The sequence below is a fragment of the Nicotiana tomentosiformis genome, chromosome 6 (assembly GCF_000390325.3).
Source record: "Nicotiana tomentosiformis chromosome 6, ASM39032v3, whole genome shotgun sequence".
Classification (NCBI taxonomy): Eukaryota; Viridiplantae; Streptophyta; class Magnoliopsida; order Solanales; family Solanaceae; genus Nicotiana; species Nicotiana tomentosiformis.
This window is the reverse complement of record NC_090817.1, coordinates 78,388,133-78,460,221: the sequence shown is the minus strand read 5'-3', so window position 1 is coordinate 78,460,221 and position 72,089 is coordinate 78,388,133. Positions and strand designations below refer to the sequence as shown.

Below are 72,089 nucleotides of genomic sequence, written 5' to 3'. Positions count from 1 at the left end.
CGATCTCGTCAAGCGTTGTGAGTAATATCAAAGGGCCGGTGGGATTTCTAAGAAGAATGAGATGCCCCTCACCACTATCTTAGAGATTGACATTTTTTATGTGTGGGGCATTGATATCATGGGTCCGTTCGTGAGCTCTTGTGGGAACACTTACATATTGGTAGTTGTGTATTATGTGTCAAAATGGGTTGAAGTCGTGGCTTTACCCAATAATGAAGCTCGAAGTGTGGTGGCATTTTTGAAAAAGAATATTTTCACGAGATTTGGTACTCCAAGGGCCATTATTAGTGATGGGGGATCGCACTTTTGTAACAAAGCTTTTGATACATTACTCATAAAGTGTCGACTCCCTATCATCCTCAAGCAAGTGGGCAAGTCGAAGTCCCCAACCAGAAGATCAAGAGTATTTTGTCGAAGACTGTGAATGCCAACCGGACGGATTGGTCAAAGAAACTTGATGATGCTCTTTGGGTTTATAGGAAGGCTTACAAAACACCGATTGGTATGTCTCTGTATCGGTTAGTGTTCGGGAAAGCTTGTGACCTACCGGTGGAACTTGAGCACAAGGCTATGTGGGCATTGAAGAAGCTTAATCTTGAATGGAATGTTGCCGCCAACTTAAGGGTGGCACAATTGAATGAACTTGATGAATTCTTGTTCCATGCATATTCAAGTTCGTCCTTATACAAGGACAATATGAAACCTCCATGACAAGTACATCCGAAACAAGGAGTTCAAAGAAGGTGGTCTTGTGCTATTATTCAATTCTCGGTTGCGAATGTTTCCGGGAAAGTTGAAGTCCAAGTGGAGTGGTCCATTTGAAGTTGTGCATGTGACACCCTTTGGTGCATTAGACTTTAAGAATAAAAATGATGAAGTGTTTAGAGTCAATGGTCACTGGGTGAAACATTATCTTGGCAAAGTTGATGATGGCCACGTTGTGGCGTTAATTCATTTCAAAGGCTTTGTTTTGTGCTAACTAGTTTTGAAGTGTATGCGGGAATGGATGTGCATTGCAGGGACTGTGTCATAAAAAAATTGGCTAAGTGTTGAAAAAGTGCAGACTGCACATTAATTGTGCGGACCGCACAATTCTAAATGCAGCAGCAGAAATCACTCTGCGGCCGCACAATTCTATGTGCGTTCGCACAATTGGAAGACCAAAATTGCAAGTTCTTTGAAGTTGGCATGTTAAAATTCATAGCCAATCTGTGGCCGCATACGAAATTGTGCGGTCCGCACAAAGTCTGCGGCCGCACTCACTTTTGTGCGGACCACATAGTTGCATCAAGGTCCAGGTAAAGAGTGCGGTCCGCACTCAAAATTGTGCGGCCACACTCACCTTAGGTTTGGGGCGACTTGGCAAACCTATAAATAAAACCTCAATGCACTATTCAAAACTTTACCACTCTGAGTTCTTGAACCCTAAGCAAACACAGTGCATGTTCAATTAGTTTACATCTTCCTTCATTTTGTCAGTGTAGATTCTTACCTGCATTATTCATAACTGGTATGTTCATTACATCTATAGATTTTGCAATTTCTTTTAGTTTTTGTTCTTTTGTGGTAGAGTTATTGTTAGACCTAAATGTCAATTGTTAGTCATGTGTGCTTAAAATCATGTGGGTAATATCATATATGTTCATTAGGGCCTGGGTAGTTCATTAATCGTGTTTAATTGCAAATACCATGTCTAAATTGTGCAAAACTTGCAAAACACAGAGTTAGTGCTGCGTAATCTCAAATTTTGCGGTCTGCAGATCTTAAACTTAGGGTTAAAATGTTGCATGACAAGTGCGGACCGCACTCAAAATTGTGCGGTCCGCTGAAAAATTGTGCGGCCGCAAAAAAATATGTGTGACCACACTTTGGAACTTCAGAGAACTAGTGTTCTGGAATTAGGATTGTGCGGCCGCACTCGAAATTGTGCGGTCCGCACTTCAGGATGTACGACCGCACTTCAAAATTGTGCGGTCCGCACGTGGCAGTCTGCGGCCGTACTGCCTCTTGTCTATATTCCTATAACTGTTATGCATCTGTGTACACTACTTTGAGCTCTAACTGACTTATGTGCCTCATATTGCAGACAATGGTTCATTTACGAGGTATATGAGATACATCTAAAGGGAGAGGTGAACCCTTCCGAGGTCGGGGCAAAGGCACTCAACCTATGGGGGTGCAAAAGAAAACTTTGACACAAAAGCAAAGCACGGGGAGAGGCAAGGCCACAACAAGTTCACTCAATGGGAGAACATCCTGAGGCCCAGTCCCAACCATCACACTTTCCAGGGAGATACCAACTCCGTGACGAACCCTCCACCTCAGCAAGTTCTTCTGAGGGTTCAGATGCCGGCAGCCAAGGTTCAGAGCCCTCCTCTACATACACTCCTCCTGCACCAATTGATATGGATGATGATGATGATGATGGTAGAAGAGGTGACACTCGAGTGGGCGGCCTAGAGAGGTCGAAGAAGAAGGAAGCATGGGAGGATCGGTTTGTGAGTTTGATAGCCTTTAACAGGTTTAGAGAGTGGTTGCCCCAGAGATCGCTCACATTTGAGCGACAAATCTTACCGAAGGATTTGGATAAATACAATCCAAATATCCTTAGGCAGTTCAGGGAGAGCCAGGGGTGGATGTGGTTCACCCAGAGTGTCAAGGATGCCAAGGAACACTTGGTACGAGAACTCTATGCCAATGTGGCACACATAAAGAAGGGTACCAAAGTTACCAAAAGTGCGGAATTTGAAAGTTAGATTTGATCAGGGTACTCTGAACTAGTACTTGGGATTCAAGGAGTTAGAACCAGCCCAGTACTTGGAAAAGCTATCTAAGGGTGATGCAATTCGCCCTTGGCTTGCAGAGATATTGGCAGCTCCAGGAACACCACCACCGTAGATCACAGCAAGGGTTCCCACTGCTCGGGCCACCCTCAATTTTGAAGCAAAAAGGTGGCAAACTTTTGTGTGCAGCCGCTTAGACCCGAGCAGGAATGAAAATAATCTTCCCCTCCCTCGAGTAGTTTTAGTGGCATCCATCATGGCCGGGTACCCAATAAATGTGGTTGCCATCATGTTGGCCAATATGTCGTTGGTGGTCCAAAGAGATGAAATTTCCTATCCATATACCAACACACTCACAACATACCTCACGGATGCAAATGTGGAGCCGAGGAGTTTTGATCAAAAGGTGCGGGCTAAACAACCCTTCTTATGATACTCTTTACAAGGTCTGGGAAACCCAAAGTTCAAGGCTAAGGCAACTACCACCGGTGGCCAGTCTAATAAGCCAACGGTGGTGGTTACAGATTCAGCTGCTAAGCCTTCTACAACTGCTATGCCTTCCACAGTAGCCGGCCCTTCCACCGAGATAACTGACATGCCACCACCTCCACCTTTTATACCATCTACATCAGTGCCAGTTCCTGCCTCTTCCACATATCCACTCACTGCACTGCGAGTCTCCCAAACATTGGCGAGTCTCAACAACTAGATGAAGACAGCTACTTCAAAGTTGTCTAACATATCCAATGCTGTTGCAGCATAGTCCTCTACCCCAGCAGCACCTCAGGTACCTCCGTAAGTAGAGGAAACTTTGAAGAAGATCCTGAAAAATCATAAGACTATTATGGATACAGTGGTGGCATACGAGAGAGCAATTGAGGAGTTGGGCAAACAGGTGAAGAAGATGCTGAAATCTGAGGCATCAAAGGAATCAGTGGAAAGATTGAGCACCGAGGTGGCCAAGCTTGCATCAGATGGGGATATTCCCCTTGACCTTCTAATGGAGACAGCACCAGCAGCACATGTAGCACTAGCAGTTCAACCAGTACCTGAGGCATCAGAGGTAGCAGCTGGCCAGTCTGAGGAGCCGGACCCTGCTACCCACATCGCTGAGGAGATGCTCCAAATGTTCAGCCACCCCATTATTCCCCGACCGGGGGATGATGAAATCCAATTGGTGGATCCAGAGGTTGCTGATGATGCCATGCACACTGAGACCACATAGGGAGTTCTCTTCACTCTCTATCCTTATTTTTGTTAAGCATTGAGGATAATGCTTATTTTTGTTTTTCATGGGGGTGGTCTTGGATAGTTTATTATGACATTGACATTGTCCTGTAATAATTTTAATACCCTTTTTCTTTTATCTTTATTCTCTCTTTTGTTATGTAAATATTCCTCCGTTTTTATTTATGTATATATTCATTTCCCCTCGGTTTGTATATTCATTTGTCTTACTTTTAGTAGTTTATTTTATTGCTTCTGTAGTTTGTTTTTCTTAGTAGTATAACTTCTTATTTACTTAAATGGCTTCTTTTTTGATTTGGTAGCTTCTTGTTATGTTTAAGTGAGCAATAAGCCTTTGGTTTTCTTAATGCCACGGTTCCTTCCAAAGGTAGGTTTTGTGTGAACCGGGTGGGTCTTCCATACGATAGATGGGGTGACAACCTTCTTAAGGGATTAAGTCCGTTTTTTTATGATTAGGTAAAAAACAATAGTAATGAATAAAAGGGTCTCAAGCATTCTTCACTAGGTACCAACACATTTACCTATGGCCTTATGGTTAAAAACAACTTTTTGACAGAAAATAGCTCTAGTTGTGACCTTTTGACTCTTGTGTTGACTTAAGCATTCATCTAGTGGTTCAGTCGAGCCATTTGTGATTTTCAATCTTAAATAGGGTTGTTGTGGGCCCTCGACTCCTTTCCCTTTAGCAATCCAGCAGCGTGAGAGGTGAGATATTTAGTTGCAAGTCCAAGTACCCGTGCTAATAGTCTAGAACTTGCCCCGAATATTCTAGGCGAAATTCTAAGTTTAGCTTGGCTTGAGAAATGATTGTAGGCTCTCCTTGATCCAATTTGAAATTTTCCATAGCCCACCAATGTGATATCCTTAGTCAACCCATTTGAGCCTAAGCCCTTTTTCATTTAATAACCATGTTATAAGCATGTGCCCATCTGTAATGACCCTCTCTTGGCACCCGATCTTTCCTTGGCATTCTTGAAAAACAATTGGCTAAAACATAAGTTTGGGAGAGAGACAAGGATTTGAAAAGTGATATAAAGGTACAAAGAAGAGGAAAGAAATGAAGAAAAGGGAAGGCAAAGAAAAGAAAGAAAGAACAAAAAGAAAAATGCCAAAAAGAAAGCGAATAAAGTAAAGAGTTGAAGGGATTCGAAGAAAAACAAGGATGAAAGTCATGGAGTAAACAAAGAAGGAAAAAATGAATATCATGACCAAGAAAGAGTGACGTTAAGTCTATCTAGTTCCCCCGAGGAAAAAGAATATGACTCAAAGAGTCGACAAAGTATGAGCCAAAAAGAGAAAATTGAGTGCTTAAGGAAAGATGATATTCCAACAAATCCTACCTTAGTCCAAAAGCCTTCATTACATCCCGAAAAAGTCCTACGTGATTTCAAGTCGAGTGATCTTGCATTATTGGTGATTTATATGAGGGGCAAGCACATGGTACTTCGAGTCGTACTTGCGACATTCTTTTGAGAGAGATGAGCAAACTTTTCATAATCCTTGTATTGAGTGTTACATTCTAAAGTGAGATATGCTAACGGAGAGACGAGGAGGAGGAGTTTAGGAACCACAATGACCTATATGAAAGAGCGAGCTTCCTTGATAAATAAAGTCAACTTTTGATGCTCTAGTGTCACGTTAGAACTATTGTACTTAAAAAGTCAAATCACTGCATTGTTGATAATTCATAAGTGTTGTGGGTCATTGTTGGTCCCAATTAATGTGTGTTTGATTCACCTTAGGTCAGCTGAAATAGCTCTTTTCTTGTGGAGGTAAGAATTACCTTATTTGCTTGAGGACAAGCAAAAGCTTAAGTTTGGGGGAGTTAATAAGTAGGGATTTTGACTACTTATTTGCACACTTTTACTTTCGTTCTAGCTCAAAATTGCTTAAATATATTCCCGAAAACTGATGAAATGTGCTTTCTTGCAGGAGTGTTGGAATATGAGTCAAAGAGATGAAAATCAACTCAAGAAGGAGTAATTTTAGACAAGGACCAAAACAAAGCTAATAGGGCAAAATGCGGACCACGCAATATTGAGTGCGGCCACAGAACATGAGGAAGCCTCTGACAAAATTTCCATGCAAAGTGCGGACTGCAATTATTGTGCGGCCGCAGAAGATGAGGTTCAGAGAGATGGATTCTGGGGTCATGAAGAAGTGCAGACCGCACCATTACTGTGCGGCTGCAGAATCAAAAGTGCGGCCTCACTCAGAAATATGCGGTCCGCTGAACTCTTGCATGTCCAAGCTAAAACTCGAGAGTGAGGCCGCACTCAGAAATGTGCGGACCGCGGAATTTGAAAAAGTGCGACTGCAACCCAGAATTGTACGGCCGCAGAAGTCCATCATGTCAAGCTAGTGTCAAAGTGTGGACCGCACACGTAATTGTGCGGCCGTAGAATCTCCGCACGGGCAAGTTTGTCCGATAATTTTAGTTGGGTATAAATAGATCTTTTTGTCATTTTTAGGTTTAGGTTTGAACTCCAGAAAATAGATAGCCGTTTTTCTTTACTGTTTTGTGTAACTTTGTAATAGTTTATCATTTTAACATTAGATTTTCTTCCCTTAATCATCTATTATGAGTTTCATCTTAGTTATTTCTTTAATTTCTTTATTTTCTATGAGTACCTAAACCCTTAGCTAGGGTTGCGACCCAACCCTAGTATGGGTACTTAATGGGTGATTGAATTAAGGCTTATTAATGATTGGGTATATGATATTTAGGCTAGTTCTTGCTTGAATTTGAGAATTGATGGTTGCAAACATTGATTCAAGCCTAATTGGCTTAGTCACTACTTGATAAAGAGAGACTAAGTCTAGGAAAACTTGGCTAATAAGAAATTAGGATGAACTCGAGAAATTGATAGCCCCAATTAAAGGGTCGAATTTAGAGATAGTAAGACCCGACTTGAGCACTATCACTTGTTTCGTGAGATACACATTTGGACTTGAGAAAGCCAAATTGGGCAAAATCACTCAAACTACCGAGAGGTATAGAGTGAGTAATCGTGTGTGATTGCTATATTGTATCCCGACTAACCAAACATGCCCTAAAGCTCTTAATCCGTTAGGTAACCAACTAGGAGGAAGTTACAACCCTAGATCTTTTATAACCTGAAAAACAACAATACCAAAAACATCGTCCTTTAGCTTTACAATTACAGCATTAGCATTAGATTTAGAAGTAGAAAAGAAACAAATGAATATGTGGAAGTGTAATCTTGGGCACGTCATATACTTAGACTAGGTATATACCTAATCCAACATAAAGCTCACTATGGAATCGTCCCCGACTCGTGTTGGGTATTTAGAATTGCATCGACCGCCTCACAATCCCAATTAGTGGTATGAGTTTGGGCGACATCACCTCACAATCACTCTTTCCTCACAGTCACTATTTCCTCACAGTCACTCATCACTCGACACTCGCACTCAGTAGTTACCTGCGCTCGCTGGGAGTGTGTACAGACTCTGGAGGGGCTCCTTTAGCCCAAGCGCTATATCAAGCCAATCATGGCATAAATCAATAAAAACATGTTGCAGCGTGCAGCCCGATCCATAAATATCCTCACAATTAGGCCCTCGACCTCACTCAGATATCAATCTCTCCAATATCTCGGGCTCTCGAAAATCATGATAATCAGCCCAAAATTGATAATATGATGTTTTAATAAATAGCTACAGAGACTGAGATATGATATGAAATGAATAAACATGATTAAGTGTGAAATTACAATTTGAACATATAATTCAACCACAGAAATGACCCAAGTGGGTACCAATAATAACATCATATGTCTAAGCATGATTTTTAATACGAGTCTCAGCTCAATTTTCCCTAATACGTAGAGAATGTACGGATATCAATAGATTTTTAACTACACAGTCCCATGGAATTTGACAGAGTCACAATTTCTACGGTGCACGCCCACACGCCAGTCACCTAGCATGTGCGTCACTCTAACACCAATCACATAACACATAATCCGGGGTTTCATACCCTCAGGACCAAATTTAAAACTGTTACTTACCTCAAGCCGTGTAATTCTTTATTCTGCAATGTCTTTTCCTCGTGAATTGGCCTCCAAACGCCTCAAATCTAGCCACAGATAATTCGATTCAATCAATAAAATTTATTGGAATTAATTCCATAAGAAAATACTAATTTTCCAACAAAATCCAAAATTTAGATCAAAAATCGCCCGTGGGGCCCACATCTCGGAACCCGACAAAAGTTACAAAATACAAAAGCCCATTCAACCACGAGTCTAACCATACTAATTTTACAAAAATCCGACCTCAACTCGACCCTCAAATCTTCAAATTATACTGAGATGGTTTTTCCAAATTTTCAACTTAATTCAACCATTAAATGATGGATTCAAAGGCATAATCATGGAAATTAATCAAAACTAGATAAGAATCACTTACCCTAAACACCCACGCAAGAATCTCTCCAAAAATCACCTTCTACCAAGCTCCCAATTCAATTTTGTGTTATGAACTCAAAACCCCCATTTTGGGACTTTTAATTCTGCCTAGATATGCCTTCATCGCGAACGCGGGAGGAGCCTCGCTTTCACGAAGCACAAACTCGACTGCCCAGAATTAACCCTTCGCGAACGGGACACAAGCCTCATGAACATGAAGCTTTGTTGTCCCCTCACTTCGCGAATGCGACACACCCCACGCGAATGCGAAGGCCAAACACACGGGATCCCCAGCTGCCTTCTCTTCTTCGCGAACGCGAGCCCATCTTCGCGAACGCGAAGCTTTAACACCAGCTCCTCTTCGTGAACGCGAGACCCCCTCGGGAACGCGAAGGGAAAATCTTGCCTGCCTCAAATTCCCTTTCGCGAACGCGAGGGCCCACTCACGTACAAGAAGAAGGAAACCAGAAAAACACACCAACAGTCTTCAACCAACATGCCAAGTCCAAAAATGATCCGCTAACCTCCCGAAACTCACCCGAGCTCCACGATACCTAAACCAAACATACCATCAAGTCCGAAAACATCATATAAATTAGTCTAACCCTCAAATCACCTCAAACAATGCTAAAACCATGAATCATACCCCAATTCAAGCCTAATGAACTTTGAAATTTTAAATTTCTACAAACAATGCCGAAACCAATCAAATCACGTCCAATTGCCCTCAAATTGTACACACAAGTCATAAATGACATAACGGAGGTATTCCAATTTTCAGAATCAGATTCCCACCCCGATATCAAAAAGTCACCCCCCCCCGGTCAAACTAACCAAAAATTTGACTTTCGCCATTTCAAGCCTAATTCCACTACGGACCTCCAAATAATTTTTCGGACACGCTCCTAAGTCCAAAATTACCATGCGGAGCTATTGGAATCATCAGAATTCAATTCCTAGGTCGTTTACACATAAGTGAATATCTGGTCAACTTTTTCAACTTATGTTTTCAATTAAAAGACTAAGTATCTCATTTCACTCTGAAATACTTCCGGACCCCAACCAACTAACTCGATAAGTCATAAAACAACTGTAAAGCATAAATTGAGCAGTAAATGGGGGAACGGAGTTATAATACTCAAAACGACTGGCTGGGTCATTATATTCTCCCCCTCTTAAACAAACGTTTGTCCTCTAACAGGTTTAGAACCATACCTGGAGTCTCAAATAAACCGCATCTCCTGCTCAATCTCCCAAGTAGCTTCTTCGACTGGCTGGCCTCTCCACTGTACCTTCACTGATGCTATGTTCTTTGACCTCAGCTTTCGAACCTGCCGGTCTAAAATAGCCACTGGCTCCACGTCATAAGTCAAATTACCGTCCAGCTGCACTGTACTGAAATCCAGAATATGAGATGGATCCCCAACATACTTTCGGAGCATGGATACATGAAATATTGGATGAATACCTGATAGACTAGGTGGCAAGGCAAGTTCATAAGCCACCTATCCAATTTTCTTAAGTATCTCAAAAGACCCAATATACCGAGGACTCAACTTGCCCTTCTTCCCGAACCTCAACACACCCTTCATGGGTGAAATCTTGAGCAGAACCTTTTCCCAAATATGTAAGCAACATCACGGACCTTCCGATCGGCATAACTCTTCTGTCTAGATTGCGCCATGTGAAGCCGCTCCTGAATCAATTTAACCTTCTCCAAAGCATCCTAAACCAAATCAGTACCCAATAGCCTAGCCTCACCCGGCTCAAACCAACCCACTGGAGACCGACACAATCTCCCATATAAAGCCTCATACGGAGCCATCTGAATACTCGATTGGTAGCTATTATTGTAAGAAAACTCTGCCAGTGGCAGAAAGTTATCCCAAGAACCTCCAAAATCAATGACACAAGCACGTAGCATATCCTCCAATATCTGAATAGTGCACTCGGACTGTCCGTCTGTCTGAGGGTGAAATATTATACTTAGCTAAACCTGTGTACCTAATTCTTGCTGCACTGCTCTCCAAAAATGTGATGTAAACTGCGTGCCCCGATCTGAAGAATCTCGCGGATATAAATTTTAGCCCACCGTTCCGAAGAATAAGTAGTACCAACTGGAATAAAATGCGCGGACTTAGTTAATCGATCCACAATCACCCAAACAACATCAAACTTCCTCAAAGTCCGTGGAAGCCCAACTATGAAATCCATGGTAATACGCTCCCATTTCCACTCCGGAATTTCAAGTATCTGAAGAAATCCTCTCGGTCTCTGATGCTCGTATTTCACTTGTTGACAATTTAAACACCGAGCTACAAACCCAACTATATCCTTTTTCATTCGCCTCCACCAATAGTGCTGCCTCAAATCCTGATACATCTTCGCGGCACCTGGATGAATGGAGTAGCGCAAATTGTGAGCTTCCTGGAGAATCAACTCACGCAAACCATTTACATTAGGCACACATAGCCTGCCCTGCATCTATAATACACTGTCATCCCCAACAGTGACTTCCTTGGCATCACCATGTTGAACTGTGTCCTTAAGGACAAGCAGATGGGGATCATTATATTGGCGCTCTCTGATGCAATCATATAAAGAAGACCGAGAAACTACACAAGCCAAAACTCGACTCGGCTCGAAAATATCCAATCTAACAAACTGGTTTCCCAAGTCTTGAACATCCAAGGCTAAAGGCCTCTCTGCTGCCGGTAAGTATGCTAAGCTTCCCAAACTCTCCGCCTTACGACTCAAGGCATCGGCCACCACATTGGCCTTTCTGTGATGATAGAGAATGATGATATCATAATCCTTAAGCAACTCTAACCACCTTCATTTCCGCAAATTAAGATCCTTCTGTTTAAACAGATGTTGTAGACTCCAGAGATCGGTATAAACCTCACAATGGATACCGTGCAAGTAATGCGGCCAAATTTTTAAGGCATGAACAATAGTTGCTAAATCAAGGTCATGGACCAGATAATTCTTCTCATGTACCTTTAACTGTCTAGATGCATAGGCAATCACCCTACCATCTTGCATAAGTACTGCGCCAAGACTAATACGCGATGCGTCACAATACAAAGTATAAGACCCTGAACCTGTAGGCAACACCAATACTGGAGCTGTAGTCAAAGCTATCTTGAGCTTCTAAAAGCTCTCTTCACATTCATCCGACCACCTAAACGAAGCACCTTTTTGGGTCATTTTAGTCATAGGCGATGCAATAGACGAGAAACCCTCCATGAAATGACGATAATAACCAGCCAAGCCGATAAAACTCTGAATCTCAGTAACTGAAGATGGTCTGTGCCAACTCTGAACTGCCTCTATTTTCTTCGGATCCACCTTAATCCCTTCACTGGATACTATGTGTCCCAAGAATGCCACTGAACTAAGCCAGAACTCACACTTAGAGAATTTGCATAAAGTTTCTCTTCCCTCAGCCTCTGTAGTACAATACTCAAATATTGTGCATGTTCCTCCTGGCTACGTGAGTATACCAGGATATCATCAATAAATACCACGACAAATGAGCCAAGATACGGCTGGAATACGCTATTCATCAAGTGCATAAATGATGCTGGGGCATTGGTTATCCCAAATGACATCATAAGAAATTCGTAGTGACCATAACGAGTCCTGAATGTCATCTTTAGAATATCCGAATCTCGAATTTTCAACTGGTGATACCCCGATCTCAAATCAATTTTGGAGAATACCCTTGCTCCCTGAAGTTGGTCAAATAAATCATCAATACGCGGCAAAGGATACTTATTCTTGATTGTAACTTTGTTCAACTGCCTGTAATCGATACACATTCACATAGTACCATCTTTATTTTTCACAAACAGAACCGGTGCACCCCAAGGTGACACACTAGGCCTAATAAACCCCTTATCAAGAAACTCCTGAAGTTGCTCTTTCAATTCTTTTAACTCAACGGGTGCCATACGATACAGAGGAATAGAAATGGGCTGAGTGCCCGACACCAAGTCAATACCGAAATCAATATCCCTGTCGAGCGGCATACTCGACAGGTCTGCAGGAAATACCTCCGAAAAGTCTGTCACTATCGGTACTGAATCAATAGTAGGAGTATCTTCATCAACATCTCTCACTAAAGATAATTATGACAAACACCCCTTCTCAACTATACTTTGGGCTTTCAAATAAGAAATTACCCTGCTGGGAACATGATCTAGAGAACCTCTCCATTCGACCTTCGGTAAACCCGGCATCGCCGACGTCACAATTTTTACGTGACAGTCCAGAATAGCATGACATGGAGACAACCAATCCATACCCAGGATTACATCAAAATCAACCATACTGAGCAGTAAGAGATCAACTCTAGTCTCCAGTCCCCAATGGTTACCACACAAGACCGATATACAAGGTCCACAATAATAGTATCGCCCACCGGCGTAGATACACGAATAGATAATACATACGAATAAGTGGAAACGGGGTCAAATAATATAGAAGCCTCCCTATGGCACACTTAAACAATACATGTGATCACTACATCTAAAGCAACAGCATCTGGCCTGGCAGGAAAAGCATAGAATCGGGCCTTACCGCCACCTGATCAGCCTCTCCCCACCCCATGCTGGCTGGGCGGGTAGTGAAGTAACTGGTGCTGAAGTCGTAGTCTGACTCCTCTACTGCACTGGGCCTCCCGAGCGACGAGGACACTGTGTCCATATATGCCCAAATTCCTCGCACTCAAAGCAACTCCCTGGTACTGGTGGTGGTGAGGACTAAATCGGACCCTGAGAACAGAATAACTGCTAGAAGCACCCGATGCAAATGAACCCTAAACTGAAGGGGTACGGGATGAACTCTGGGCTGGGAGGGCACTGAGAGATGACTGACCCTGATGAGAACTATATGAACCATGGCTGGATGATGCACCACGGTGAACTGGATGACCCGTCTGTGCGTGTCTGTAAGGACGACCCCTACCATGGTAAAACTAAACCCCTAAAGGAATACCGCTGAAATCACCTGGTCCACGAGGCCTCTTGGACTCCTTTTCACCATGTTCCTGGCTACGAACCATCTCTATATGTCGAGCAATGTCAACTACCTCATCAAAAGTAGTACCAGATACTCTCTCCCGAGTCATAAATAACTATAGCTGATATATGAGGCAATTAATGAACCTCTTAATCCTCTCCCTATTAGTGGAAACCAACCAAACAGCATGACGAGCCAACTCAGAAAACCTTATCTCGTACTGCATCACTGATATGCCATCCTGATGTAACTGCTCAAACTATCTGCGCAGCTCCTATCTGCGAGACTGCGGCACAAACTTCTCCAAAAAGAGAACAGAGAATTCCTGCCATGTAAGTGGTACTGCACCATCTGAAGGCAGCCCTAGAAAACTAAAATATAGTGAACGAGACCCCACTAGTCTCTAAAATACCTGTTGTCCGCAGCATCCGGTGGCACTTTTCTAGAAATCCCTGAGCATCCTCTGACTCAGCACCGCTAAATGATGAGGTCGAAGCCTCCCAAATCTCTCAAGTCTCCTTTGCTCATCATCTGCCATAACGGGAACTACTGGGGCCTGAACAGGTACAGTTGGCTGGGCTGGTAGTACCCCCGGTATCTGAAGTCCATGTACTACCTAATCTGGAGTACGAGCAACTGGGGTGTGAGTACCTCCCCCGGCCTGAGAAGTGGCAGGTGCGGCCTGAGCCGAAACCGCCTGAGCAAGGCCAGTGCAAACTGTCAATATCTGGGCCAAAGTTTCTTAAAGGCCTGGAATCTCAATGGGCACAACTGGTGCTTGAGCTGGTCTTGTCGGCTCAGCTATATCTGGAATATGCTCCTGAGCTAGAGCAACTGGTGGTACTACAGGTGCTGGTCCAACTGTGGTACGAGATACACCTGGACCTCTACCTCGACCCCGGCCTATCGCGGCCCTAACGGGTGGCACTGGTGGCTGATTGTCCGATACGGTAGTACATGTTCTCACCATCTATGAGAGAATAGAATAACAAAAATTTAGTTTCCAGAATCAATAAATTCGCACGACAGAGTACAAGAAATTGAAATTTTCCTAAGGGTTCGGCAGCCTCTCGAAGATAAGTACAGACGTCTCCATATCGATCAGCAAAACTCTACTAAACCTGCTCATGACTCATGAGACCTATGTAACCTAGGCTCTGATACCAACTTGTCGCGGTCCAAAATGACATTTGTCGTGATGGCGCCTATCTTAATACTAGGTAAGCTGACAACCTCAATAAACCACAATTTCTTTTAAATGCGAAAAATACAATATTTAAATTTAAGAGAAAACCCCACACATACTGATATAAATACACTCCCAAAACCTGGTGTCACTGAGTACATGAGCATCTATGCATTACAAGTCTGGGAAAACCCGGTCTATAATAATCTGAGACCAAATACAATACACAAAAGGATAGGGAAGGAGAGACAAGGTCTGCGAAACATAGCAGCTGCCTCTGAATCTTCAAAAAATTAACTGTGTGAAAGAATCAACACCTACTGTGTCTGGGATCACCTGGATCTGCACACGAAGTGCAGGGTGTAGTATGAGTACAACCAACTCAGCAAGTAACAAAAATAAGTAAGGAACTGAAAGTAGTGACGAGCTTCTCAGCTAAGTCTAAATAAAGTACTTTCCAATATAAAAGGGTAGGCATGCTTTCAAGTTTAACATTTATAATTTCACAAAAATTTCATATCAAATTTGACTGACACGAAAAATAATATTTTTCCAAAATTTCCGAAATAGTGACATATGACACCTGAAATGCAGCAAATAATGCAATCAATGCATCTTCTCAGAGTAACAGTCACTCAGTCCTCCCATTCACTCCAACCTCACAGTCACTCTTTCCTCACAGTCGCTCATTTCTCACAGTCACTCATCACTCGACACTCGGCACTCGCACTCAGTACCTACCTGCGCTCACTGGGGTGTGTATAGACTCCGAAGGGGCTCCTTCAGCCCAAGCACTATATCAAGCCAATCATGGTTTAAATCAATAAGAATATATTGTAGCGTGCAACCCGATCCATAAATATCCTCACAATTATGCCCTCGGCCTCACTCAGTCATCAACCTCTCCAATCTCTCGGGCTCTCAGAAATCATGATAATCAGTCCAAAATTTATAATATGATGTTTTAATAAATAGCAACAGAGACTGAGATATGATATGAAATGAATAAACATGACTGAGTGTGAAATTATAATTTGAACATATAATTCAACCACAGAAATGACCCCAGTGGGTACCAATAATAACAGCATATGTCTAAGCATGATTTTTAATACGAGTCTCAGCTCAATTATCCCTAACACGTAGAGAATGTACGGATATCAACAGATAATTCAACTACACAGTCCTATGGAATTTAACCAAGTAACAATTCCTACGGTGCACGCCCACACGCCCGTTACCTAGCATGAGCGTCACCTCAAAACCAATTACATAACACATAATCCGGGGTTTCGTGCCCTCAGGAAAAATTTAAAACTGTAACTTACCTCACGCCGTGTAATTCTTTATTCTTAAATATCTTTTCCTTGTGAATTGGCCTCCAAACGCCTCGAATCTAGCCAAAAATAATTCAATTCAGTCAATAGAATTTATTGGAATTAATTCCATAAGAAAATACTAATTTTCCAACAAAATCCGAAATTTAGCTCAAACATTGCCTATGGGGCCCGCATCTCGGAACCCGATAAAAGTTATAAAATCCGAAAGCCCATTCAACCACGAGTCTAACCATACCAATTTTACCAAAATCTGGCCTCAACTCGACCCTCAAATCTTCAAATTAAATCGAGAGAGTTTTTCCAAAATTTTCAACTTAATTCACCCATTAAATGATGGATTCAAAGGCATAATCATGGAAATTAATCAAAACTGGATAAGAATCACTTACCCCAAACACCCACATAAGAATCTCTCAAAGAATCGCCTTCTACCGAGCTCCCAATTCAATTTTGTGTTATGAACTCAAAACCCCCGTTTTGGGACTTTTAATTCTGCCCACATATGCCTTCATCGCGAACACGGAAGGAGCCTCGCATTCGCGAAGCACAAACTCGATTGCCCAGAATTAACCCTTCGCGAACGCGACACAAGCCTCACGAACGCGAAGCTTTGATGTCCCCTCACTTCGCGAACGCGATACACCCCATGCGAACGCAAAGGCCAAACGCACGGGATCTCTAGCTGCCTTCTCTTCTTCGCGAATGCGAGCCCATCTTCGCGAACGCGAAGCTTTAACACCAGCTCCTCTTCACGAATGCGAGACCCCCTCGCTAACACGGAGGGCAAATCTTGCCTGCCTCAAATTCCCCTTCGCCAACGTGAGGGCCCACTCGTGAACGCGAAAAAGGAAACCAAAAAAACACACCAGCAGTCTTCAGCCAACATGCCAAATCCAAAAATAATCCGTTAACCTCCCGAAACTCACCCGAGCCCCCCGAGACCTCAACCAAACATACCATCAAGTCCCAAAACATCATACGAACTTAGTCGAACTGTCAAATCACCTCAAACAATGCTAAAACCACAAATCATACCCCACTTCAAGCCTAATGATCTTTGAAATTTCAAATTTCTACAAACAACGCTGAAACCTATCAAATTACGTCCGAGTGACCTCAAATTTTGCACACAAGTCATAAATAAAATAACTGAGGTGTTCTAATTTTCTGAATCGGATTCCGACCCCGATATCAAAAAGTCAAACCCCGGTCAAACTTCCAAAAAATTTGACTTTCGCCATTTCAAGCCTAATTCCACTACGGACCTCCAAATAATTTTCTGGACACGCTCCTAAGTCCAAAATCACCATACGAAGCTATTGAAATCATCATAATTCAATTTCAAGGTCGTTTACACATAAGTGAATATCCGGTCAACTTTTCCAACTTAAGTTTTCAATTAAGAGACTAAGTGTCTCATTTTACTCTAAAATCCTTCCAGACCCGAACCAACTAACTCGGTAAGTCATAAAAAAAATGTAAAGCATAAATTGAGCAGTAAATGGGGGAACGGGGTTATAATACTCAAAACGACTGGTCTGGTCGTTACAGAATCCGACCCCGATATCAAAAAGTCCACTCCCGATCAAACTTTCCAAAATTCAACTTTCGCCATTTCAAGCTTAATTCCACTACGGACCTCTAAATCACAATTCGAACCCGCTTCTGAGACCAAAATCACCATACGAACCTGTTGGAACCTTCAAATCCTGATTCCGAGATCATTTACTCAAAAGTCAAACCTTAGTCAATTCCTCCAACTTAAAGCTTCCAAAATTAGAATTTTCTTTCCAAATCAATTCCAAACTTCCCGAAATTCAATTTCGGCCACACGTACAAGTCAAAATACATGAAGTGAAGCTACTCAAGGCCTCAAACCATTGAATGACGCGCTAGAGCTCAAAACGACCGGTCTGGTCGTTACATTCCCTATATTGGTTGCCTTCACCACCTTTGACACACAACCCATTGTTATTACTTTTTTTTTATACTTGAAGCATTCCTCTGTGTGAAATGTGTAACCATTCACAAAATACTTAGACATAGTTGTAACCGTAGGTACAAGTCCCCAAGATATGTCTTTCAAAAATTGATTAACATCGTTGTTTGGATTATTGACCTACATGTAGTGTTAAATAAATCAAAAGTGAGCAAGTATATTCACAAATGACCAGGTATGTATATTCACATGTGAGAAAGTATGTAAGATGCACTTACACACTCTTTAAACCATGCCTCAAATGTAGAATATACAACATTATGGACAAATTGACTCACGAAGTCACTAAGCGATACTTTGAAAATTATTTGTTAGTTGCATCAACCAAATTAAATAGTAGTCCATGTAATTGAATCTTACGTCAACACTTACTTAAGAAAGGGTTGAACTTCTAGACAATTTAGCAACACATGATTTGAAGCTGATTTGTACTCCATACTACTTAGGCCCTTGTTTGTTCGATCTTTAGAACCTCGACCTGGTTGATAGAATATGAACATTGGTGGATATAATAGATCAATCTCAATAATGACATTGTGCCGATTGGGCCTATTTTTAGCACATGGCACATGACTGTCGAAGTAGTAAGAACAAAAATGGGCAGTTTTCTTTGCAAGATAGGCTTCGCATATGGATCCTTCAATCATATTCCTCTATTTAACAAATCGTTTACACTTGCCGATAGTCCTGCACATTGTCATATTAGACGATAACGTTAAAGAAAATTACAAGAATAAATCAAGGTTTGATCATTACTTCTCGAATGGATACATCCACCTGCATTGAACCGGCCCTCCAAGTTGTGCCTCGTGTACAAAGTGAATTGGAAGGTGTTCCATCACATCAAAGAAACCACATGGAAAAATACTTTCCAGCTAATTACTGATTATAGGAATGTTCCGATTCATTTGAAATAGGTTTTCTTACCTTAATATGGTAGAACATAAGTCTATGAAGAACAAACTTATCTATGTGATGGGTTTCCATATATGTTCTGGAAAACCACAAAATGCAATAGGGATTAAGGTTTCCATGAAGACATGACAGTCATGACTTTTCATATGAGTCAGCTTTCCTTCAACCATATCGGCACATTTTCCCAGGTTTGAAGCATAGCCATCGGGCATATTTAGGTTTCTAACCCACTCACAAATTTGTCGTCTTTGTTCCAAAGTGAATGTGTAGCTGGCCTTGGGCTTGAACACCTTACCATTGTTCGCAGACTACAAATGTAATTTAGGTCGCCTGCAATATTCTTGTAAGTCCAGTCTAGCCTTCGATTTATCTTTTGTCTTATTCTTATCATCCATCACTGTGTTGAACAAATTGTCAAAATAGTTCTTCTCAATATGCATGACATCAAGATTGTGGTGGAGAAGATTATCCTTCCAATATGGCAACTCCCAAAATATGCTATGTTTTGTCCAGTTATGAGTAACACCATATCCAGGAAATCTAGAAGGTGGGGCCTCGGTAACTTTAGTGAAGTTCTGAACCCTCTCCCAAATTTCCTCACCGGAAAAAATTAGAGGTGGAAAATCATGTTCAACTGTATTCGTTTTGAATGCGTTCTTCATCCTTCTGAACTCATGATCAACTAGCAATAACTGACGATAACAATCAAACCGTGACTGCTTTCGGCCATGTCTTAAAGTGAACGCTTTACCATTTTCCATGCAGTAAGGACATGCTAACTTTCCAGTAGTCATCCACCCAAACAACATTCCATACGTATGAAAATCTTTAATGGTCCACATTAATTTAGCACGCAAGTTGAAATTTTGCTTAGATGATATGTCATATGTCTCAACTCCATCATACCACAACTGTTTTAGCTCATCAATCAGCGGTTGCAAATATACATCAATCAAACTTTTTGGATTGCGAGGATCGGGAATAACAAAATTTAAAAAAATATATGGACTAGTCATACACATTTCAGGCAGAAGATTATATAGCATAATAAATACCGGCCAGTATGAATATGGTGTTGCAGAAACAGAAAATGGCGTGAAACCATCAGCACACAAACCCAACCAAACATTCCTCGGTTCACTAGCATAATCTGGATACGTCCTATCAAAATGCTTCCAAGCCTCCCTACCTGAAAGATGACACATAACATCGGGCGGCCTTTTATTTTCATAGTGCCATCTCATATGAGGAGCGGAACTCATCGATGCGTACAACCTCTTTAATCTAGGAATAAGAGGTAAATAATGCATCGACTTCACAGCAACATTCTTCCCGCTAGAAACCCTCTTAAAATGAGGTTTTTCACAAAATTTACAACTTTCTAAATCTGCATCACCCTTATAATACAACATGCAACCATCTTCACAATAATCGATTCTCATAGACGAGAATCCTAACTTAGAAACCAATCTTTTAGCCTTATATCTTCGGGTATGTTGAAAGTTTTGTCAACTAGTTCACTCATAAGGCCAATGAAAGATTCCATTCCTGCTTGAGAAATATTGGTATCTGATTTTATACTTAATAATCTAACCGCAACAGACAACTGAGAGTGCATACTCCCTTCCCTTAGTGGACGACTAACGGCCTCTAACTGTTCATAAAATATTTTGCCTCTTCATTAGGAGGTTGTTCAACACTTTCATGGGTTTCAAAATTGAAGTGCATCCCAAAATCATCCGCAACCATTGCATGGTATCTAGGATGTTGAACGCTATTCTCCACCGACCCACTACTTTCACCAACAACTATGTTATGAAATATACCATCAGTACCATCAACCTCTCCATGACTAGTCCACACAAAATAATTATCCATAAACCCCTTTTCTATAAATATGAGTCATAACATCCTCTAAATCCAAAAAATGCAAACACTTGCACTTTGTACAAGGATACCTAATCATCCCTCCAATCCGAAACGGTTCAAGTGACATTGCATGCCTAATAAATTCCTTAACCCCTTCTATAAATTCCTCCCTCAAAAACTGACGATTAGGATAATTCCTATTATACATCCAACTACGATATTCCATCAACATAAAGAACAAATAAATTACATGTTATATTAATCATAATTCAAATTAAAAGGTATGAGAAAGAGAGATGGAAGAGAGAGAAAAGATAGAGATGGAAAAGATAAAATGAGGAAGAAAACTTGTCTATTATATATAATTAGGATATTACCGACTGACTATAGGCGGAAATGTCGGTCGGTAATAATAAAATATGTTTTGACCGTTTGACCTCAAAATTTATGACCGAATTTGGTCGGAAACTTTAATTTAATTTTTTCCATTTTTAAATTATTATAAATGTAATGACCTGACCGGTTATTTTGAGCTCTAGTGCGTCATTTAGTGGTTTGAGACCCTGAGCAGCTTCAATTCAGGTATTATGACTTGTGCGTATGATCGGAATTGAATTTCGGGAAGTTCGAAGTTAGTTTGGGAAAACAATTCTAACTTCGGAAGCTTTAAGTTGGAAGAATTGACTAAAGTATGATTTTTGAGTAAACGACCTCAGAATCGGGATTTGAAGGTTCCAACAGGTTCGTATGATGATTTTGGACTTGGGCGTAGGTCCGGATCAGGTTTTGGATGACCCGAGAGCGTTTGGGCGCATATTGTAGAGGTTGGCATCTTGGAAGAATTTCATGAAAATTGGGTTGAGGTGTATTTCAATGTTATCGATGTCCGTTTGGGATTCGGATTCTGGGAATAGCTCTGTATGGTGATTCTGGTATTGGGAACGCATCCGGATGTGGATTTGGAGGTCCGTAGGTAATTTTGGGGTCATTTGGGCGAAAGTTGAAAATTTGGATAATTTTAAGAAGTTTGATCGGGAGGGGACTTTTTTATATCGGAGTCGGATTCCGAATCCGAAAGTTAGAGTAGGTCCGTAATGTCAATTAGGACTTGTGTGTAAAATTTGAGGTTCATCGGACGTTATTTGATAGGTTTGACATCGAAGGTAGAAGTTTGAAGCTTCAAAGTTCATTAGGTTTGGATTGGAGGGTGATTCATAGTTTCGATGTTGCTTGATGTGATTTGAAGGCTCGATCGAGTTCGTAATTTGTTTGGGTCATGTTGGTATAATTGGTTGAGGTCCCGAGGGCCTCGGGTGGAATCTAGATGGTAAATGGATCGAGTTGGGACTTGGAAGAAGGGCTGAGGGTTGTTGTCTTCTGGTGTAACCGCACCCGCAAGCTTAGGGTCGCAGGTGTGGAGCCGCAGAAGTGGCCATGAGGGTCGCAGAAGCGGCTTAGGCTGGGGAAGGCTGGGACCGCATATGCGGTCGAGTTTCGTAGAAGAGGGACCGCACCTGCGCACCTGGAGCCACAAGAGCAAAGGCTCAAAAGCGGATGGGGGTCGCAGATGCGGAGTTGAGGAGTATGAAAGAGGACCGCAGAAGCGATAAGGTGGCCGCACCTACAGAACCGCAGACGGTCAAGGGACCGCAGGTGAGATAAGTCGTTGGGCAGATTGTTTTAAAGAGCGAGATTTGGCTCTTCTTCTCTCATTTTTCACTTGGTTTGGCGATTTTTGGAGAGCTTCAAGGGGCGATTTTCATTATCTATGTCAAGGTAAGTGATTCCCACCTATTACAAATTAAATACTTGGATTATATATGGATTTATACTTGAACATTTATAAAAATTTGGAATTTTGATAGAAAACCTAGAAATTGATATTTTGGATTATGACCACGAAATTGGACATGGAGTTTGGAATAAATTATATATTTGAGTTCGTGGTGTCATGGATAAAGTTTATCTTCAAAAATTTTCAGAATCCGAGCACGTAGGCCCGAGGGTGATTTTTATCGACTTTTCAAGTGAAGTTAGGAATTGTTGTGAATTGAATTATAATGAGTATTATAGTACATTTTGATTTGGTTGCATCTTAATTGACTAGTTTTGGAGCGATGGGCATCGGTTTGTGTTGTTGGAAGGGCTTGGGAGCCAATTATGGAATTTCGGAGTGAGGTAAGTCTCTTTTCTAACCTTGTAAGAGGGAATCTACCTCATAGGTGAACTTAATTAATATATGTTGTTATTTGTGGGGGTTACGTACGTACGAAGTGACGAGAGCCCGTACGTAGCTACTATTCCCGTTTGAGTCCGGGTAGTTTTAGGTTTACACCATGCTTGTGGATACCGTTATTTGATTATATTTGTTAACTGTATCAAATGGAACTGAGTTGAGGATTTTTAAGAATTTAAAAGCTTCGAATCGAATTGTCTTTATTTTGAAAAGAATCAAGAAAGGGTTATGATTTATTGATAAATTTATATTTGACCGCGTCGCATATATGATTCGCGAGCGGGGTAATAGATGCATCTATGGGTCATGCCGTTCAACCCTAGGCAGTGCATAGTTTACATTTATGTTGGATTGGGCTGAACGTCCTCAATGGTATTCGTGTGTGATAATAGAACTGGAAGTTCCTTTTATAATTGGTATAAATTCATTATTTGCAAGATTATTTATTTTAAATGAAGGAAGTGATTTGGGTCCTTAAAAAGGATGATGAATTGTTCAGTTATTTCTTGTTCTGAGTTTTATTTTTATATATATCCTGCTTAATTAGAATTTTATATTATCATATTGTTGGCCCTTAGTAAGTGTCGAAGTCGACCCCTCGTCACTACTTCTTTGGGGTTAGGCGGGATACTTACTGGGTAGGCGTTGATTTACGTACTCATGCTACACTTGCTGCAAGTTTTTGTGCAGGTGCATATATGTCTAGTGGCCTCATGGGCGCAGAGGCACGATTATTGCGGAGAATTTGGTGAGTTGCATTCCACGTTACGAGTCCACAGCCAACAGAGTCTCCTTCAGAGTATTTTTATTTTTCCTATCCAAATTTGTATTCCGGACAGATGTTGTATTTTATTTTACATTCCTAGTTGAGGCTCATGCACTTGTGACACTAGGTTTTGGGGTAGTTATGGGTTGTCTTGTACTGAAATTATGAAAAATATTCATTATTTACTCTATAAATTTCACCTATTACTAATTAATTGAAGGAAACATGATTTCAAAAATATTAAAACGAGAACCCAATTAAGTATTTATTTTTGGCTTGACAGCGGTGTCCGGCGCCATCATGACTTGTAATGGATTTTGGGTCGTGACAACATGGTATCAGAGAACTAGGTTCACGTAGGTCTCACAAGTCATGAGCCAGTCTAGTAGAGTCTTGCGGATCGGTATGGAGACGTCTGTACTTATCTTCGAGAGGCTACAAGACTGTTAGGAGCACTTCCCTTCTTGATTCCTCATCGTGCGATTCGATTCCTTTGAGGCTTATGCCTTCATTCCCTTCCTATTCAGTCTTATGCGACGTGAAGCGCTTGTTATAAATTGGGAATCGAGGAATTTTAATGGTACTACAAATGTGGTGCAGGGTGTTTCTCCCTGCGTATTTGATTGGACTATTGTCGTTGCCTCGCGGAAGGCCGTTCTACCATTGCATCTCAGTATCAATATTACCTAAAATTTTGAGGTTTGGGCATTGATCGTTATGACGATTCGTGCATTGCTATCGCACCGTGTTTGTGTAATGGTAGGATGCTTGTCTATGCGTCGAAGCAGTGAATGAATTGGAAGGAGGTTTAGTCAGTGCATGATTTAGTGATCCAATATTTTATTTCCGGCGAAGGAAAGGCAATCGGACTATAAATGTTCAGGTTTGGGTTGACGGAGTAATGAGACTTGGTATTTCGAGCATGGTGGACTTTTCATCTGTGATGTGGTGTCGTCGCCCTGGATTGAATATGTTAAGTTCGCCGATGTTATGGTCTTCATCAATTTTCCTTCAGGCAGGGTGGTGTGAAACAGTACCGGGGAAGCGGCTGTCAGAGATCGCAGTGTGCGGTGGTTCAGGACTTAATCGGTGGTCCGGGTGTTGAGGGCTCAAGGAAGATGATCTTCGGAAAGGTTTAAAGTTGGTAGCAATCTATTGGTTCAAGTGCTACAAAGTTAGATATTGAGTTAAGGCAATAACGGGGCAGCGAAGGATGATGAAGGACACGTGGGAGGTGTCTTGCGGTGGCTAAATTCCTATAAGGCCAAGTGTGAGAAATAGAAGTCGGGTAGTTGCTTAAAGAGATGGTTTGACCAAAGTGGGAGAGTGGCAGAGTAGCAGATGGGTTCTGTGGTAGGATAGCTACACGCGTTGAGGAATGTTTTGAGTTATTTGGAACTCATGGTGGACAGTGACTAAGTCTACAAATTTAATTTGGAATATTGGCTGCTATACGGAGAAGGGTTGGATACGACGGAAAGGAGTTGCATGATATGAAAAAGGATACAACATGACTTTGGATTGGAATGTATCATTGCACGTTTAGTTGATGTCAATGGGGAGTGAACGGGCTTGTACATCTGGTGAATGAGCACAGGCTCATGATGGTTTATTGGTTTCGTGGTAATTGTACTCGGTGCAGCGTTGTTGGAAGATGTCGGCATGGAATTTCCACAGGTGGGTTATTTCTGGTGAGTAGGTTAACTGTTGCGTGGAGTTGATGAAGCTTCTACGAAGAATTTTACCAGCTATCCGGTAAGAGGTCAAATATGTAAATGTGGCTAGTGACTCAACGCATTCATGAAATGGGTAACATGAAGATTTCGAGGAATTTGGCGGGTCGATTGCGCAAGGTCATATCAGTAAGGAAGAAGGAATCTTGGTAAGTTCCCGAGTCATGTAATGGTAGCTTCAAGCTTAAGTGGGAGAGCTCCACTGCCTACGATTGGATTGTATGGTTATCTACTTATGAGGTTTCTGATTAGCAGCATATTGATAGGTCATTACGACTAAGGAAAGAAAACATCAATGGCAATTCGAGCAAAGGATTTGAGGAATGCATTTTATATTTTATCGGTTCATGTTCGGGTTTTGGGAAGACTTAGAGTTTATGCTTCGTGTAGATGTGGTGTACAAGGAAAGGAATACGGCCGGTTAATTCTTTGAGAGGGTGTTTATGTGCCAGTAGGGCCTTGGAGTTTGATTATATTCGGGAACAAGTCAGAGTGGGTGACTCTCAACAATGCGGTGACTAAGGATTTCGAACCAGTAGTATGGTTAAGTATCGAGCTTTTGCAGTGGATTATGAAAAGTGGATTGGAGTGTTCTACGTTATCTTCGGTCTGCGGTGCGGAATTGGAGGAATGGGAGAAAATAACTTCGGATTCATAGAGGGATTTTCAGAATGGGTATACCAGTTGAAGGTGCGAATATGCGTATGAGGAGGGTATGAGATGGTTCATGGGTTTTGGAGACAACGTGGTCTCGTGAAATAAGGTCACTCAGGATGAGGGCAGATTTGGGTTCATGATGTTTTGAATGGAGCTATTATTATTCCGAAGGCAAGTCCGAAGTAAATTAGAAGAAGTGGCTCGGTTGGTAATGGTCAAATCAGCACGGTTATGGCACTGACCAGTTTCTCCAGCATGATGTTTTACATGTGGTTTGTGGTTGTACACTTGGGCTTGAGCGCCACCACAACTTGGTTGATTTGGGAGGTATTCGATTCATATGGCCTGTTGTGTGAAAATGGATCCCGAAAGGGACATGGTGGATTAGACCACTACTTGGGGTCGTATTTTCTACGGTTATGAGAATTCTATCACGTGTTGCAATGGTTCTCCCGAAATGAGTCAACTGAGAGGTTCCTATATGATGAAGTGTGTATTCTATTAGTGGTTCAGGAGTTATGATGAAATTCTGGTACTCTTGCGCATTGGCATGATTAGGTGCAGAGAGTAGCATGGGAATTGGATGCTGAGGATCAAGGTTGCAGTTCGGTGTTGACAAGAATGTCACGAGCTAGGATGAGCAGGGAAGAATTCAGATGTTTAGAGTAAGCTGGTATTGTCTTTAGTGTCACCTGAGATCGGTGTCCTGTGTAAGAGGCTCTGTGTACTGAGTTGCAGATTCTTGATTTGCTTTACAGCATTTAAGGTGGCCGGCAGTATGGAGGTTCATACTTGTTACCTGTTGTTGAAAGTCATGGGAGCGTATCCCACGGGAAGATTGTATAAGTGTGACATGTAGTCAGTTGATTGATTAAAGATTTGAAACCCAGTACGGAGATTTGGTACTATCGCTAATGTGAGAGTTTAGGCATAAAAAGGCGCTCTATTCAGTTGGTTGTGAATTGTGGAAGTTTGTTCCGGATTTGACGGTTGTTCTTATGTGTCATGGGAAAAAGGGTTGTTGTGGATCCTTGAAAGGTTATTATCCCAGTGCGGTACGATCAGAATCGACTTGAGGTCTGTGGATGGATCTAAATGTGAATGTGGGCTTTATATCAGGTCGGATGTGTTCATTTCAGCATAGCCCTATTTTCGGAGGGGTCTTCGGGTCTTGGATGTTATTTTTGTTGTCAGCCCTTCCGTGTAGTCTCTATTGTGCTATGTGGGTTGTGAGGCAGTTTGATTATTAGCACTCGTATTGAGATACCATATAGTTGTGGTGTTATATGAGCAGGATGGCTCTTGAGATGCAGGTCATCTATCGCACCTTAGTCGTGCTTGAGTTTTGTAGCTTATGGCGCTACCCGTCTCCCCAGGATTTGTATTATGCACTTGGCGTGCTTATGGTTGATATTCGGGTATTTCGTAGGTATAAGCATTTTGGCTTGATGGGTACTTCCCTATTTATTGCCATGTGTGGATCGGGTGGCACGCCGCCACATGCATATGTTGTTTGGATCGGGTGGCACGCCGCCACAGATATGTTGTTTGGACCGGGTGGCACGCTGCCACGGGTATCATGGTTGGATCGGGTTTCACGCCACAACGGTGTCATGTGTGGGTCAAGTTGCACGCCGCTACAGTGTGTTATTGAGTACAGTTTCCCATATCTATTATTATTGCGTGTTTTGCTTCTCATTCCCTGAGGAAGGTTCATAACATCCTTTCAGTTGTTTAATTAGTTAAGTGGGTTGAGTAGTTCTTTCCAGAGTTCATTTTTCCTTATGTATCGCCTTCGAGTCTGTAGCTTGTTGGCACATTGTGGCATCATACGAGATTTTTGGCAGTGTTTGAGGTGGCTTATTGCCTGAGCAGCTTGTACTGGGTGAGACGAGATTTTTGGACCTGGGATCAGTGCGATCTGATTTATATAAAGCATATTAAAGAGTAAATACTGTTATTCAGTCCAGAATGAGGTAATGATCCTTGTCAGGAGGAGGGACTCAATGATTTTTCGACTCAGAAATTGGTTATGAATTTCTACACATCCTTTCTGTTGTGGCGGTATTGCGAGAGTTGAAATGGGACTTATATGCTTCGTGAGGTGCATGTGGGCATCAAATTCGTGGGATTTTGACTAAAATTGTCAGAGGATATTATTATGGTCATGTGAGTTACACGATGCATGGTATGAATTCAGTGAGAGTATACAATCATGTATTGGTACATCGAGTAGTGATTGAAATGGTGTTCGTATGTTGGAAGCAGGCGGTTCTGGAAGTTGGAGTAGGTCCGTAATGTCAATTAGGACTTGTGCGCAAAATTTGAGGTCAATCGGACGTGATTTGATAGGTTTCGGCATCGAAGGTAGAAGTTTGAAGCTTCAAAGTTCATTAGGTTTGGATTGGAGGTGATTCGTAGTTTCGATGTTGCTTGATGTGATTTGAAGGCTTGACTGAGTTCGTAATGTGTTTGGGTAGTGTTGGTATAATTGGTTGAGGTCCCGAGGGCCTCGGGTTGAATCCGGATGGTAAATAGATCGAGTTGGGATTTGGAAGAAGGGCTGAGGGTTGTTGTCTTCTTGTGTAACCGCACCTGCGAGGTTAGGACCGCAGGTGCGGAGCCGCAGAAGCAGCCATGAGGGTCGCAGAAGCAGCTTATGCTGGGGAATGCTGGGACCGAGATGCGATCGAGTTCCGCAGAAGCGGGACCGCACATGTGCACGTGGAGCCGCAGGATCAAAGGCGTAGAAGCGGATGGGGGCCGCAGATGCGGAGTTGAGGAGTATGAAGGAGGAGCACAGAAGCGGTAAGGTGGCTGCACCTGCGGAACCGCAGAAATGGTCAAGGGACTACAGGTGCGATAGGTCGCTAGGCAGATTGTTTTAAAGAGCGGGATTTGGCTCTTCTTCTCTCATTTTTCACTTGGTTGGGCGATTTTTGGAGAGCTTCAAGGGGAGATTTTTCATCATCTATGTCAAGGTGAGTGATTCCCACCTATTTCAAGTTAAATACTTGGATTATATATGGATTTAGACTTGAAAATTTGTAGAAATTTGGGATTTTTGTAGAAAATCTAGAAATTGATATTTTGGATTTTGACCACGAAATTAGACATGGAGTTTAAAATAAATTATATATTTGAGTTCGTGGTGTCATGGGTAAAGTTTATCTTCGAAAATTTTCAGAATCCGGGCACGTGGGCCCGAGGGTAATTTTTATCGACTTTTCAAGCGAAGTTAGGAATTGTTGTAAATTGAATTATAATGAGTATTAGAGTACATTTTGATTGGGTTGCATCTTAATTGACTAGTTTTGGAACGACGAGCATCAGTGTGAGTTGTTGGAAGGGCTTGGGAGTCGGTTATGGAATTTCGGAGTGAGGTAAGTCTCTTTTCTAACCTTGTAAGAAGGAATCTACATCATAGGTGAACTTAATTAATATGTGTTGTTATTTGTGAGGGTTACGTACGCACGAAGTGACGAGAGTCCGTCGACCTTGACTAACCCTTTTCTTAATGTTATATCGCCTTAAATATTCTAGGGCAGATTTTGACCTATACAGTTAGTCCCTCCGCTTATTGAGGTCGGCCTCAGATGACCTTGATGAGCGGATTCTATTTGTCGTGGTGAGGAGATTGGACGAGATGGCGATGTGGCCTTTAGTGAGCCGCAACTTTTGGGGTTACGTCGTTTCTGGATCAAAGTGACGTCATGACATCATGCGTCATTATGGTGCATTTTCCCGATGCTTTGCGTCGTTTAGTGTGCGTCTATTGAATGAATCTGCCACTTCGATTCCTATGCTAGGTAGGGCTGTGCATCGGTCGGATTGGATCGGATTTAGCATATTTCAAATTGTAAATCCGGATTTTGGATTTTATAAAATGCAATCTGAATCCAATCCGAATTAAATTGGATTGGATCGGATTTTAAAGTTTGGATCGGGTAAATATTTCGGATTTTCGGATCAGATTGTATGCCTTATTAAGGCAACTACCTATCTTATCGGCTACTACACTCTTTCAAGCTATTGCTATTCACCATTCTATTAAATTGAAAGGCAGCAGATGTCTTTCATAGCAGTAGACAAAATAAAAGTTTCATAGCAAAATAAAATAAATTGAAATTCCAAATAAATGTCTAATAAGGGAGAGGCGTCATTGTTCATCAATAGGAAGGAGAAACTAAGAATAAGAGACACAAAAGTAAGACTTAAGAGAACTGGACAGAGCAATCTGAAGAGAGGTTAGAGAGGGAGAGACTTCGATATAAACAAAGAAAAGAAGAGTTTAAAGAGAGGCGAATAAAATGAGAGGACTTAACCCTAAAATGAAAGTCTAATATTTATACATGTCTATATAATTTGGATTTCGGATCGAATTAAATAAAATTATACCAATCCGAATCCAATTCGAATATCCGAACTTTTAAAAAACCTAAACCATATCCAATACGAAATTCGAAATCCAAAAAACCGAATAGAATGGATCGGTCCGGATTTTCAGATATCCGATCCAAATGCACAAACCTAGTGCTAGGTAATGATGGCATAGTTTCTTGGTTTCGATGCTCGAATTCTTATAAATAGGGATGTGAGGGCACACACTCGTGTTTTACAGATTTCCCTTATAGAAACCTTGTTCCTTCTTCTTCCTATTCTATTGTTGTGTATCTTCCTTTCTTGCTCTAGCGATCCTCTTTGTGTTTAACTTTTCATTACTTGAATACCCTCTCTTTCTTCAGAACTATGGTTAAAGTATCTTCTGGTCCCAGTGAGGGAAATAACCCGGTTCCCCTGTCGATGGTTTTTCCTTCTCACGCGGAGGGCATCTCTGTTGCCGTGGAGGGTGATAATTTTCCCACGGTGGAGGAGATAATTCCTCATGGTGAGAAAGTCAGGTCTGAATTTACAAAGGCGCCTGAGGCTGAGCCCGAGATCTCCGAGTCGGCGATGAAAGAGGCCGATTTATTAGAGCTTAGGGCTAAATTTGACATTCCCGCTCACATCGAGTTGGCCCCTGCAGGGCAAGATGTGGTACAAGTCCGCCGCCCTGGGTATTGTGCGTTCTACGCCTACCCCTTTCATGTTGGCTACACTCTTCCCCTTCTCCCCTTGACTAAGGAGTTCTACCATTTCTATGGTGTTTGCCCGGCTCAGCTCGTGCCATATATATATAAGCTCATTAGGAAGTTTACTAAGTTTGCGAAATTGGCTAGGGTCGAGATCACGCTTCGACATTTGATGCATCTCTTTGCCCCTAGTTTCTATAGGGGACAATGTTAAACCTTCGCCAACGAGGGGGCAAGTGCCTGGTGGTGAAGATGGATGATAAGGCGACCTTGTAGTTCTGGCACAACTTTTTCTTTGTTAGAACCGAGGACGTGGTGGCCAACGTAGATGGCTTCCCCAAAACTTGGAATTATACTCGTAAGTGTCTAACTTCTCTTCGTCGATGGATTTGATTTGCGTGCTTAGTCGTGAGTGCTGATCTCTTGCTTATCTCTTATGCAGCCAAGATTATGCCCCCTCTTTTGGTCAGAGACATTTCCGATTGGATCAGCCGGCTCCTCCCTCACATCGCAGGAATTCGCGAGTGGCCGGGTTGTTTTAGGAAGTTTGGTCCTGCTCCCTCCTTAACCGGTGAGTCTCTTCATTTTGGACTCTTAGTCGCTTACCATTTTATAGTTTACGTTGGCTAACCCTTTTTTCTTTTGCGCTTCTTTTAATTCCAGCCCGAGGTCATTCGAGGAGGCCGAGAGCTCCCCCACCTATATTCCGTAAGAGGAAAAATGCTTCCTCTTCGGCGTCTTCCCCCTCTACGACCATGGCAAGATCTGCTCGCTCTTTGGTTTCTGCTATGTCTACCACCACGGCTAGGTCTGCTCGCTCTTCGGTTCCAGTTATTGCTACTTCAGCATTAATCTCTTCTCCATTTGTGGATATTCCGACGACGGGGCCTCCGGATTCCCCTTTGTATCATCTCATGGTCTAGGAGGAGGAATTATCACCAAGTGATGGGGATTTGGTGCCCTGTAAGAGAAGGTCAGTGGACGTTGGCGATGGGGCTGCCCGGGCCATGGATTATGTGATGGATGATTTTACTTTCCGTGAGATGGCGACCATAATTCTTGAAAGAGACGTCGAGCTGGCATCTGAGGTTTTGAGATCGGCAGAAGACATAGAGAGTGTATCTCTTACTTCTGCAACAATGGAAGTCGAAGGGCCGGCTGCTAGGATTTCCGATATTTCGCGACAAGAGGGGCCATCGACCTCGCGACCAGCTGAGGATGCTTCTTCGCTAACTGATGAGAGAGGTAAAGGCATTTCCGAGAATGGCTATGAGACAGGCTCAGACCTTGACGATGTATAGCTGAGGATGATGGAAGAAGGTTTTACTTAGCTCAAGGTGAGGTTGGAGGGGTCTACGAGGACCATCACGATACCCATGGATCGTGATTTGTTGAAGAACACAGAAAATGTGGTCTCTGCCCTTGGTCCCCTTTGCTCCGACGTAGAGGGTGAAACCCTCAAGGTGTTGGATAATGTTACCTTATCGAGGATCATAGCCGTCCTCACTCTCAAGATAAATTTTTCAAGGCTTCTATTTCCCTATCTGTTATATTCAAAGTTTTGGGCTTTGTTTTAGTGCTTTGCTCTTGTCAGCGTAAGCGTTCTTATTTTTGATTCTCTTTCTTTTTGTGACTGCAAACCGTGATCTTGGAAATTGAAAGTGCCCGAAGGGAGGAGAGGCGTAAGGCTATATTCAAGAAACTGATACGCCAATACCTCGAGTACCACGGCAAGTACCGGGAGATCCGCAGGCGGTTTGGCAAGGACGACAATTTGCAGGCCCTTCGGGACGAGCTGAAGCAAAAGGATGACGAGCTGGTGAAGGTCATTGAGAAATGCAATGTCCTTGAGGGGATGTTGAGAAATAAGGAAGAAGAGCTCAAGGTTATCAGGGCCGTGGAGGTCCAATACAGCGACCTCCAGACGTAGGTGGTCGAGTTGTGCATGTAATTAGAGGAGTGTCACTTGCAGATGGAGGTTCTTCATGGCGAGATCACAGAGAAACAGAACGAGCTTGATAGGGCAGAGTCCACTCGGTCAGAGGCTTCGAGGAAGACGTAGGCCCTTGAGGTGGTGATCCCGACTCTTCGTTCTGAGCGGGAGAACGACTTGGAAATGGCAAGGCTAAAAGAAGAGCGGCTTGATGAGAGGGTCGGAGAGTTGGAGAAATATACTTCTGACCTCTATGACCGAGTTGCTGCTCTTGAGGCCAAGAAGGCCTAATTACTGGTGCAACCGTCTTCTTCCCATACCTCGGACTTTCCTAATATTCCTTGAGAGTTGTACGAGGAGTGGATTCATGTCGAGGCCCAGCTAGACGTGTTTCGAGATTTGCAGGAGACGTTCCCCTGGCTCCAACTTTGAAAGAAGTGGTGGTGATGACAAGTATGATTTCAACTCCTTTAGGGCCTGGACGCACTCAGAAGTCCATTGGAGGATGTTATCCTTCTTGAGTACACCAAAGAATCTGTGACACCTGTCTGATGATCGTGAGATGAATCTTGAAAGGGCGGCGATACGGCTTGTCAACGTTTGAACCTGTTTTTTAGTGGTCAAGTGTTCTGGTATCCCTAAATGGCTTTGATTTCATCAGGATTGACCTCGATTCCTTTCTATGATACCAGGAAACCCATAAATATTCTTGAGGCCACATCGAACGCATATTTTTCGAGGTTCAGTTTCATTCCGTATCGTCTGAGTATGTCGAAGGTCTCTCTCAGATGGTCTATATGATATTTTTTCCTTTTGGACTTGATTATCATGTCGTGTATATAGACTTCCATCATTTTGCCGAGTTGGGCTTTCAACATCCTCGTCACCAACCTTTGGTAAGTTGCCCCTGCGTTTTTCAACCAAAAGGGCATGACCCTGTAGCAGTACGTCCCCTGATGGGTCATGAATATGGTTTTCTCCTGATCTTCTTCTTCTATGAGGATTTCATTATAGCCAATGTAACCTTTCTTGTTGTGATCATTGGTGTCTAATCGAACGGGGTCGAGATATTCTATGGTCGATTTCGCAGCTTCGACCATATCGGGGTCTCTGATGACGTCTTCGCTATCATCACATATCTACCTTGACCTAGTTGATTGTTATGCCTATTTTTATTTGTCCTTCGCTTTTTGAGTGACCGTTCAGTCTAGGGCGATGCAATAGCATTCTCGGGATGTGCGTTATTCCCCTCGTATGCCGAATATCCCTTAGGGAGTCGGGAATTTGATGACCTGGTATAAGATGGAGGGGATGGCCCTCATGGTGTGTATCCATGGTCGCCCTATTATGGCATTGTACGCTGTGTCTTGGTCCATGATGTGGAACGTGGTCTCCAAAGTGACGCCACCTGCCAGAACGAGGAGTGTGTTTTTTTTTTATGTTCGCTCGACTGCATTGTTAAAACCAGTTAGCGTGATGCAACGCGGCACTATTTTATCTTTGAGTTTCATTTGTGCAAGTACTCGATGATGGATAATGCACGCGCCACTCCCGTCTCTACCATAATGCGTCTCACATCGGTATCTAAAATTCGTAAAGTAATAACAAAGGCGTTATAGTGAGGGAAAACCAAATAGTTGGTATCTGACTTATCGAAGATGACACTTTCTTCGAGTTCGTCGTACCGTTTGTGGGTGGTAGACCATTTGAACTTGTAGGTAGTGGTGAACTTTACATTGTTGATGGAAGTATCTTCACCACCACCGATGATCTTGAGGACGGTGCGGGTTGGTGAGGGCATTTTCGGCAGTCCTTGATGTTGTTCGCGTCCTCCGGCAAAGTTGGTCCTTCCCCGGTCGCTCAGCAACTCTTTGAGGTGCCCCTGTTGTAACATGTTTACGACCTCCTGCCTTAGGGCGATGCAATCTTTGATTTTGTGCCCTCGTTCTTGATGGAACTCGCAAAGGGCGTCCGATTTTCTGGTACTCGGGTCTGACCTCATCTTTTATGACCACTTCACCTTTGGTCCGAGCTTCTCCAAGGCATAGACTATTTCTGTAGGTGACACACAAAAGTTGTGAGCTGATAATAAAGGAGGCATACCTCTTTTATTCCGGTGAGTCCTTGATCTGCGTGGGCCTTCTTCGTGGCGGGAGGAGAACGCAATGACCGCTGTGACGTATGGTTGATGTAGTTCCCTATTGGGCCATGGAGCTGTGAGGTCCCTTCTGGTATCATTTCTTGGATCTTTTCTGGATTCGTCCTGTACTGAGGTCAGTCGATGAGTTGGTCCATTGAGGTCGTCCTCATATGCTCGGACCTCGGCACAATACGCGTTGTGTGTTTCATCCCAAGTGGTTGGGGGATACTTCATCAGTCGACTCAATAGCTTTCTAGTCTCCCTCGAACCGTCCCTGCTCAGCTCGTTCTGGAAGGTTACGACTGTCATCCCTTCTAACACATTCAGCAGGGTAATCCTTACTCGGTTGAAATGGGCGAGGAAGTCCCTCAGTCCCTCTCCCGGAGACTGCTTAATAGCAAATATGTCATTCACTCTTGCCTCGACTTTCTTGGCCCCATCATGGGCCGTTACAAACTTGTCGGCCATCTCTTCGAAAGTTTCAATGGAGCGCGTAGGTAGTAGTGAATACCATGTCAATGCTCCTCCTATTAGAGTTTCACCAAATTTCTTCAACAAAATGGAGGATACTTGTTCTTTGGCGAGATCATTGCCCTTTACGGCAGAGACGTAGTGAGTCACATGATCTTCAGGGTCAGTCATGCCATCATATACTTTTAGGTAGGGCGGCATTTTGAAGGTTTTTGGTATGGCATGCGGGGCTGCATCATCACGGTATGGCTACTCGACGAATCAGCCGGCGTCTCTCTTCGGCAATAGTTAGGGGGGGCCCGGTATTTTATCGACCCTTTCCTGGTGTTCTTTCATTTGTTCTCGGAGTACCTTGTTCTCGTTCTCCATTTCCTCTATTCTTTTCAAGATGGTTGCAAGAGCGTTATCACCTGCATTATCATTGACGTTTTGAGTAATTCCTATCGTTGGAGGTGGAGGGAGTTGGTTACACTGTTCGTCCGCCTGTTGTACAGTGCGAATCCTTGCATTTTCTACAGCTGCATCTCGGGCGGACTTGTTGAGGACGCCAGTTAGCGCATCGGTTAGCCATGTTTCGAGGAGCTTTTTTACAACCGAGGGCATCTCTTCCCCCACAGATGTGAAGGCTCCCTTACCGAGGAATTTTGTGATGCTGCTATGAGGGGGCAGTGAACCATCTCGCCTAGGGGAGGCATTGGGCGTTACGCCTTCGTCTGTTGTTTCACAACTTTCGTTGATGATGTTCATGAGGTTAGTTGGGAGGTCGTTGATTATCCTCACCCTTTCTTCCATGTTACCTGCCATGTTGGGATTTGTGCACACAAGGAAAAGAGATCTTGTCTTGTTTTTTGTATTTTTTTTGCGTTCGGGATTCGCGTCAGTGATAGATCTAGAAGAAACTAAAAATTTAACTAGGAAATCCCCACAAAAGGCGCCAAATTGTTTGATCGAGAAGAGTGATCATTGGTTCAAATAATTAAATCTATGTATTAAAGGGTTAAACCTAATTAACAATAATATTTCTAGATGCGAGTTATAAAAGCGTGATTAATGTTGAACAGATATGGTAGAAGAAGAATAATAGTGTGTGACAATCATCTCAAATAGCGTGAATAATAAATGAACAATAAATAACTATGAACAATAACAAATGGGATTTGGGTAAATAAAGAAAAGATTCACCCAATAAAGGAGAAGATGGATATTATTCCTTCTGACAATGATGAATGACAGACCAATCCTTGAATTTTCAAATTATTCTCGGATCTGGTGAGAAGTATGAAATAATGTGGACAAAAATCTTGATAAAAAGGTATTGTTTGTCTCTTGGTAAGAGATAAAGAATCTTTTTATCAAAGTGTGTTCTTCCAATTGAATATTACATGCCCTACATCAGTATCTCTTTTCCTATATATATGAGACATACTCTTAACATACCGTAATAGTACAAGTGCAGAGAACATTCACTAGAATATTCTCTTTAATATCCCATTTTGAAAATTAACCGTTACATCTTTGCTAATGGTGCTCGATCTCGACCATTATTGATATCTCGATCACGAACCTCGTTGCTTTCTGGTCGACCTCGACTAACCCTTTTCCTTAATGCTATATCGTCCCAAAATATTTTAGGGCGGATTTTGACCTATTCCCTGACCAATAGCAATTTTGCACTTGCTTGGAGCATTATGAGGACGGCGAAACCGGCACCACGTGACACAATGTTATATACTCTTTTTAATTGCCAAGCCGCAAGAGATATAGCACAAATAAGATTATTCTCTCGTTGCCTAAGGCAAAATATAATGGAAAATACTTAAAGCGAAAATTTTCACCCAGTAACTGTAAATACACAGGACTTAGATCGCCAGAAGTCTAAGCCAGACCATAAGAAGGTATCCGGGTCCAGTTATCGCATTCGCGTAATGGAGGTTAATATCTAATTCTGCTGAGCCAACTGGTTAAACTTTTTATCATGTTAACTGTAGAATTATGGATTAAGATGCCACTGAATATCTGAGAAGCTAGAGCGATTGAACAAGGGATGTATTACACTTAGCGGTCATGATTCTCAATCTGACCTGCCCAAGTCATATGCTTCTTCAAATGTTGGTGATCCACCTTAGTGGGATGGCCCATAGGCCCACTCATTATTTTATTTTTTCTGTATATTCAGTTTCTTATTGCATAAAATGTATATAATCCTTCGTATAGTTCTAGAACTTCTTTTCACTTTTGGAGTAGACTCTTCTCTCTCTCTTTCATTTTCATCGGAACGTAGGTTTCCTGTTCATCCCTCTCCAATATTTTATCTTATATCTTCAGGTAAGTTTTTTCAGATGTAGAATTGGCATAAACTGATTTTTAAAGTTTTCTACTATTAGATTCAGAGATCGAAGGAAAATGAGAAACATCCAATTAGGGTTCTAAGAGAAGAGAGAAAAAGAAATATCTGACTTTTTCTATATTTTCCAAAAGCTGTACAAAATGATTCTATTTTTCTATGTATTGTTCTCAGAAGTTGGGCCTCTATATATATAGGATTCGGAAGCCCAAATACAATAAATACAAGATTTGATTGTAGGTCCAAATACTAAATACAGTTGGACTGCCACACATACTAACTAATATCAGTTCCTAAGCTATCTTCTAAGCTATGAATCCCAACACCCCTCCCCCCCCTCAAGTTGGAGGGTGGGACAACACCCAACTTGCCAAGATGAAGGTGGTGAACATTGCCAGGAAGGGATTTGGTGAAGATGCCAGCCACTTGAGAAGCACTTGAGGTATGAAGTAAGCTGATCAGCCCATCTGCGAGCTTGCTCCGGACAAAGTGACAGTCGAACTCAATATGCTTGGTCTGTTCATAGAATACTAGATTTTTTGCTATGTCCAACGCAATCTGGTTATCACAGAAAACAAGAATGGAAGAATAAATAGGAAGACAAAAATCAACCAACAGTCTGGACAGCCATGTAACTTCAGCAACAGCTTTGCTCAATGAACGATATTCAGCCTCAGCTGAAGAAAGAGATACCACAGGTTGTTTCTTAGATTTTCAGCACACCAAACTACCACCCAACAAAATGCAAAAACCTATAACTGATCTTCTACTATCAGGGCAAGAGCCCTAATCACTGTCATAAAACACCTAAAGAGAAATGTCTGAGGAATTGTTAAAGAAGATACCATAATGTGAAGTACCATTAATATATCTCAATAGATGAAGGGCAGCGTTCATATGAGGAGCACAGGGATGCTGCATAAACTAGCTTAAATATTGTATAGCAAAAGACAAATCAGGCCTAGTATGAGTTAAAAAATACAGCTTCCCAACAAGGCTTCTATAAACCTCAGGATTAGGCAAAGGATCCCCTACTTTAGCTTTAAGTTTCTCATGCAACTCAAGAGGAGAAACAACAGGAGAGCAGACATCACAATGAAACTCCTTTAAAAGATCATGAATAAACTTTCTTTGATGCAATAGAACCCCAGAAGAAGAATATAGCACCTCAATACCAAGAAAGTAATTAAGAAGACCCAAATCTTTGATTTTAAATTGATCATGAAGAAAAGCTTTTAAAGGAGAAACTTTCCCAAAATCAGTCCCGGTAAGTACAATATCATCTACATACACAGCCAATATAACAAGAGAGTCCCCATAACCTTTGGTAAACAAAGAATAATCATTGAGAGTATGAGTATACCCTCTGGATTGTAAAGCTTGTGACAACTTAGCGTACCACTGCCTAGAGGCCTGTCTCAGCCCATATAGAGATTTTTTCAGCATGTAAAGAAGTGTGGCAGAGGAGGATGTAGAAGGAACAGACAATCCAGGGGATAGTCTCATGTAAACTTCCTCATCCAAATTACTATGTAAGAAAGCATTATTAATATCAAGTTGAAAGAGGGGCCAATTTGTTTTAACTGCAACAGTAATAAGAGTTTTAATAGTGGACATATTTACAACAGGGGAAAAGGTCTCATGAAAATCAATTCCTTCAACTTGGGTATCACCCCTAACCACTAACCTTGCTTTATATCTTTCGATTGAACCATCAACTTTGTATTTAACCTTATAAACCCATTTGCATCCAATTGGTTTCTTGCCACAAGGCAATCAACTATATCCCACCAAAAGCTCTAAGATGAGTATAAACAGGCAATTTTTCATAGAATAACTTATAAGGGCTTTTGTGATTTAGTAAAGGGGATGGAAATCTGTTTAGCAAATAAGTGGCAGTGAGAATACAGTCTCCCCAGAATTTAAGGGGAAGGTGAGACTGAAATAGTAGTGACCTGGTAGTCTCAAGTAGATGTCTGTGTTTTTTTTCCACCACCCCATTCTGCTGAAGGGTATGAGGGCAAGAAGTCTGATGTACAATACCTTTTTTAGAAAATAATTGACATCCACACAAGCTGGACCCTAACTCTAGAGCATTATCACTCCTAACAGTTTGGACTTTAGTTTGGAATTGAGTTTCTACCATGGCAATAAAAGCCTTTAGAATGTCAAAAGCATTGCTCTTTGCTCCTAAAAGATGAGTCCAAGTAGCTCTAGTATGATCATCAACAATGGTTAAAACATATTTGGAACCAGAATATGTAGTGGTATGATAAGGTCCCCAGGTATCAATATGAAGTAATTAGAAAGGTTTGGTTGACTATATAGAACTATCAGGGAAAGGTAACCTGGTTTGTTTAGCCAAGGGACAAATGGGACAAATGAAAGACTGTTTAGATGGCAATTTGGTTCCAAGATCAAATACATGCTTCATTTTAGAAAAAGATAGATGCCCTAGTCTCTAGTGCCAAATAACATCATCTTTATTCACTTTATTCATATGTACATCATCAGACACCTCAGCAGAACTAAGAGATAAACTTGTACTACTACCAGGAACACCAGAACAGTTATTAGAAAGAACAACAGTTGGATCATTACTAGGAGAAACAGAAGGTAAAGATGAATTAGAAAATAAAGAATTTGAAACCATTGGGAGTTGAAACAGCTTGTACAATCCACTGTCAGGTCTACCAAGTACCACTGGCTTATTCAGAGAAGGGCCCTGAAAAGTACAGCCAGTGTTGATAAACTGAATCATGTGACCAGGTTTAGCAACAAGTTTGTACACAGAAATGAGATTGAATTTAAAACTAGGAATGTAAAGCACATTATGAAGAATGAGATCAGGAAATAAAGCCAAAGAACCTACATTATGAACTTTAACTTTGTAACCATTTGGAAGAGACACTAGGTAAGGAACATATAGTGTTTCTATGTAGAAAAGAAGAGATTTATCAGATGTCATGTGATCCGAGGCTCCAGAATCTATAATCCAAATAACATTGTCTATTTTAGTAAGCAGGCAAGTTCTAACTGAACTATTCTTAGGCAGAAGTATACCAGCAAAATTAGCAGATGCCATGAGTGTAGGAGGAGAAGATGTAGTGGAAATATGAGACTGTTGCAGAAACATCATGAGTTGAGAGTACTGATCTTTAGTTAAACCAGGGATTGCAGAGGCTTGGGAAGAATCAGGTTGTCCAACATTCTGTCCAACAGTGCTACTATGAATCCCAACATCACCAGAGTGATCAACCACAACATGTGCAGCTGCTTTTCTAGGACCAGGCCCTTTAGTGAACTTGAAATTGGGAGGGAAGCCATGCAATTTGTAGCACTTGTCAATAGCATGCCCTTGTTTCTTGCAATACTTGCATATTAAGGAGGACTTTTGAGACTCTGAATTAAACCTTGAATGAGGATTTTGTGGTCTGGGAGAGTGAAAATTTACCTTGGATGGGAAACTCTATTTGAAAACCCCAGCATTAAAGGAGGCAGAATTGTTGCTGAAATGAGATGCAGAGGAAACTTGTCTCTGTTTCTCATCAGCCAAAAGAATGTTGTACACAGTGTTCATTGAGGGCAAGGGCTTCATCATGATTATATTGCTCCTTACTTGAAGATAAGTATCATTAAGACCTATCAAGAACTGATAAACTCTTTGTTCTTCCTCAACTTTATTGTTACCCCCACATGTACAAACAGACAAATGGTTGACAGAAATGGAAGATATATCATCCCAAAGTTGTTTTATGGTATTGAAGTAAGATGCTATGTCTAGTGAACCTTGAGATATGTGTGCCAGCTCCTTCTTAAGTTCAAATAACCTAGCTCCATCAGCCTTTCCATATCTCTCCTCAAGTTCACTCCAAATGTCCTTGGCTAACTCAGAATACTCAACACTACGAGATATTTCTTTAGTAAGGGAGTTTGCCAACCATGAGATGACTAAATCATTGCATCTCTGCCATTACCTTGCCAAAGGGGACTCAGCAGGTGGCTTGACAGATGAACTATTGATGAAATCAAATTTATTACGAACGGACAAAGCTACTAAGATAGTCCTACGCCAGCTAGAATAACCAGAACCATCAAAAGGAACAGAAGCTAGAGAAGCACCCAAAACATCTGAGGGATGAACATAAAGTGGGTGACATGGATGAGTGTAATCATCCGGATGAAAAACAGTACGAGATGAAGTTCCTACACTCTCGACTGGAGTCTCAGAATTATTTGTCATATTGACAATCAACCAAAGCAACAAAAAGAAAACTGGACAAGACTACTAACAATAGTGGGTTCAGAAATTGAAGTTTCTAAAACAAAAAATTGTACATGCATAACAGAGAACAACATTAACAAGCTAACAAGTAGCTAGTGAGAAGAGACGATGTTACCAAAAGCACTGTTCGCTACCGGAAAGGGACGGCCTTGACAAAAATGAAGAGACAGACGGAGATTGTTGAGAAGATGAGTTGAAATAGGATTGACGCAGTCCAAATCCAAAAATCACAGCGGCAATTTGAAAGAAAAGAACTCCTTTTTCATCAACGATTTCTACCTTGCAAAACCTAGATTTCGATCTCCGACGAATACCAGAATCTGAATGAAATTCGGCAAAAAGAACTTCACTAATATCACCGCACATCGACGGAGGAACAGATCTTAAATGCCATAGCTCTGATACCATGTTATATTCAGAGATCGAAGAAAAATGAGAAACACCCAATTAGGGTTCTAAGAGAAGAGAGAAAAAGAAATATCTGACTTTTTCTATATTTTCCAAAAGCTATACAAAATGATTCTATTTTTCTATGTATTGTTCTCGGAAGTTGGGCCTCTATATATGTAGGACCTGGAAGCCCAAATACAATAAATACAAGATTTGAACTGGAGGCTCAAATACTAAATACAGTTGGACCGTCACACATACTAACTAATATGAGTTCCTAAGCTATCTTCTAAGCTATGAATCCCAACATCTACAAAGTACCCTTATTCTAGCTTCTCTGGATATTATAAAATACAAGTTAGTTGGCTCAGTAGAATTAAAAATTGGCCATTCATGTGATCGGTAGCCCTGAATTAGACTCGTGATGCTTGTGTAATCTATAACATTTTGTGTATATAGGGTAATCATCGCATTGCATACTGTAGTTCTATATATCCTAGCAATTCTAAGCTCCATATCTCACGAGCACTGAAGAAGCAGAGGGTTAATTTAATACTCCATTATCACTCAATTTTGCATTAGTCACAATTTATTTTTTTTAACGAAAAAATCACTCCGCTTTGCAGAAGTATCACAAAATTCACTTAACTAATTGATGCAAATGCAGTCAAAAGTCACCCAACTTTGCCTAAGTATCACCAAAAGTCATTGGGAGGAAGCAAAAGAAACATTTTATATGATACTTAGGCATAGTTGAATGACTTTTTTGTTACAAAATTATTTCTTAACTTTCTGTGATACTTGGGCAAAGTTTGATGATTTTTTTGTTAAGAAAAATACTTTAGCGACTTTCTATGATACTTAGGCATTAGGCAATATTGAGTGATTTTTTTTTTTTTTTGGTTACAAAAAATAGTTTCGGGACTTTGCTTGATTAAAATAAAAGTTGAGTGGTCACCTGTGATAAAATGTAACTTTGAAGGTATTTTACTCCTATAAGGGTTAAGGATGTAGAATGTAGTTTTGACAGAGTATATCTGTATAGTAATAAGAGTTCAGAATGTTATTTTGGTTCCATACTGCAACCAAATGACTCAAAGAAAACGATTTTCTTTCTCTTTGGTGTGTGTGAGCAATGAGAACTTTATTGTAGTACTCTCTCAAGTTCTTCACGTTTTAAAATATTATTATTTTCAGATATGTTGTGCATTTCATAGCAAACTCCTTGATTTTTCTATTTTTTTAGGAACTATCCTCGCTCTTGCCTCTTGTAACCACAATTTGGATTCCAATTATATATCATATAGTTGCTGCATTTGTAATTACCCACTAGCTATAATTTTTCCCATTTAAAAGGATTGAAAAGGGACTCAACGAAAGTAATGGAAATCTCATTACAGAGCTTAACTTGTTCCTTCTGTTTTAGCTCTCTTTCTTCACTGTGTTTGTGTTTTGACAAAGTGTAGGTCCTCAACATCCAGAGCACATGAGATTTGCTGGGGGGGGGGGGGGGGGGTGTTAGTGTAAATCTACCTCTCAAGAACAAAACTTGCAGCAGTAATCAGCCAACCAAAATGACGAATTCAGATTCCAAACTAAGCTTGAAGCTGTTGATTGACACCAAGGCCCGCAAAGTTCTATTTGCTGATGCTGAAAAGGACTGTGTCCATTTCCTCTTTCACATTCTTACATTGCCTGTGGGCGCTGTAACTAAGCTTCTTAAGGAGAAAGTAATGCGTGGATCCTTGACTAACCTCTACGAAAGCGTAGAAAATCTGAAGGATACCTATGTCCAATCGAACCAATGCAAGGATATCCTTTTAAAACCCAAGTCTTCAGTTGGGAATATCTCTTTCCTTTTCTATTGCTTAATGACGTTCCATGGGGAGTGAAGGAAGCTGTCGCAGCTACACGGGGGTTTGTGAAGGAGATGGTGACATACATGGTTATGGACGACTTAGTGGTTAAGCCTATATCCGCCATTTCTAGCATTGCCCTTCTCAACAAGTTTAATGTTAAGGATGTTGGAGTACTAGAGAAGAAAGTAGTAAATTTAGGAATGGAAGAGGTAATCAATTAAGTTAAATATCTCTTCTTCTTTTCCTGTGTCCTCTTCTGTTTGGTGAAATTTTCTTTGTACTTAGTAAACTCCTATCATTTTGCAGGCGCTGAAGTTGCTGAAGGCATCTTTCCAGTAGAAAACAGTTCTCACAAGTGCTTCCATGAGCACAGTTCCCACAAGTGCTTCCATGAGCCGTGTAAAGCGGAGAAGAGCTGTGTGAAGCAGAGAATGAGCTACAACACATAATAAAATTGGATGTTTCAGTTTATAGTTGGCCTTTTAGTGGCTTCCTTTTGTTTGTAGGTTCTGTTATCAATTGCTAAATTTATCTTTGTCTATTTTGAGATTCCCTTTCACTATGTTAACTGCTTTCAGCCTTGTAATATATAGTACATCTTCTCTAGCATCTTATTGTCTTTAGAGATTCGTCAGCCGTCCATCTTGTCACTACCCCAATTTTCCTCCGTAGAATGTCGTGACGGTACCTAATCCCTAAAATTAGGTAAGCCTAACACTTATTAAATATATAGAAGAATTCAAGAGCCCTCGCGAGGTACGGGTACCACCTCGTAGTCTCAAATCGTAAAAATGAATCACAACTTTCGTTATATCACCGCGGGAGCCTTTATATTTATTTTTGAAAAGTATTTTTCCGAAATAACATCCCGCGTTTTAGCCCACCTTATCACACTGTATGGCGTCTAATAGTTCACCTACTAGCTACGCGTTTCAAGACCACCTTATCTCACCGCATGCGTTTTAACACCCAGATCTTATACCACTGCATGTGTATCAATAATAATAACAACACGACAGAAAACTTGTGCAACACAATAAAAACCTCACGGCAGAAACCTCGTGCAATACAATAACAACCGCACGGCAGAAACCTCGTACAAACACAATAACAACTGCACGGCAGAAACCTCGTGCAAACAACATAACAATTCTCTCAACAAAACACATATGCCAAAAACATAACAACTCAAATAAATGACTTTCACAATATGTGCCCACATGCCACAATATTTTCTCAAAACAGTTTCAATATCACAACCACACATAGCTCTTGGCTCAACATCACTGAATACAATAGTAACAACAACAATAACACGAGTATACGACAAGTAAATCAATACAAGAACTTCAGAACACAAAGAAACGGAAGAACAAACTCACAAAGAAAGACAAAACAGGGAAATAATAGTCTCAACAAGAATAATTCAACAAGGGAGAGGTAATATGTAACAATGATTCCACAAAAGTGCAATTCGACAACAAAAGAGATAGCATGAATCAATGACCCCAAATAAGACTACGTCAACAATGAAAGGGATAACAAACTTCAATTAAGGCTAAGCAATTATAGAAGAGATAATAATGATTTCAATTAAGGTTAATCAATTACGGAAAGGATAGTATGACGATAAAAAGGGGCAACAACTTCAGTTAAGACACATAAGAGTTTAATCGGCAATAAGGATAGAACATGAAGCAATTAATTTCAATTAAGACACATAAGGGTGAATTTAGTAAATGGGAGATTTAACATGACATAACAACTTCATACAAGTCCAACCATACAAGAATTACCAAATTACGATATCAATTTACCCTTCAAATCCTCATTTTATATTTTGAAAGATTTTCTCAAAAATTCCCATTTTTCCCAACTCAAACCACTAATTTAATGATAAAAATAAAGATGAAATCATGAAATAAAATCAAATTCGAGTAGAGAACGTTTACCCCAAACCAACACGTGAAGAACCCCTCAAACATCGCTCAAATCTGAGGCCTACAACTCAAAATATGATAAAATGGCCAACCCTCGAAATAGAGTTCTTATAACTCTGCCCACGCAGTCCTCTTACGCGATTGCGGAACACACCTCGCGATTACGGAACACAAAAATCACTACTCAAGTAAATGAGCTACACGTTCGCGGAAATCACCTCGCGAAAGCGATGAACTGATTGGCCAACCTTCGTGAACGCATACCAAATCTCGCGAATGCGATGAGTAACATTCCAACAGTCTCCAATTCCCTTATGCGAACGCGGAACACCCTACGCGTACGCGAACAACAACTAGCTGAACCTTTGCGAACGCATGCCCACTGCCACATCCGCAATGAGAAAAAATGATGAGTTTCGCAGAATCACTTCGCGATCGCAGCTCCATCTTTGCGATCGCGAAGAGCAACAGCAACACCAGAAACCAGCAACTCAAAAGCATGAAGAAATGGCCTGTAGCCCATCCGAAACATACTCGAGGCCCCCGGGACCTCAACCAAATATACCAACACATTCTAAAACATGGTACGAACTTAGTCTAGGCTTCAAATCACATCAAACAACACCGAAACTACAAATCGCACCTCGAATCGAACTTATGAATTTCCAAATCTTTCAACTTCCAAAACTCGCATAGAAACATATCAAATCAAACCGGAATGACGTCAAATTTCGCATGCAAGTTCCAAATAAAATAACTGAGCTAATCCAACTCTCGGAATCGCATTCCGGACCCGATATCACCAAAGTCAACTCTCTGTCAAACCTCTCAACCTTCCAAAATGTCAACTTTCCAATTTTCGCCGAAATACTTCAAATTACCCTACGGACCTCCAAATCCAAATCCAGACGCACGCCTAACTCCAAAATCACCATACAAAGCTATTGAAAACATTAAAACGCCATTTTAGAGTCGTCTACAAAAAAATCAAATCCGGTCAACTCTTACTGCTTAAGCTTCTAAAACAAGAATCCTTCTTCCAAATTGATCTCAAATCATCCGATAACTGAACTCGACCACACACGCAAGTCGTAACACATAATACGAATTTTCTCGAGACCTTAATCCACCGAATGAGACATCAATTCTTAAAACGACCGGTCGGATCGTTATACATCTCCAACATTATAAACGTCATTGGATGTGATTGCTCTACTTATAGTTGCCCCATACTGCATGTTACGAGGACTCTAATGGTGCTTGTCCATATTCTCGGAGCCATATGTAAAAATAAGTTGATTTTTGTTGCTCCACGGGGAATGAAGGGAGCTATGGCAGCTCAAGGGGTTTTTATGAAGGATGTGGTGACATACATGGTGATGTATGATTTGGTGGTTCAGACTTATAGCCACCATTTCTACCATTGCCTTTTGATCAAGTTTCACTACTAGAAATTCGGTAAAAATCGACCAAAAAAATCGATCAACGTTGGTCGGTAATGGCCAAAAACCGACCAAAACGCGACCATTTACGTGTGGACGGTATTTTTGTGGTCGGAAAGGCATACCGACCAAAGTTGGTTGGAAATTACCGACCAACTTTGGTCGGTCAATTAAATTCAAAAAAATAAATATTACAAAAAAAACCGACCAAAGTTGGTCGGTATTTTAATTATGTAATAAAAAGATTTACCATCTAGGAATTGAACCGGGGTTTGTACTGTGGCAGGATACTATTCTACCACTATACCATTGGTACATTTTGTTTTAAGACTGTCTTTTATTTGATTTATACTCTTTAATTATATTTTCGCACGAAAATAACCGACCAAATTGGTCGATTTTATTAAAAAGTAAAATTACCGACCAAAGTTAGTCGGTCTTTTTAAATGACCGGCCGAATTAACCGGCCAATTTTGGTCGGTTTTTTTAATATTAATTTTTATTTATTTTAATTAAAAAACCGACCAAAGTTGGTCGGTTTCTTGAAACATAAATTTCGCAGGATTCAAAAATAGTTTTCCGCATTTTTGCGCCAAAGGAAACTGACCAAAGTTGGTCGGTTTCGTAAAAAAAAAATATTTGAAAAATCGACCAACTTTGGTCGGTTTTTTGGTCGGTATTTTGACCGACCAAAGTTGATCGGTCGACCTTGATCGATTTTTGCCGAATTTCTAGTAGTGTTTAATGTCAAGGATGTTGGAATGCTGCAGGAGCAAGTGTTGCATTTTGGAATGGAAAGGTAATCAATCATATTTGTATTTAAATTATATAGATGGATTGTGTAAAGTATTTTCACATCACTAGTATCTTAACATGTTGTAGCAGATAATCTCTCTTAATTTTTCGGATGACTGATATGAGATTTCACTTTTTTTGGAAGATTTAACTTGTACATAGTTATCTTTTGACTACATATTCCTGATCTTTTGTCGAGGTAAATATTCCAACGTAGTAAACTCCTACTTATCATTTTGGAGGCTCGAAGCCGAGGCGAACTCAGGATTTCAAGAGGATGGGTGCACTGTCGTAAAAAGATGAATCTAAAATTTATATTTGACGGATTTAACTTTAGTCATTTACCATGAACTCATTATATTTTTGAAATTATAGGTTCAAAATTATATTTTTTTTGAAATTATATATATGTGTGTGTGTGTGTGTGTGTGTGTGTGTGTGAAATTTGAAAACAAGACCGTTGAGAGTGAGATTTGAACCGTCAATTTCACTTATAGAGGTGCACCCAATAATAATTGCACCATAAGAGTCTTTGAGCATGGGTTCGCACACACATATTTAAGTAATTATGAAGAAATATAATATTATTATACATGTTTCAAGGAGAATAGTATGAGTTCACATGAAATCATATCCTTCAACTTGGATACGCCTCTAGCCGGAAGTTGTTGAAGGCATCATATCTTTCTGACTAGTGTTTTATCTCCTAGTTTGAGATTCTTTTTGGTATTAATATATACTTATGTTCTTTCATCTTGCTTTATAGGGTGTGTTTGGTGCAACGGAAAATGTTTTTGATGAAAAATATTTTCTTAGAAAATAAGTGATATTATCACTTATTTTTCCTTGTTTGGTTAGTGTGGGAGAGAGTTGGTGGGGATGAGGAATAGGATGGAGAAGTTTGAAGAAGAGTTTTGGAAAATGTTTTGCTTCTTTTGATAGGGAAAAATATTTTCCTCAATTGGAGGTAAATGAGTTAATGAGAAAAAAAAATTTCAAAACATTTAATTCAACCAAACATGAGAAAATTGAAAAATATTTTCCGAAAAATATTTTCCTTCCTACCAAACACACACATAGTCTTATAGAGAATCTCTTCTCTCAATCGACATATCTTGAGAGATTTTATAGTCATCTCTAACATTAAAACGACGCACATTTAATTTGAAGAGATGCCTTCTCTGTACGCCAAGTCCCTGTCTAACAAATTAACAGAAGAAATGAATAAGTTCACAGTTTTTGTGGTATAGTTAACAATAGAGGCCGTTGTATTTCAAACCTCAATTCTTATATTACCTGGGTTCATGCCCAAACTGGAGACTGGATGCTTTGGCAAAACAAATATGTTGTAAGGTTTAATCGAGCTGTTGCTCCGTTTTATTTCTATTTTTTGTGTTTTGGCATTTCCGCTGTGTGTACGTTACTGAATTGATATAGAAGCTCTTTCTATTTAGATACGGGCGTTTTGGAAAAATGAGTAAACTTAGAGGAACTCTGGTGGGTTCTAATTGGATCAAACGACTATCAAAACTCGTTCAGAAGAAATGAAAGAGACTTTGGCCCAAACGATGGCTGTAGTCGATCAATTCGGCTCTGTTTAAATTTATAAGCACATAATATAATCCACAATACATATTTTAATTTAATATCATGTTTACATTACACATAATATAGTAACAACACACAATTTAGGGCCTCCAACTCCGCATTGCAGAGGTGGATGTAGAGTTATAATACCGGGTTCAACTAAATTATATTTGACGCAAAACATAAATTTATGTGTTAAAATTTATTAAAATTGTTGGAAATTAAATCAAGATTAATTAGTACTCTTACATCGTCTAGGATTTGGTATTTACTAGTTTATTTAATTTATGTCTAATTAGGATTCACAACCAAAATCATGTATAAATAGGTTTTTTAGATTCTAGTCAAATTTGGTTTGTAGTATTATAAATAGGGGTGCTGCTATATATTTTCTATTGTGGAGAGGTAGCTGCAATGTAGTGAGATTCAAGAGTTTATAAGTTGTGAAAAAACCTCCCACCACGTTCTCTCTCTAGTTTGATAAATTTATTCTATATAGCCTTTGTTGGATTTGTTGCTTGTACCTAAATTATTTTTCGGGGTATTTCAGTCCTTCAAATTGGTATCAGAGCTTGTGTAGATTCTGTCAGAGCCTGTGTGAGATCCAACAAAAAAAAATGAACACTCTATTACCTAATTATCCCATTTTTGTATTTAATGGCAAAAGTAATTTCGAAACTTGGTATCAACAGATGAAGAATCTTTTTAAGGCTATTGGATTATGGTCCACTATTGATGAAGGATTTGAGGAACCCCCGGAAGGTGCAACGTTGACGGGTGATATAACTACGAAATTGGAGAAGAAAAGACATTTAGATTATAAGGCACACTACTATCTCGCCATTAAGGTCGAATTGCATGTATCTAAAAAAGTATTTGCATGCAAAGTCATCAAAGGAGACTTGTACAATCATGGTGAAGTCATATCTTAAAGTTGCTGACATAAAAAAGGGGAAACTGCAAGAGTTTAGGAGCTAATTTGAGTTGGCTTGTATGAGACCAACATAGTCTATCAAAGAATATTTTTACAAGAATCGAAGAAATAGTCAATGGTCTAAGAACCGATGGAGAAGTATTGGAAGAAGTTAAAATTGTTGAAAAAATATTGCAGTCTCTAATTTTAAAGTTTAGCAACAAGAAAGTGTTACACCTCATATTTTCGTACGTGAAAGTACGCCATAAGTAAATTGATAAAAGCTCGAAAATAAGATGTTACATCTCGCATTTTCGTACGTTGAAGTTTCGTCGTAAGTTAATCGACGTAAGCTCGGGAATGTGATTATAAGCATTTATGCTATTTCAAAATAAGTGATAAGTAAAATCGTGACGGTGCGAGGGTAAGCGAATCGAAGAAAATGAGTTTCGTCGAGGTTTGACAATTTGGGATAAAATACAGCCCGAGCTATAATACCCCATATTTATGGATTAGTGTCATACAAGGTACCACATGACCATGATAGCAAGATGTATAAAGTGGTATCAGAGCAGTTCTTTCCTAGGGAGTTTATAAGTCGTGTCCAGTAGAGTCTTGTTTATGGATGTGTTGTGCACCACACTTATAAGCAGGAGGCTACTCGGCATTTAGGACTATCACTCTTTCTTCTTACTCTAAATTATGTGGTAGAGCTCACTTATAAGAATTCAAACTCCTAACTTCTATTTTATTCGTAATAAGGCGATACCTACATCTAAATGACAGTTGGTAAGAGATTGAATGTTGTTGTGGAAGAGTTGAGTTAGAGGGACTCGATTCTGCATCATGCTTATGATAAGTAAATATGAGGTCTTCAGCAGAACATGTGTGCACTAATACGTGTAAGATTCTTAATAAGGAGCCTTAAGTCAAGAATATCTATCAACCCATATAGTGAAAAGTAATGAGAGATTCAGAAGCTAGATATAAGTTTCAACAAGTAAAAGAAGCAAGATGAAGAAGGGTACGAGGCGCCCAGTTAATGAAGATTATCAGTGTTTACAATTCATGCATAGGAATATAAGCCTTTTGAGTTACCTTCAACAATAAAAGAGATATGTACAATTGGCCACACCCATCTCATTTATGCCCTATTGAGGGCTAACAAAAGTAGTATAAGAGAAGGACGGATATCAGGATCCGTTTGGGATTAGAGTAACCAAAAATGGTGAATGGATTATTTGTGTTAGTTAACATTTTTGAGGGATATTGCAAATGTGCTAATAGATCTCCTTGTGAGACACCCAGATGGTACACTCTAGAACAGTATAGCTAGATATGAATGCTAGAATGTTAAAAAAAATATTTACAAAGACAGGCACTGGAATCCTAGAAGGGATAAATATTACCTTAGTGTGGCTCCCGTCCCTAGTAGAGAAAGAATGTTTGGCAATTCGAAGAGCCAATGAATGGAGCAAGGGGGATAAAAGTAAAAGAATATCTTGTTCGAGTTTTTAGAATAAAGTGACAGATATAGATGTTAGCGGGAAATAAGAAGAGAGATAATGAAGCATTATGAGTGAGATGTGATACATGGATGACAACAGTAGAAAAAAATATTGATGACGGTATTATAGAGTCTATAGTCAAGTGAGGAAAAATACGAGAGGTGACAAGCCTTGAGACAACAAATGAATATAGGCCATAAAGTCATATCCTTATTTCGAGAAATAAGTTCGTGACTCTAACGTGACTACTAGAAGGAAAAGTTAGACCCTAGAGTAATAGAAATCAGTATGGTCTGGTAAACAAGATAAACTAAACATGAATTAGGGACTGAGTAATTTGATAATAGTCTGCATCATGAGAATTTTAGAGATTGCGTTCCGGAGATAATAGAATGGACGATAGAAGAATAATCTTTAAAGGTCATTCAGGAAGACGCTTCCCTAACGCAAGCAATGTGGGCAAAGTTAAGCTTAAGGGACTGTGTGTGCCAGTTACACTAGGTGTCTCCCTTGTGAGTAAGGAATTTTGTTATCCTTGGTATATAAGGATTACCGCAAGGCGATTAAGGGACATCGATGATGTGAAAAGACGCCAAAGATGAAAAGATAAAACATCTATAGGTAGCTCGTCGTAACACTAAATCTTAGTATTCCCCTAAAGGGGGGAATATGGAGTGATGTGGCATTAAGTCAGAATTAAGTGGTTCTAGTAATTATGGAATGGTAAAGGAAGAATGCGATAAAAATAAAAAAAAGGATGAGATTGCAATTATCCAAAGCCTACAGATATGCTACGATTCCAGAATATTATACGAACACGACGTCAAGGAGAGGAAGTAAGGGTTCCTGCCCGAGATGTTATTAATAAATAAGGAGCTAGTACGAGACGTAAGTTAAGACGAAGGAAATAACCCAAGAAAGATTACGCGGAATATTGCTATGAGAATGGGTCAACGAGTAGTTAGTAGTTGATTCAGGTAGGGCCTAGTTATGGCTAGACAAGAGGATATAGACAAATCAATAGATCATGCAAGATAAACATAGTAAAACCCAAAATAGTGAATTCGGCCTCGCAGTTATAACATCGTGATCCTTGAAGAATATTCAGATAGGAGTTGGGATAGTTAAAGGTACTATATGAATGTTACAGAAATAAAAGAGAGTGCCACTGGGAAGACAGTCAAAATATCAATTCAGAAGTAACCATACAAGAACAAGGGCGTGGAAATAAGTAACTACAGATAATTATCGGAGATGAAGGACATCAAAAATTCCGTTGAGTATACGATGTAATAAGCTCGCAGCTTTACAAGAGTTAGAGGGTCTTCCCTAAGTACTACATTGAAAGTCTAGCTAATGAAATAAGGAAGAAGGCTTCAACCTAAGCAAAGTAACCTAAAGAGGAAATGGTCGTGTAACAATAGTCTCGCAATAACATTGTATGCACTCCATAAGAAAGTGGAACTTACTGTGGCTAATGAACGAGAAAAAGTAAAATCAAAAGTAATATTCGAGATCATATGAGTTGTACGAACATTACGAAATACGTGGGAACTAAGATAAGCTAAGCATGCATGCAACAAGGGGACAGAAAGCTGAGAAGGAACAAAAGAAATTATTCGATCAATGATCCAAAGTTAGTTACGTTATGAACGCACTTAAGATTTTGGAATATTATCCATGCAGCATATATGTTGACAATCATACAGTCGTAGAAGCCTCCAGTATAAGTTAAAAGAAAGAATTGAGTCCAGGTCATAGACAAAGGATTGAATCAGTAGAAGATTGTATCATGGATATTCCATAGCGCCCCTGAAAGGCTAAAGTAATAACTAATACTAGGAGCCACAGATCAGAAGATAGCTTAAGCCTACACAGAGGTTGATCAGAGGAAAGAGGAAACTAAAGAGTTATATCAACTAAGTAAATCAGGAGTTTGATTATTGGAACAAGAAAATTATAGACCTCGTGATTGAGAACGTTACAGGATCACTCTTAAATATCAGAGGTACAAGAGAGATAGTATAGTAGCCATATTCTATAACAGCTTTACGATAAAGCCAATTAGAAGAGTACCAACCTCAAAAGAAGTCAGTATAAAACTTTCACCGGATTGTGTATGCACCAAATGTGCAAGTATTATAATAAAGCTTCAAGTTGTGGATGTGAATTATACCTTTGTGGAATTGAAGTTATGAAAGAGATAGAAGATGTGATGCGAGATTTTAAGGTAAGAAAGGTAAATGTGAACAACGTACGAGATACTCAAATGCAGAAGGTTGTGAATAGTCCATACTTCGGATATAAGGCTAGAAGTGTTGGGATTAAGTATCCAGGAATGATAGCGGCATCGTCATAGGCATATCTTCCAGCCTATGATTTCTAGGTATCGAGAGGTCTAGTTAAGAGAGTAAAGAAGGGTTAGATATGATGTGATGTCTCGCTTGATGTTCCATAATAACACAAGGAAATCTATGGTACAAGCAAGTTGAAGGAAGGTTGTGAATAATATAAATAATTATGTGTAGGTTGCAAGCTAAAGTATGGTAAAGAGACAAGGTTTTAAGAAGACCGGAGTAAGGATAAGAAATGGCGAGTGAGAAGGTGACGTGAATGGATAAGTTCTAAGGATTAAGACCATGAAAACAAGAGAGCTAATGGTTTCTCTAAGTTATAGAAAGCTCAGTATAGCCTGAATGACCTCAAAGGAGTCTAAGACTAGTAGCATTTAGAAGAGATGGAATGATGTCATGGTATTACAATAAGGGTGTAATTGTGATAGATAAAGGATGACGTTTGGGCCTTCGATTGAGTAATGATTTGAAGAGGATTTCATGAATTGTACGGGATTAAAATACCCACGTAAGTGAATCACATTGGGATGCTATAAAATACTGTTATTGAAGTACATTATCGCCGCTAAATGGATCAGAAAAATTACAACAAATATTCCTCGATGCAACGTAAGCCCTAGTGGCAAGGTATTACGTAAGAAGTTTCAAGTTATCAGTGGTATATTGTAGAACAATATTGAGGTGAATCAACGATAGATGGACAAAAGTCAATAAGTATGAGATGAGATTAGGCTATCATTCTTAAGATGAACAGTAATGAGGAAGCATTAAAGAACTTAGATTTATACATATGGGATAAACAATGAAAGTAACCTGGAGTTTGGTAGCAGACCTTAGTAACGATAAATCGAAGTAAGAGTTATGGTATAGTATGACCTACCTAGATGAAGTAAAATCATGCGGATAGATAACCGGGTCTATGAAACAAGATATAGCAATATTCGTAAGTTCAACAAAATATCGAGCGAAGAACTTCAGTATACCTATAGATGCCCAGAGGGATATCTTGTCAAGCTCTGTATATGTTTACAAAGTGAGGCCTAGAGATTGGCTAAAAATAGAAGGAAAAAGGAAAGAAGAGTTGCATAGGTGCACTTATAAGGTTAGAGTCGTACATGCTGCATGATAGAAGGTAGCAACAGTTACGAGATTGGAAGGATTCCGACTACAAGTCGTGGTGTGAGAAAGAGGCCTAAATGGGGGAATGCCCTGGCCTTTGGAATTATTCACAGAACAGTTGTCTAGATAGCAAGGAAAGTACTAAAGTATTCGGAAGACATAAGTTATGAAAATAATAAGTGCATCAGTCAACATTCGAGGACGAATATTCCAAAGGGTGGAATGATGTTACACCTCATATTTTCGTACGTGAAAGTATGCCATAAATAAATTGATGAAAGCTCGGAAATAAGATGTTACATCCCGCATTTTAGTACGTTGAAGTTTCGTCGTTAGTTAATCAACGTAAGCTCGAAAATGAGATTATTTTGAGATTATAAGCATTTATGTTATTTCAAAACAAGTGATAAGTAAAATCGTGAAGGTAAGAGGGTAAGCGAATCGAAGAAAATGAATTTCGTCAAGGTTTGACAATTTGGGATATACGGTTCGAACTATAATACCCCATATTTATGGACTAGTGTCATACAAGGTACCACATGACCATGATGGCAAGATGTATAAGAAAGTTATTCTTGAGGCTACCAAAGATCTTAGCAATCTTGGACTTGATGATTTAGAAGGTGAATTGGTGACACATGAGAAATCATTAGATCAAAAGAAAGATGAGACATTGGAGGAGGCATCACAAGAAAAATATGATCAACCAAAAGAAAAAGAAGACACATCAAATATGATGAAAATAAATCAAAAGGCCAAAATTCAGAAACAGAAGAGAAAAGAAGAGAAGGTACATGTAATTTTTATTATGATAGAGATTCTAATGAATGCAAAGAGAAGTCAAATAATATTCAGATTGATCTACCAAAATTTTCTTCAGTTGTTAAAAAGGAAGATTTTGTTGCATGGGACGTTCGTCCAAAAGAAGTTGGTGTTTCACGAGAAAAATCATTTGATGGTATTGAAGATGAACCTAGTAATGAAAGAAGCAAGATAGTTCATCAAGAGAGTTTCTAACAATCTACCCAAGATTGAGGCAGAAATAGCTCGAGATCTAGAACCAAAACAACACATGATTATAGATATTGAAAGTACAAACAATTTCGTGTCATTGTTCGAGATTGCATGTTTCAAAGAGTATGACGAAATGTTTATTGGTGACATTACTCTACAACCTATAGTATATTCAATTGGAGTTGAATGGATGTACAAGTCCAACTATAAGACAACTGGAGAAGTAGATGATTACAAAGTAAAGGAAAATTATATTGATGATATTTTGAAGGGATTTACCACGAGTAAAGACAAATCATATATGAGCAATATTCAAGATAAATTGAAGTTGACTAAAGATGGCACTCATGATTTTGTTGATGCTACATATTTTAGGGAATTGGTGGAGAGTCTAAGGTACTTGACTTCTACAAGGCTTGATGTTACTCATGGCATGCTCAAGTTTGAAAATCTTGGTTTAAGGGAGGCTCTTGGAAATTAAACCAAGATTAATTAGTATTCATACATCGTCTAGGATTTGGTTCTAGTTTATTTAATTTATGTCTAATTAGGATTCACAACCAAAATCATGTATGAATAGGTTTTTTAGATTCTAGTCAAATTTGGTTTGTAGTATTGTAAATAGGGGTACTACTACATATTTTCTATTGTGGAGAGGTAACTACAATGTAGTGAGATTAAACAGTTTATAAGTTGTGAAAAAGCCTCCTACCACGTTCTTTTCCTATTTTGATAAATTTCTTCTATATAACTTTTGTTGGATTTGTTGCTTGTGCCTAAATTATTCTTGGAATATTTCAATCCTTCAAAAATTGTAGCAAAAAATACGTTTGAACCCATAATTTTAAAAATATAATGAGTTCATGGCAAAAATACCTTCAGGGGTTAAACTCCTAGAAATTAAATCCTGCGTCGATTATGCGAGACTATACAGTCAATCAATTTTTGTGAAAGGTTATTTGGGAGCTTTGGGGGTAGGAGCGTGCTAATGGTCGGTGGATCGTCATAGTAACACCGAAGAAAAACTTGTAAATAATTACGTGGATACAAAAGGATAAATGGATAACTATCCAAATACTTGTTTACAAACTGAGCCAAAAAAGGAAAAAGAAAAAATAAGTAACTCTAGAGCAGGTAAACAGCGTGGGAAAGAACGCATACAAAGTGTCATTTAAAAGGAAAGGCAAGATTTTGAAGTTGAAAGGCATGCAAAACATTAAAAACTTTGAAAATTGTTTGTGTTATAAATATATTATATTATAAATATTCATTTAGTACTTCGTTGTAAATAATTTTCTTGGAGAAACTTATCCATATGGGACTCCGCCGTATATATGTTTATCTATTTAGTACTCTATTGGAAATAAGCCTCCTAAAGAAACCTATCCTTTCGGTACTCCGTTATGGATAAATATTACCCCCGGTAGAAGATTATCTATATCTGGTATAATGAGTTTATCCTTTCGGTACTCCGTTATGGATAAATATTACCCCGGTAGAAGATTATCTATATCTGGTACAATAGGAGCTTACAAGTAGCTTACACAGCAGCTTACATAGCTACTTCCTTTCTTCTATAAATAGAGGAGATTTCAATTCATTAGGTACATGAATTTGAAATTGAATAATATATCAATCTCTCTCTATACTTGTCTTCGATTTATTTACTTTATAATTTTTATTTTATAACACGTTATCAGCACGAGACTGCCATATTGAGCACTTACTTTGAATTTAATTTCTATTTCAGTGTTCATCTCTGATGTACGGCGGCGCTTTTATGTCCGTGGTTAGATCTTGTTCATTCCGAGTATCATAAGGCAGATTATATCTTTGAGGTTGTGAGTTTTTCTTCTTGGCAGTAGTGATGTAGATATCAGTTACATCTGAAGTGGCAAAATTTACGTAAATTAATTTGAGTCTTTTACTTATATTTTAATATCTTTATCATCGCTTGCTTGGTTATATGTTACGTATACAATACCTATTTTGGAATTTATTTTTATCCTAATTATCTTAAAAAGGGATTACAAAGTGGATAACATTGTTAGATCCACTTAAACTCCAGCAGAGTCTGCGAGAAATATACATCTACCAGAAGTAGTTATGTTTCGTATATCTCATTGTAACTAAATTTTGTTAACTACCAGAAGTGGTATATGCTTATGACCACCAGAAGTGATAATTTACGATTTCTATGGTTACAATTAAAGATATGCTAGAGAAATATTCTCTATATTACATGCACGCCTCGATTTACTCCTGAAGTAGTAAATATTTTTAAAGAGGTTGAAGCATCACAATTTGATGTGATTAATGTGCGTTCAGATAATTATGTTCGATTTTCTGAAGGATGAGAATTTTGATAAATATTAATCCATTCCCTGAAGTGAGTGTGATAATATTAATAAAGCCATAAATATGAACGCGCTCTTGATGTAAATATATTACAATTCACCTCCAGAAGAGTCAATATGATTGAGAGGATATATACTTATTATTTCGTATTTTAAATTTATTCCTGAAGAAGTAACACAATTGAAATTTCCTCCTGAAGTAGGAAAATATTATGAAGAGGTGTTTTATATTGCTTACACAATTGCTTACACAATTTTCTCTCATGATACAAGAAGTGTCTGAGCAATATTTGATAGTATAAAATGTATCAACAACTTCTGAAGAGCTAGTTGTTTGTCTATAAGACACATGACATTGGTAGTGTCCGATAAATATTAGATTGTTGATAATAAACGAAGGCTCTCGAAGAGCTTATATCCAAATATGTCATTCATATTGTATGATTATGATCAAAATATATGTTGTAGTAAGCTTGAAATTTACTAATACAAATGACTATCATATTGAGACTATAAATGATTGGAAGATTGAAAATCTTCATGTTTCCACAATCATAGAGGTTAAAATAATATGTAAGTGAGAACTGACCCGCCTTATTCTTCAATTTGTACTATATCATGTATCACAGTAAATCAGAAGTTTACTAATGCAAATGCAATCACAGTAAATTAGAAGTTTTACTGAGGCAAAAGTAGCTACAGAAAATCAGAAATTCGTTGATATAAAAGTAGCCACAGTAAATCAGAAGTTTACTAATATAAAAGTTTATGCCATAGTAAACCAGAAGCTTACTAAGAGATAGCACATGCCATGATAAACTTGAAGTTTATATTTGCCATTTTTAAATGAGCAATTTGAGAATTCAGATAAGCATAAACTGAAAAACTAGAAGATTTTTTTAGAATTCTCTTGTGTTGCTTGTTCTCATAATAAATTGGTTATGACAGCTAAAGTTGGGACTAAGACCCCTGAATTCTAGAATAATTAAAATGTGAATATGGGCCCATTCAAGTCACGCCCCAAAATCAGGGAGCGCGACCGGCGCTCAACCGAGAGAACCCGGCCGAGCAAGCCTATTAGACTTCCTTCTACCCAAACTCATCCATGAATAAAGAGGAGATGTACTCAATTAATCAATCACTGAAAAGATTTTATTAACAACTTCCTTTTCATTCCCATTAGTAGCTTCATTCATAATTTCTAAAACATTACGAGTTTATAGAATTAATGAAAAACATAATTTCCAAGTACCAACATTTCTAGTTCAATTTCCAACATCAACCATAACCCATAACCTGTCTACGGAGCCTCTAAATATAATAGAAGAGTAATATGAAAATGCTGGAAATAAGGTCCCGGTTATACCTCAAAACACTATACATGAGAAGCAAAAGATACATGACCCCGAAATGAAGTGGGGCTCACCAAATCAGCTGAAAAGAGTGTACTGTTATCACTGATCAATGTCGCCTGCTGAAGAACTACCTGCATCCATTAAAGATGCAGCGCCCCCGGCAAAAAGGACGTTAGTACTGTTGAATAACACTAGTATGTATAGCTAAAAATCCTCTTTCAAAATAGAATGCCCATATAAGAAAAGGCAACACATAGAAACAACAAGTTACAATCAACAATATCCAAACGTCCAATTAAAACATAATAATTTCCAAAATACAAACTTCATATATAATTTTGGTTGGGAGATCATTAGCACCGATATACCACCGTCTTTGTTAGCACGGAGTCTGATCACGCCCGATCGGCTAGGCCATCTCCTCACGAATAATGTGGTTTGACATGTGATGCGAAAGAAAGTTGTTACCAAGAGTAGTACCACCATATGCGCAATATGGCGTCTGATCTCCACCCGATCAGCTAGGCCGCCTTCCCACATATGCCGTGCGGGTTGACTTTTCCAATCCACAAAGGTTCCAGTTTCATCCCAATTAAGGGAAATAATATCAAAATCTACCCCTACACCGGCACGTGTAGTTTCAGGTGTGGGCCTTATGACCCACCCTTCCTCGGTATTGCTAATGATGCTCCCAAAAATAGTTTTGATTAGATTTGAAAACAGAAATATCATAAATACAATTGTACTCACCTCAACATCTTTCACATTGTATGAATTCTCATTAGTATTTCCAGTCATTCACAACGACAATATTTCCTTGGCTCATTAGGCCATTCACAATATTCTTTATTCCTGACACGATGGCCATATTTCATATTCCACACTTTCACCTCTTTCAATTTCAAAGATCACCATCAAGTATCAACATATAGGATATTTTAAAAATCATATACTTCAAATCCATTTGAAATGGAAACTTCAAACAGAAATGGTTTCTTCCCAAAGAATGAAGCATACCAACCAAAAATAGAAACACACATGAAAAATCATAAACAGTCAATACACCATTTACTCTTGCAATACTCTCTCCCAGAAATGACAATGTACAATTTCAACACATGAATATATAGAACTCGAATCACACTGGATATATCTATAAATCAAAGCATTAGTTAAAGCAGCCACTAATGGGCATGAATTTAGTACAAAAGCTTTTAGACAATTCTATCTTTCATTGAATCACGACTCAAAGCCATAACCTTTTAATACGTAACCTACACTTTGAAACTTACAGAAACATTATGGAATTCAATTCCAAGAGAGAACGTTTAGCCAACATACCTCAATTGCGCTTCTTTAGACTCTACAATTTTCTGGAACCCTTAGCAACCTCAATCTATTTTAGCAATATACAAATTGAACCCAAAATTAGAAAAACGTTCATGGTTCTAGTTCACTTCTTATTTCCCCCACACTCTTTATCACATGCATGCAAGATAAACAACCCTCACACCCATGTACCATCTTATTAATACCCCATTATAGCTATGTTTGAAATTAAGAGCTGGGGTGATGAAGTCTTACCTTTTTGGATGAAGAATTTGGTACTCTACTTGAATATTTCCAAAGTTTCAAGTGATGATTGAAGATCAATTTGATGAAAACTTAGACCCTCCCTATTGAACCCCCCCTCTCTCACTCTAGAAACATCTGAAAATGAGCTCAAAATAGACCTAAGGGGTATTTTAACGGAATGGGGGTCGGGTTTTAAATTAAGAAAAATGGTGCCCTGACACAGGTCTGCGGTCTCATATGCGACCGCATAATGGTTATGCGGTCGGTAAAGTGACCGTAGAAATGGCCCTTAGGGGCCTAAACTTACGGCCCAGGTATGCGACCAGTATGCGGTTCGCATACTCGTTCTGCGGTCGCATAATGCACCGCAGAACTCCCTCCGCAAAAACTCAAGAGGGATTATGCGATCGATATGCGATCCACATATCAATTATGCGATCGCATAATCGACCACAAAACTGACCTCAAGTTGGCCAAACTTACTGCTTCACTCTGCGGCCACTATGCGGTCCGCAGAGTGATTATGCGGCCGCATAATGGGCCGCATAAACGCGCTTTTCCGCCAAAAAGTTTCCTTTACTTTCCAGTGCATTGTTCAATCCAAAAAGTCCGAACATGTAAGCCTACTCCGACACCACGAAACCTTGAATTCACTTGCAAAAATTACGGGGCTTTACACTGAAATACTTCAAAATTTTCCAGGGTGTTACATTCACCCCCGCTTAGGATCATTCGTCCTCGAATGAGGGTCAAAATCCGTCATTGGCATTCAATGTGGTTCAACTGTTGGTTCACACACACTAGTAGTTTCAAAATTTGGCTAACTCCCTAAATTTCAAAAAGTTTCGCGAGAGTCTCCCCTGTAACTGGGCCTATCCACCTGCCAGAGTAACACCAAAACAATTCCTATCAGCACATCCACAACTTGACATAACATCACCATGTATAACAACGTCACTAATCTCATCATTACATGCATTATACTATCAAGAGTGGTATCTGGATATGAGCTGCACATATTTAAATCATAACACACAGAAGCACCTTTCAAATCACAATCATTTAACTATACACTCAAGTGGGAACATTTTATTTCCTTAACACTTTTGCCCCTACATGTGGTCTCCTCAACTTACAGACTTCGCCATAACACATTAACGGAGACAATCTCAACTCCTGGACTTTTCTAACAAGGATAGCAAATAGTTGCTCCTCACAATCCCATTATCCCTTATCTTCACTTTGTTAGACATAGACACCTGATACACCGGGTACACGAAGAACAATAATAGGGAAACATCATACTCATAGTTTAGCCTATTTCCTTTCAAAATTCCCTAAGGCCTAATGTGACTTCACATACTTTACCTTTATTAACAATTCATATCGCATCCTCATGAAGAAAATATTGAGAATAACCCATTCAATTTCTTCAACTCTAAATCTCCACGCCGAACACCCAAACTAAACCTTTGGCAACCTCCAACAATTTGTCTAAGATGTGCTAGCTTGACTATGACCATAAAATTTCCTATCCCATATATTTGATCACGGAATGATGCTTCTTGTTTGACATGCCTGAACCTACAATACTCAATAGATTTGCTACAAACAGGTATAACGAGGTTCGAGATTTCGCTGGAAATATTCAAGAATCCATCAACGTGCTGAGCACGGCATTTCAGGAGGTTATATCCTAAGAGACATGAAGGTCACTACCAATAGCGCTGACATGGAGATTTGTTGTGGTGACACCATCGGTTCAACAAACAAGTCATAGAGTTGCCTAGTAGGCATAGATAATGTAGGGATCAGGTTCATGATTAGGAGATTTAAATAAATGAGTCATTTTAGACATGTGACATATGGGAGGCATGGTCTGGAGGATAAAGACATTAGCGTCAGTTATTCTTGGAATACTATGAGCCAGGAAAAGGACAACAACAATTGTTTCATTCCATACGTGCCTTGTTTGGAAATAGTAGGCCTCAAAGAGAGATAGCACTTATGTGACACCAGTCGGCTCTTGGAATGTAGGAAAAATCAGTTTAACTCGGAATGAGAATATTCTAGCACCCTGAATATGACATGGGTTTCAAGATACACAAAGTTGCATTACACTCTTAACAGTAACTAGCACAAGGAATCTATGCCACAAGCTTACTAGGATGAAAAGAAGTTGAACACTTTTGAGATTATTATCATTCCCACAGCTTAACCTTTGCCAATATTTGATCCTATGTGAGAGGACTAGGGATACGACGAGTTTGTCTTTCAATTCAATATGCTCATCATAAGGCTGCTCAACTTTCAATCTCACACACATGGAATCATGTAACTAGGATATCTTAATGTTGGATGAAATCATGTATTAGTTAGAGAGAATGAACACTTTGTCGTGAGCTAGACATGCTTTTGCCATAACAACTCTCAAGTTGCCATTTCAGGCCAATTCACGGGCAACCACAATAATGGGAACACGGTGAGTTACTCACTGAGGCATGATCTAGGTGGACATGAAAGTCATACTGAGATGGGTAAACAACAAGACATCCCTGTGATGAATTTGTGATAAATCTCAAGTTTCTCAGAAACTTTATGCGGATAAGTGGCCCCTTTCAATTGGCATGTACGCACATGATAGGTGCTAAGATATACTCTCATGTTACTAGACAATGAAAAGGATTCATGATACTATTCATAAAGGAGTAGAATAATTGTTCCAACCATAGAAGTCACATATACCAGAGAGGAAAATAGTGACTCAAGAAGGATCTCAACACTAGGCTGCTTTCCATTGGATATGATACCGCATAGGTAAATATTATGGTGATGCATGTATAGGCACAAATGAGCAGATGTTATCCATTTGAATCAAAAGGTTTTGTACGAAATTCATCAGGTATTGTCCCTTGTTGAGAATTTAGGGAAGTAGTGGGAAGTATTTATCTAGGGTTATAACGCAATTCAAGGGACCCACTATAGAACTCAATTTCTCAAGAGGTTGTAAATATAAGGAATTGTGATAAAGAGGCTTCACGAATACTGTGCCTCGTTCTAAGAGTAGATACAGAGAACGACTCATAAAGTTGTTACGGTTCTATCCCAACTTCCATAGTAACATAAGAGGTGATATATGACAAAGTGGAACCGGGATCAACAAGAACATACACATCATGAGATCGGATAGTCAATATACCTGTAACCGCATCTGGAGAAGCCTCAAAATTTTGAAGTCTCCTCATAGCATAAAACCTGTTGGGCCTTCCCGAGCTCTGAATACCACCCCTAGCTGTTCCACGCCCTGCAGGCGTTATAGTGCCTCTAGCTGGGGGAGGTGTTGTGGATGTTGTAGCTACAGAACTGGCTGGTTGTGCCACACCCTTGCCCATGCTATGGCGATACAAATAACAATCTCTTTGAAAGTTGCCCGTCATACCAAACTTGTAGCATACCTTTGTACCATAGTGACATACTCCTGGATGGCATCTCCCACACTTCACACAACGGGGATGAGGTCCGCTGAACTGACTCGTCTCACTGACCTGATATTTACCCTTTTTGCATTTATCATAAGCATACCCCTTATCTTTCCTCCAAGCTTCCAATGCGGGATAAACAATTCTAACACCGGATTGCTGTGTGGGCCTTTGGAATTGCCCAAAGATACCACCTCTAACACGCTACTGAGCATTCTCACAACATGATGTCAAATGTTCCTCCCCGCATGACGGACATAACTGGATGGGTGTACCCAACCTAGGGCATTTGTTCTTCTTGTGCCCCCTCTTTCCACAGTCATAACATATTTCAAGGGTCATCCAACATGTTCCCAAGTGTCGCTTCTTTCAAATCACACAATCTCGTTCATTAGCACCAACAACCCTCTTTTGTTTCCTAGATTCTCTCACCACTCGATCCGGTGGTGCGGTGACAGTGGTAGGAATAAGGACACTTTCCTTAGCAACAAGTTCTTCCAACCCCTTCACGGCTCGACGCATTCTCCCAACGAACTCTTGTGTAATCTCCCCCAGATTCAATGGAGTGGTCATTCCTTCCTCGTTGTTTTGAACTCGTGGATTACTCATCTGAAAAATATCATGAGACATAATGAGGAAATTAGCTTCCTATCTTTAGCTCTATCGCACGATTCTGGAGTATCAAAGAAGTGTGAAATTCTTAAATGTCCAAGTAGCCTCCTCATTATAGATGTGGTCGACAACACACCGATAAGAAGGACTCCACTAGACACGGCTCAGAGACATCCTAGGACACTTTAAAACCTTAGGCTCTTATACCAAGTTTGTCACGCCCCAAACTCAGGGAGCACGACCGGTGCTCAACCGAGAGAACCCGGCCGAGCAAGCCTATTAGACTTCCTTCTACCCAAACTCATCCATGAATAAAGAGGAGATGTACTCCATTAATCAATCACTGAAAAGATTTTATTAACAACTTCCTTTTCATTCCCATTAGTAGCATCATTCATAATTTTCAAAATATTACGAGTTTATAGAATTAATGAAAAATATAATTTCCAAGTACCAACATTTCTAGGTCAATTCCCAACATCAACCATAACCCACAACCTGTCTACGGATCTTCTAAATACAACAGAAGAGTAATATGGAAATGCCGACAACAAGGCTCCGGCTATACCTCAAAACATTGTACATGAGAAGCAAAAGATACATGACCCCGAAATGAAGTGGGGCTCACCAAATCAGCTGAAAAGAATGTATTGCTATCACTGATCAATGCCGCCTGCTAAAGAACCACCTGCATCCATTAAAGATGCAGCGCCCCCGGCAAAAAGGACGTTAGTACTGTCGAATAGCACTAGTATGTATAGCTAAAAATCCTCTTTCAAAAAAGAATGCCCATATAAGAAAAGGCAACACATAGAAACAACAAGTCACAATCAACAATATCCAAACGTCCAGTTAAAATATAATAATTTCCAAAATACAAATTTCATATATAATTTTGGTTGGGAGATCATTAGCATCGATATACCACCGTCTTTGTTAGCACAGAGTCTGATCACGCTCGATCGGCTAGTCCATCTCCCCACGAAAAATGTGGTTTGACATGAGATGCGAAAGAAAGTTGTTACCAAGAGTAGTACCACTATATGCGCAATATGGCGTATGATATCCACCCGATCATCTAGGCCGCCTTCCCACATATGCCGTGCGGGTTGACTTTTCCAATCCACAAAGGTTCCAGTTTCATCCCTATTAAAGGGAATAATATCACAATTCACCCTACACCGGAACGTGTAATTTCAGGTGTGGGCCTTATGACCCACCCTTCCTCGGTATTGCTAATGATGCCCCCAAAAATAGTTTTGATTTGATTTGCAAACAGAAATATCATAAATACAATTGTACTCACCTCAACATCTTTCACATTGTATGTATTCTCATTAGTATTTCCAGTTATTCACAACGATAATATTTCCTTGGCTCATTAGGCCATTCACAAGATTCTTTATTCCTGGCACGATGGCCATATTTCATATTCCACACTTTCACCTATTTCAATTTCAAAGATCACCATCAAGTATCAACATATGGGATATTTTAAAAATCATATACTTCAAATCCATTTGAAATGGAAACTTCAAACACAAATGGTTTCTTCCAAAAAATGAAGCATACTAACCAACAATAGAAACACACATGAAAAATCTTAAACAGTCAATACACCATCTACTCTTGCGATACTCTCCCCCATAAATGACAATGTACAATTTCAACACATGAATATATAGAACTCGAATCACACTGGATATATTTATAAATCAAAGCATTAGTTAAAGCGGCCACTAATGGGACTGAATTTAGTACAAAAGCTTTTAGACAATTCTATCTTTCATTGAAACACGACTCAAAGCCATAACCTTTTAATACGTAACCCACACTTTGAAACTTATAGAAACATTATGGAATTCAATTCCAAGAGAGAAAGTTTAGCTAACATACCTCAATTGCGCTTCTTTAGACTCTACAATTTTTCGGAACCCTTAGCAACCTCAATCTATTTTAGCAATATACAAATTGAACCCAAAATTAGAAAAACATTCATGGTTCTAGTTCACTTCTTATTTCCCCCACACTCTTTATCACATGCATGAAAGATAAACAACCCTCACACCCATGGACCATCTTATTAATACCCTATTATAGCTATATTTGAAATTAAGAGCTGGGGTGATGAAGTCTTACCTTTTTAGATGAAGAATTTGTTACTCTACTTGAATATTTCCAAAGCTTCAAGTGATGATTGAAGATCAATTTGATGAAAACTTAGACCCTCCCTCTTGAACCCTCTCTCTCTCACTCTAGAAACATCTGAAAATGAGCTCAAAATAGACCTAAGGGGTATTTTAACGGAATGGGGGTCGGGTTTTAAATTAAGAAAAATGGTGCCCCGACACAGGTCTGCGGTCTCATATGCGACCGCATAATGGTTATGCGGTCCGCAAAGTGACCGCAGAAAGGGCCCTTAGGGGCCTGAACTTATGGCCCAGGTATGCGACCAGTATGCGGTTTGCATACTCGTTCTGCGGTCGCATAATGCACCGCAGAACTCCCTCCGCAAAAACTCAAGAGAGATTATGCGATCGATATGCGGTCGCATAATCGACCGCAAAACTGACCTCAAGTTGGCCAAACTTACTGCTTCACTCTGCGGCCACTATGCGGTCCGCAGAGTGATTATGCGGCCGCATAATGGGCTGCATAAATGCGCTTTTCCGCCAAAAAATTTCCTTTACTTTTCAGTGCATTGTTCGACCCAAAAATGTAAGCCTACTCTGGCACCACGAAACCTTGAATTCACTTGCAAAAATTACGGGACTTTACACTGAAATACTTCAAAATTTTTTGGGGTGTTACAATTCATCTATCATGTGAACCACTTATAGATACATATGTGATATGGTTACATGTGTGTTTATTGTCAACCTGCAGTTTGGCATTTGAAATTTCTTTTCTCAATTAAGAGCATAATTTTTATATTATGAAATTAAAATAATTTATCTTGATGATGTTGGTTTATATCCAAGCTAATTTTAGCATTGAATACCTCCTTTTAATGGATAAATTGTTGCTCATGAGAACAAAGCATTATGTGTTGGTTTAAGATTTTCTAAATTGCATACAACAACACTTGTATGCATCAAACCAACAAAATATGATAAGTCCTCCCCTCACAATTGATTTAGAATCAGAAACCAAATATTTTTACTATCTAATAACTTTTGATGTGTGGTATATGATTAATTTCTCTACCACAATGCACAAATATAGGTTTCCCAAAGAAGATTGGGGATATGTGTTAGTTTTTCTAACATTTGAAGGATGGAATAAACAGCTAGAAAATATGCTATATGAATCGAATTATTATTAATATAATCCTCACTTAGAATATAATTCAAGTCAAATGCCAGAAGCATTTGATGATCCAAAATTAAATATCATATTTCAGCTGGAAATGTTCCTATTGAAATAAAGTCCTTGAAGGATAAGGTTTACTGCGCGCATGAAGCGTAGTAAACTGATCGGTTCCAAAGGTAACAATCCTTGAAAATTGATAGGAGAAAATGATCATAATAAGGAGGGAATGAGCTCTAGAAGAGTCCGCGACATAATATTTCATGAAACTCCAGAAGAAGTTCAGGTACCTGAAAATAAAGAAAGTGATAAGATCTCAACAAGTTATGTCGCTTAAGAACCTATACAAAATGATCGTCGACGATATATTTGATACAATATAGTTCACAATATTGTAAAAGATTGTGAGAATCGGACCTGTATTCCAGACACCTAAAGATGTCATGCCATCTAAATGCAAGTGATAACCTATATGACTCATTTGATTAAGTCTATATGAAGATCCCTGAAGGATTTAAAATGCCTGAAGCATATAGTTCAAAGTATCGTGAAATGTACTCAATCAGATTACAAAGATCTTTGTACGGTTTAAATCAATCTGGGCGCATGTGATATAATCGCCTCAGTGCATATTTGCTGAAAGAAGGTTACATAAATGATGTTATTTGTCCATGTATTTTTATAAAGAAAATGGCATTAGAATTTGTTATACTTGCTATTTATGCTGATGACATAAATCTTGTTGGAACTCTAGAAGAGCTCCAAAAGGAAATTGAATATTTTAAGAAAGAATTTGAGATGAAAGATCTTGGAAAAATAAAATTTTGTCTTGGTCTGCAAATTGAATATTTAGCAGACGAGATCTTTATCCATCAATCTACCTATATAGAAAGAGTCTTTAAACGCTTTTACATGGACAAAGCGCACCCATTAAGTACACCAATGGGTGTTTGATCACTTGAAGTGAATAAGGATCTGTTCAGACCTCCAGAAGAGGATGAGTAACTCCTTTGTCACGACCCTAAATCCATTAAAGGTCATGATGGCGCCTAACACCGCTGTCAGGCAAGCCAACCATATTTAATTAACTTAGTTACTCATTTTAGTATTTTTGAATCGTAATTTCCTGTAATTAAATAGTAAAAGATAGAACTTTCAGAGTAAGTGATTAATACTTTTGCAACTAAAATACTAAACAACCCATAACCACTCCCAAAACCCGGTGTCACAAGTGCATGAGCATTACTAAGGAGTAAAATAAAATACCGCATCTGTCTGGAATATAAATTAGACAGGAAAAAAAATATAAATAACTCTGAAGGAGACTCTGCTGGTTGCGAATCGTAATATAGAATGCAACTTACCTAATTCCCCACATTAACCATACCTTTGCGCCCACAAGGCCGCTAGACATATATGTACCTGCACAAAAATGTACAGCATGTATAGTATGAGTACATAAACAACGTGTACCAAATATCAAGTCTAATCTCGAAGAAGTAGTGACGAGAGGTCGATTTTGATACTCATTATGAGTCAATAATATTAACATGGAAATACTTAAATAAACATGATTTATGTGAACAGTAATAATTTTCTTAACAAGCAGAAATAATTAAGTCTTTCAATTCCAATAATTTTCAATTTATCAATTAGCTTCACAAGCTACAATAAAATATCAAGGTATCGTATAATTATTATTATTAGGCATGATGTCTGCTGAGGTCGTTCGGCCCGATCCAAAGTGTCGTGTACACTGCCGAGGGACGTGCGGCATGATCCATAGATGCATCTATACTGCCAAGACGTTTGGTCCGCTCCATAAGAACATGGAACATTTTCTTATGAACCTCCGGAATGAGACGATATTATAAGATTAACACATAAGAATGTACAATTTCCATTAACAGTCAAATATCTTGCACAAGAATTAAAATATGTGAAATTTCAGTCTCTTACTATTTTCTCTAACAATTTACAGTATAATTCTAATACTTTAATTAAATAAATGATACAATTATTACAAGTAATTCATGATTTGAGTCC

At 39.7% G+C, this 72,089-nt stretch overlaps 2 protein-coding genes and 1 long non-coding RNA gene across 3 annotated transcripts; 1 reads left to right on the top strand and 2 right to left on the bottom strand.

The window, feature by feature from the left end:
- Window positions 1-35,200: 35,200 nt before the first annotated feature.
- LOC138894256 (uncharacterized) lies at window positions 35,201-36,007 on the bottom strand. The gene has a single exon (XM_070178939.1). It carries the CDS (start codon window positions 36,005-36,007, stop codon window positions 35,201-35,203), a length of 807 nt encoding a protein of 268 aa, XP_070035040.1.
- Window positions 36,008-38,426: 2,419 nt separating this feature from the next.
- Window positions 38,427-42,393, bottom strand: LOC138894255 (uncharacterized). Its single transcript, XM_070178938.1, has 7 exons — window positions 42,128-42,393; window positions 41,632-42,055; window positions 40,657-41,523; window positions 39,838-39,949; window positions 39,159-39,733; window positions 38,996-39,065; window positions 38,427-38,827 (listed from the first exon to the last, which is right to left on the bottom strand). The coding sequence occupies exons 1-7, from the start codon at window positions 42,391-42,393 to the stop codon at window positions 38,427-38,429; spliced, it is 2,715 nt and encodes a 904-aa protein (XP_070035039.1).
- Window positions 42,394-44,183: 1,790 nt separating this feature from the next.
- On the top strand, window positions 44,184-45,138 carry LOC117278906 (uncharacterized). The gene is made up of 2 exons (XR_004509260.2): window positions 44,184-44,893; window positions 44,991-45,138. It is a non-coding gene; the product is annotated as an uncharacterized lncRNA (long non-coding RNA).
- The last annotated feature ends 26,951 nt before the right edge of the window (window positions 45,139-72,089 follow it).

Excerpts from the sequence above, each read along its gene's own strand:
- LOC138894256 (XM_070178939.1), bottom strand. The coding sequence starts at position 36,007 with ATGCCGCCCTACCTAAAAGTATATGATGGCATGACTGACCCTGAAGAT.
- LOC138894255 (XM_070178938.1), bottom strand. The coding sequence starts at position 42,393 with ATGACAAATAATTCTGAGACTCCAGTCGAGAGTGTAGGAACTTCATCT. Across the intron at positions 42,056-42,127 it reads GCTGAGTCCCCTTTGGCAAG|TGTTGAGTATTCTGAGTTAG; the intron begins GTAATGGCAGAG and ends AATATCTCGTAG. Across the intron at positions 38,828-38,995 it reads TAATGGTACTTCACATTATG|CTGAGGCTGAATATCGTTCA; the intron begins GTATCTTCTTTA and ends CTCTTTCTTCAG.